The 72,089-nt window shown below is 41.4% G+C and overlaps 1 protein-coding gene across 1 annotated transcript; it reads left to right on the forward strand.

Annotated features, from left to right (window-relative positions):
* Positions 1 to 34,382: 34,382 nt before the first annotated feature.
* SLC30A8 (solute carrier family 30 member 8) lies at positions 34,383 to 58,702 on the forward strand. The gene is made up of 8 exons (XM_040549624.1): positions 34,383 to 34,462; positions 44,101 to 44,292; positions 48,221 to 48,372; positions 53,263 to 53,416; positions 53,911 to 54,100; positions 54,498 to 54,603; positions 56,675 to 56,809; positions 58,439 to 58,702. Exons 1-8 carry the CDS (start codon positions 34,383 to 34,385, stop codon positions 58,582 to 58,584), a joined length of 1,155 nt encoding a protein of 384 aa, XP_040405558.1. The 3' UTR covers positions 58,585 to 58,702.
* The last annotated feature ends 13,387 nt before the right edge of the window (positions 58,703 to 72,089 follow it).

Here is a 72,089-nt window from a genome sequence, read left to right on the forward strand (position 1 = left end):
ATACTGCTTAGTGTGGTCTGGTTTGCACTGACAAGTTCATTTTTGGGGACATTGGGGCTTGCATAAGATTAAAGGCTAATTTTAAACATACTTGGATTAAGCCAGTCATACACAGCCATTGCATAATTCAAAAGACTAGATCTAAGTAGTGAGGAATGTCCACCTTGATCTATAACATGGGAAAGGGTGCTGAGCATCTTGCAATGGGAACTCACCTCCCCATGGGTGACTTGGTTAAATGGCACTCCCACAGCACACCAGGTAAAAGCAGGAGACAGGGATTGAAAGGTTTGTCCAGGAAAAGAAGAGAAGAGGAAGAAACTTCAGTTTTTTTTTTTTTTTTTAATACTTCTCCCCTTTCCTTTTGCATCCCATTTCTTAGGGACTGGCAGAGGTCCTGGCGCGGACTCACAGAGCAAGGTTTACTAGATGCTGGCAAGAGTGGCAGGGCTGATCTTCAAAGGAATAGCACAGAGGTCTTCAAAGTCTCTTTGTAGATAAGAAATTACCCAGGGAGAAAAAAGCAAAATCTATGCAAAGTTAAAATCCCATAAGAGTAACACTTCATCAGGGAGTCAGGGCCCTTTCCTAAACCCAGGCTTGCTTAAGAAGAAGGGACCAAAGGGACCGGAGTGGTTCAGAGTGAGGGGAGCAAAGACCAGGTAGAAGATGCTGCTCTGTCTGCTTTGCTTTGCAGACAGTGAGCTAATTCTGCCAGAACAAATAATGTATATTTCATTTGGTGTCTTCACTCCTTCTTTACTGTTTTCATTCAGTGAGTAGACAGCTGAAATACTGCCAATGAAGGAAAACGGATTTTATGATGAATAGTCCTACACCATGAAAAACGAGATTAGAGGAACGCCTAAACTAATTTCAGGTTATTGCATTACAATCTTCATCTCGGCCTAATTCTCGGTAGCTTTATTCCAGGTTTATGGACAGAAATTTAAAGCCAGTACATTTTATCATCTGTATCTTTCAGTCCCCTTTTTTACTGAAGCTTTGCAATGCTCTCTTTAATTTCCAGGAGAATGAATTTCACTTTTATAACATTCAAAGACAATTATGCTGTCTTCGTGATGAATGATGTCACCCTGATCCCAGCAATAAAAGAGAATGTACTAATGCCAATAAATATATTAACTGTATCAATCATTCTCCTGATTTTTTTTTTATTTTGTTGCTCAGAAGAAATAGCATGCAACCTTGAGCTTTTAATTGGTTAACACTTCCATAAACACCGTAATGGCTCTTTAAATCTTTTTTGTCATGAGAGTGGGGAAAACATCATGAAAAATAATTGAATACCACGGCAGAGCTCAGCACTGATCTATGGGTCATTCAGGAGGTGAACTTGATCTAAAGATTTATTCAGACTTTACAAGACAGTTCCGTTGTTTGTGCTGGAAATAGCTGCACGATACAATACATTTTCACATGCCCTTCCAATTAGAAAAATATTCTTTGATGAAATGCAATATTGTATGAAAGCAGAGGTACGAAAACATGGTCTGTGGATGTGGCTCTTCTCATGTACGGCAATTTAATCGGAAATATCAGAAAAGCCTAACTGAAATCAGAAGATTAAATCAGAGGCACGTGCCCAGCAGGCTGAAGGATGGCACCGGGCTCGGGCGGCGATGGTTCCGCTGCTTCCATGTCGGAAACACATCCTTGAATTTTAGTCACTTTTACCTTGCATATAGTATCTGACAAGCAGCAAATCCCCCGATAGCTGTGTTTGAGGCTGAACAGCTTTTCCAAGTGGGATTTTAATTTGATAGCCAAATATGTTGCTCTAAGTGACTGTAACTGAGCCTGGACAGGATGCTTGTCCATCCACAGCGAACAAAACACTTAAATACAGAGGCGAGTTAAAAATAAATAAATAAATAAATATAAATATATTTTTTTTCTTCCCTCTTTTTCACAAAATGGCTGGAAAACGAGGTGGAGAACACCTTTAAAGGCCGAGCGCCAGCCGTGCGAGCCGCGCTGCGCCAAAGCGAGCCCGCTGCCTTCCAGCCGCGAGCCGCTGCTGCCACCTGGTGTCGCCGGGACGGCGACGCGGGGACGGGCACCGGGCCCGGGAGATGTGCCGGAGAGCCGGCAGCACGACGGGCAGGGGCTGAAGGTGCCGTGCGGGGCCGCTAATTGCCGCTTTGTTCCCTCCGCGCTTCGGAAATGAGTTTCAGTGAGCGGCTGTGATTTGTGATTTATCAGAGCATCGTTAAGGGTGGAAGAGACCTCCGAGATCATCTGGTCCAACCACCCCCCTACCACCACTACCACCCACTAAACCGTGCCCCTAAGCACCACGTCCAACCTTTCCTTAACTATGGCCATGCCTCTGGTGCCAAACCACGCCGAGTTAAAACGCTTCACCCAGCTGTCAAGATGCTTTTGGGCTCAGGGGGAGGCTGTGCATTTTGCCATCTGGTTGTGCTCCCGAGAGGTGTGTGCTGCTGCAGCGGGGACCAGCCCAGCACCACTTCCAGGTGTCACGTTCTCCTGTCCCTCTCTCCACCAGGATATGTCCCCTTGGGGCCAGCAGCACCAGCACAGGCCTGCAGCCTGCTCCAAGAGCCAGCAGTCCTGAGCATCCCCTGCCCAGAGTATCACACAGCCTTTCATGTGTGCATCCTCTTGCACCTTCAGCCCAAATGCCGAGCTTCCACATGCCCCAGGACCCTTCACCACCTGCAATCTCACCTCACATCAGGAGGGTGACCTGGTAACCCTCTCCTGTCCACCAGCAGCTCTCTGCTTTGTTGCTGCCAGCTAGCTCTTGGGCTGGGAGGTTCTTCGGAGCAGGGCTCTTGGTCCCCTGCAGGTCTGCAAATGTCTGTGATGACAAAGTCTAAAACTTCAGGGCGTAATTGGCATGTGCAATAGGGCTAACTAACATATAGCTGAGGAAATACTGGATTATCTCTTAGTGCTAAGATGGCCCCCATTTGTCAAAAGCTATCTCATTTCCTCTAAGTATGGCAAAACAGTGATAAACAACTGAAACCTGTGCTGAGTTTTTAATGGCAACGGGTGTATCTGTGGCAAGTGGCCTGTTCAGTCTTTCCTTAGACAAGATAACAGAGCCCTAATCAGCAGCAATTATCTACTGGCAAAGCCTAACAAATATGCACAAAATAAACAGTGTGCTTGCCTAATAACTGGACTCTGAAACAAATTCACAAGTGCTTCATGACTATCCATGGCAAGTCCAGACTCGACATCTACAAGCTGTAGCTTTTACAGTCCGCAAAGGACTTCTTGGCAGTTTTTACAATAATAGTGATAAAGGAAGAAACCCTTTTTTTTTTTTTTTTTTTTTTCTTTCCTGGGAAACAAAACAACACCCACGATATTGGAAAACAGCAGGAGATCAGAGAGAGCTACAAACAGGGTACAGAGTGTTCTTGCCTGTGATTCCTGGTGCAGGGGGATAAGCTGTAAAGGGACAAGAAGGATGGTGAGTCTCACAAAGCACAGGAGGGCTGAGGACATGGTTAACTATTCCTGTCTTCTCTAACAGAAAAATGGTCCTGCAAATACAGAGGAAATGGATAGGAAAGCACAAAGACTAAATACACATCAAATCTACATGCCTGTATGGTATTCAGGAGTTTGTGCAAAGCTTTAGGCAGAAAGCATTATTTTGATGTAAAGCCTGGTTAAAAAACAAACCACTACCACCACCACCACACAAAAAATGAATAAACAAACGAATAAAAACAAACAAAACAACCAATGGAAAGGAGAAATGGTATATATATATATATATGTGGTGTATATATATATATACATATTTTTTTCCTAAGGAGGAATATGGCTCTGGATAGGTTTTGTATGCAATATCTCTTGGTTTCTTCTGGGAGCAGCCGAAGTCACATATCAGCTATTAGAAGATGTGTATGTGGGAGGTAAGCCTGGCTCTCACTTTGCCCTCCGTGCTTTAATACCAACCATTACTCACCTGCAGCGTATATAGCTTTTCCAGTCAGAGCATACAGGTGAATTAACTGTGTGTGGGCATCCTCTGCGTGCAATGCTGACACAAATAAATGTGAGAAAGGTGGCTGCTGAAAACCTTCTGTTGATGTGTCTTGCCAACCCCGTCAGTCACCACCCCTGTGGGATGGGATGCTGCCCTCCAGCCCCGATCGCTGTCGCTCTTGGCACAAGCCCTCGTGGCCCTCCTGGAGCCAACATATCTGGGAGTTTGTGTCAGTTACGGGTAAATGGCCAAGTCAGTAAGGAGTTTAGGTACATGTCTGAGACAGATTGGATCTCCCTTTGAAACCTGTGGAGCGCTCTTCCCTGTGCATGTGGTGAGGAGTTTGGGTGCTTGCTTCAAAGGATGAGGCCATTAAGAATTCAGAAAGGCTAGGCTCTCAAAGAACGAGCTGGGGCCCATGTTGGACTGGCTGGATCCTATATTAGCAACCTGCTATGTGACTGTGTGAGTTCTCTGGTCCTGGCTTTCCTCAGTTTTCTTTCCCTGGTTTCCAGTGTATGATGCTATATGGCCAATATATACCATCACGGCCATTTTTACCGTGGCTATTTGACGACCGGACTTTTACCTCTGCTCAGGGACCTCTGGTTTTCTGCATCCCTGCTGCAGTGAAAGGCTGCCTTCAGCCTCCTCATCCTCTTCTTGGCAGCTCCAGTGTCCGGCTCATGTTCCTCTGCGGGGTCTCGGTGAACTGGCCCTCCCACCCCGTCAGTTTCTCATCTCTCCAGCTTATCCCTGCAAGTATCGAGTCTCATGACTGTTACTGCCAAGTCTGTTGATGCTCTGTAAACATCCTTGGGATGATACCATCTGCACTGAGCCTGAACTGGCTGGGGATGTCATATCAAATATAACAACCCCAATGATTTCTGGTTCCTGACCCTGTTTCTTCAGCTAGTGTTCTCCACTTGGTTCATTTTGCAGAAACTGCAGCAGACCTGGAAAAAAATCGAACGGCCTCCTGTTACAAACAATTTTTTTCTCTTGGGGAAAATCCGGCTGGGATTTCACAATGTTGCAAGGCACCGTAAAGTATCTTTCTATTGCCGATTACATAACTCCATGCTCACCTTGCAGTGGGCTGTGCACACTCTCAGGTCATTCGTTCCTGGCCAGCAGATCGATCCCTGGTGTATCTCTGTGAGTTAATATCACGTTATAGTTCAGCAAAAACTTAAAGCCAGCAGAGGCACTAAAAGAGCTCGTATGATCCTTCTCTCCCCTACTCGGCCATTTCTGCCGCCACATCATCTTCTCCCCTGCGATGACACAAACATTGATGCAGACCTTCGGTGAAACCCAGTTTTAAAGTAACAAGGGAAAAAATAAGGGGGGGAAAGGTTTTTCAGACAGCTCAGCTTCCCCAGCAGCTTCCACTGTGCGGCCACAGAGGTGATATTTGCCAGTACAAAGGAGAAAGCAGTTGCAGTAGTAGGAAAGAGATGCCAAGGTTTGAGGGGAAAGGGCAGGGAAAGGGCTGTGCATGGCTTTGGTGTAGAGCCCATCCCCAGGCCACAGAGCTGTGCCCAGCTCTGGCTTTCTGCAGGCTGCTTTTTGCTGCTTTTGCTGCTTTTTGCTGGAGGTGATCAGAGATGTGTCTCCTTCATGCCCACAGGCTGTGGCATCTTGGAGAAACCATCCGGTGGCAGCTTCTCTGCCCTTTCTCCGTCTGCTGCTGGCTCTCTTCTCCCCGCTGCTCCAGGCTGGTGTGTCCTGGTGAGGCACCTGGTGCCACCTTCCCCTGCCCAGCAGAGACATTCAGCATCCAGAGGTGCCTTGCTTCTCTCATTAAAGTGCTTTGGAAAGGAGATAATCTGAAAAATAAGAAAGGTGTAATATGAAAATGAGCTTTATCACTGTTCTAACCAATCTAATAACCCCTGGGGCTCATTATGCAGAGATACTTTAAAAAATGTGCTTATTTATTTATTATATTTATTTCTGGAGGAAGGAGCCTCAGTTCTCTGAGAGGAGAGATATAAAAGCATTGGCATAAGCTAAGCAAAGTGTGGGCAGACACCTTGAAGCTCCCTCCAAGCTCTGGCGATGCACCCCTCTGTTGGAGCTGTGCCAAGAGATGGACCAGCCACTGGGCTCCATCTTCCACATGGAGCTGGCACCTCTGGATGCACGGAGCCTCCCCCGCTGAATAAAAACATTTCTAAACTCAGAATTGATTTTTAGCCTAAAACACACAATATATAACATCTGTTTTCCACATGATGGGATTTCGAGCCACCTGTAAGTAACAGTCCCTGGATGATGAAGAAAGCTTAAGGGTATCTAGCCCACAGCCTGCACAACCCATGGCACCTTTATTCTGGCACTGAGTTCTGCCCGAGGAGGATGAGCCGAGCTTTCCGAGGCACTGCAGAGGTCATGCAAACTCATCCTCAGCCTGCACAGTGGCTGCTGCTGCCCACCAGTGTTTTCTAATTCAGCAAACGGTGAAAACACCAGGGCTCCTCAGCAGCCATATAGACGTGACCCTTGGAAAGCAGCAGCATGCTGTTTCCACACCATTACTTTTTATTGCATTCACTGTTATATCTCTGCAAAACAGGGAGACAAAATACCTGCAGAGCTATTTCCATTCTTTGACAGAACAAGTCTGCTGCACGTCATGTGTGTAACGTGAAGAACATCAGTAATTTAGAACTAAACTGCAGTTGAAAAGGTCACAGTCACAGTGACAGGGTAAATGAAATGTTTAATTCAAATAGAATATCAGTTACAGTTGCAGTGGTGCTCAAAGTCACTCATGTTTTCTTTTCTTTTCCCTAAAGCTCAGCAGAGTGTGGTGCAGCATCAGCCGAAGGCACCATTGCATTGTAATGCCCCTCCAGAAGGCACTTTGTTTTTCTTTTAAAGCTTGCATAAACTGAATAGCAACTGTCTGCAGGACGATGCCTCCTCTTTGTGGATTGCACAGGCAGTATTGGGAAGAAGGGAGCTGAATTTGTGCTGCTTCTATAAATCACAGCATCAGTCAGAGAGATAATTTTCCTGTTTTGCTGTTTTCTTTTCTTCTTTTCTTTCCTTTTTTTTTTTTTTTAGAGGAGATTTTTTTTTCTTTTCAGAAAATGTGAGCTTGCAAAAAAAGAGATTTTTTAAACAGAACTGTGCAAGGTGAATGATAAAAACAGTAAGAGGATGTATGGCAGAGATGTAGACAGATACTCAAACCTCTCTCATTCTCCCTTTTTATTGCAAGGGTTTAATAACATCACAGCAAAAGTTATCATCATCATTGCTATTTATTCACATGGTTGCTTACTGGAATGGAGAATTTGGCCCCCTGTGCAAACTCATCACCATGATCCATGGTCACAACCTGCATCCCTCTTGGTGCTTAAACCTACCACCGGCAGCAAACCTACGAAAATAGCTAAACTGAAAATATCCCTACTACAGATCAGATGTGAACAGGGTGATGAAGAGGAGGTTGCTGCCTGGGGACCTGTAGAGCATCCAGCCCCTTCCCATACTGCTTGCAACCCCCAGGGCTCTGCTCCTCCCGACTTGGGGGGCTCTGCTCCCCTCCGCTCCACGCTTTTCTCAAGCTGGCTTTGTTGCTCAGCATAAACCTCTGTGATTTTATCACTGGATGGATAGCCATGCTGCTTGGTTTTGACACCCTGGGGCCGTATGTTTCCTGGAAGAATTAAAAAAAAAAAAAAAAAAAGAAAGAAAAAGAAAAAACTGAGAAAAGCAGAACTGCAGCAGGAATTTGAAGGTTTAGTGCTTCACACACAAAAAGCCCTCTTCTCCCAGGCATGCCTGCCAAGTTCCCGGTTTCAACCTCTGATGCCTTTTACTATTAAATTACAGCCACTGGAGCAGATCCTGAGCTGGTGCCCCCAAAGACAACAGCAGTTGCTTTGCTGAATGGCAGGAGTCCTAATAGCAGCAGCAGCAATCACGAGAACAGCAAGCTCTCTCTGCTGTCTCTTTGCACACGTCATCTTGATTTAGGCTCCAAATGTCACTGCTGTGAAGGGTTCCTCCTTTGGTGTTTCTCCCTGCTAATGTACCCATAAAATCAACTCCTCTCCTTTCCCTTCATACTACATCAATTTCACAACTTCCCCCTTATAGCTAGACATTGTGTGTGCTGTATTTATGTCTGCCTGCTTTATAGGATATGTGTTGGCTCAGGTATGGAAGGAGCTTGGGTGCAATTGCGAACGTTCGGTGTGTGTTTGCATGGCACCACTCAGAGCAGGGAATTTGCACAAATCGAGGATGTGGGTAATGAAGCCCTAGTGTGGGAGTGCTCAAGAAGCCAGAAAGATTTTGTAATTAAGCAGCATAAGGAAATCATCGGAGCAGAGGCAGGCAGCCCTCAGGGCAGCAAGGGCAGGTGAGCACTTCTGATGACCGAAAAGTCATTTTTCCTGGGAAGCCTCTTGGTTATATGGACTCCTGTCTTCCTGTGAGATATCTCCTGATCAGCGGTGTCCCATTGGTGCAAATACTTGTGAAAGTCCCTATGTGCCATCTGGATGTTGCTGCTCATTCCCCAGAGCCCTGTAAGAGCAAGTCTTTCACCACATACCAGTGGGACACACTCTGCCAGAACATCCCTGCCCTGCAATGGACCAGATGCTGCTAGAGCACACCTTCAAAGTTAGGACAGCATTATCTCCTCAGCTAGCTTCCCCTGTACACTTTCAGCTATCCTTAATGAAGAATGGTCTAGGGCTTTTATCCATAAATACGAAGCGAGATAAATATAAATACACACTTGTTCCTTTTTGATGTGACACACTCGGAAACGTGGATCATCCTGCTGATCCTACAGAAGCACAGAATGGACCGGCTCCAAATGGCATCTAGAAATACAGCTGCAAGAAATGCACTCAGAGCAGGGTAACGAGGTAACGTTATCACATTTGCTATCATGGCAAATGTGTTAGAGAGAAGGTTTGTTGGCTGCCATTCAGCCTCTCTTAGCTGTCGCCCACAGAGGTAGTATGGGTCCCTCTTGTGCTACAGAAAATCACCGGCAATCATGACCGTTGCCAGCAGCCTCACAACCTTCAGCCCATGGAAGGTGTGCTGTGAGTGACAGCAATAGAGAAAGCAGAAGAAATCTGTAAGTGGTGGTTGTGTGCGAGCAATCTGTCCCCATGTAAATCTGTCTTCAGGAAAGTCTGACTCAGCAGAAGGCCTGAGCTCTGTAACAGTGCTTTATCCAGTGAAAAAGATGCAAGGGTTCAACCTAGAGCTTTGAAACTGTAGTTTGGGGATCTGGTTTATAAACTCAGGGAAGCTGAGTTCCGTAGATAACATTTTTGCATATTGAATAATAAATCCACAGCTCTTTATAGTAACAGCCTGGAAGTGATGGCATTGTAGCATTTGTTGCACAAAATTTCTGTCTTTTGGAAGTGCACACAGTTTCCTTCCTTAGAGCAGAAACTTCACTGCATACTTGTACCTTGGTAAAAACTACCTTAAGTGACAATCAGTGGCACTGTTGGGAGCCTTTATATAGCCTTTGCGAGCCTCTTATCATCCTGAAAAGAGATTTGTATTTTCTTAAAACTGAAGCTGTTGGTACTTTCCTCAAGAAAACAGAACATTTCACTGGTTCTTATTTTATTTTTTAAATTTAAATTGTAGATTGCCATTTACTTACTTTAATCTTCCTGATGAAATGGAAGTGAGCATTAAATGTCTACTTCTGGTAGACCCTTTGAGCCTGTTTATCTCCACTGACAATAATGCTTAGGCTAACTAGGCTGCTCTTGGCTGTATAACTTTTGAATGCCAAAGCCAGGGCAGAACAAAACCAAACTCTTTACACAGAGAGCCCGATAGGCAGAGTACCAACATTCAGTTCCATGAGGGAATTCACATTGAGGTTTGATTTGTGTGGTTATTGCTCAGATAAGAGAGTATCCCGGTATAAACCCTCAAATAGGCAAAGGGGATGGAAACATCTGTATATACTAGATAAGCAAATTTATTCATTACTAAGCAGCAAGTTTCCAGTAAATTATCAGCCTAACATCTGCAAGAGCAGAATGAGCTATCATACTAATAAAAACATGTCATAAATATTGTTGCTTTGAGAATATTGCCTAGTTTTTCCAAGTCTTTTCCATTTTCTCTCCATTTTTTCTCCAACCATTGTCAGTGTTAGACCTGGACTGAAGAAAGCATTTGTGTTGTTTTTCATTAGGAAACTGTTACTTTCCTGTCATTATTCTCAATTCTAAGCAAAAACTTAGAGCCAACATAGTGAAACTTCACATTCAATAAAAGTCCGGATATTTTGTTTCAAAACAACAAAATCTTTTCACTGTGATAATGTCATGTATTAGAAAAAAATGTTGCCTACAGTGCACAATCTCTCATTTATTGAATAAAATTGGTACATAAATGCAAAGAGCATTTTGACACTGTCAGAATAAGCCAGCTGGACTTTTCTGCTTTGAAAAATGCGATCAAGCTGTACTTCCAAAATTTAACACAACTGCATTTTCCAATTGAAGAACTGATCCATCAGCTGGCTCTAACTTTGGGAGCCTGATCCTGCTAATAGGAGTAGTAACCATTGACCTCAGCCTGACTGGGTTAGAGTTGCAGAGATTTGGTCAAACTCTTTCTCTGGCTTAAATTTTTGTAGGGTTATTAATATTCAAAGGACACATGGAAGTCTGACAGACTGACTTCCTTGAGCCCTGCAGCAGTAATGCCAGGACAAGTGCAATCTATTTGCTCAATGTTAGCTCGTGGTCCTGAGAATAGGAGTGTGTTGGTCCACAAGAGGTGTGCTGGTGCCCCACAGGAACACCTTGCCACAATCTGTTTCTGATTTAAGCTGCAGCAAGAAGATGGTTGAAATAAACTTTATCTCATTAGCTGGTGAAACCAGGGATGGAAGTAAATTTCTTACTGAGCAAAGTATCTCCTTTCTTGGAGAGCTCTTGAAGTGACCTTTGCTTTCCCCAAATCTGATATGATTTAAATCCATTGCTTGTTCAGTTGTGACCTCTTTTCTGCCTAACATTTCTGACAAGCTGAAGAAAATCTTTAGAGTGATGTTTTTTCCTTAAAATGGTACAAGCTGTTTTTTACACCTAGACCTGTTTACAAACCTAACACAGAGCCTAACATAACCTTCTTCCCTCTCCCCAAAAAGCTTTTCCATGAATTCTGCTGCATCCGTTGCTCTCTGTCTTCTTTCTCTGAAGGAGGATTGATCCTCCTCTGCTCAGGATGCATAATGAACTCATTACTCCTCATTTCTCCACTCAGCAAATTCCTCCTGCAAAGAGATGACAGGTCAGTGTCCTGATGCTGTTAATCCATTGAACTAGCAACTGAAACTTGGGAGGTTTTTTTAGCAAATTATAAATAAGCAAGTTATTATTAATGAAGCTACTCAGGCTTGACTTTGTATTCCTCCCTTCTACCACAGTTCTTTTTGGATAATGTCATCATCAGATAAAGAAAAATCCTGATATTGAAATGTTCTTGTGCTCACAGACTTTGGCAGAAAACTAACAGAAAATCTAATGCTTACTGACTTTCTGTTATATAGAAGTTGAATTGTTTTTAGAGCAACTCGAGACCTGATAAATTAATCTCACCTGAGATGAATCCAGAGCCTTACCTTGTTATTCCCGAGCATGCTGTCACAGACAAAGGGGAAATGAAATTCATATCCTCAAAGGCGAATAAGCACACCAAGGTCAAGGGGTTTAACTTAAATTTCTCACCTAAAAAATATTGCTGTTCACTGAATTGCTCTAGACACCATCTTACAGTGACCAGATGAACCCTGTCTAAGCAGTGGGTCATTCACAATGTGATGTGACCCCAGTGATGCTCTCCTAACCACGGTACACTGACCATAAGGATGCACCATCAAGGCCTGATGTTTTGCTAATCTCCTCAGGCATTTTATGGTTTTTCAGAGCTCACAAAGCCTGAACAGCTTCACAGTCATTCTAGCTATCATTTAAGCACATGGTCTTATTTCATGGTGAATTAAGTTTTAGCCTTTTCTAGCAAAAGGGAAGCGGCAATCATATATGATATTCCAGCAGCTATTCTAGGCATGTAATAGCTGAAATGTGGTTGAAAGAAGAGGTCTCGTTCAATGTGAAGAGTTTTCAGGCACCTCACTTAAGTTACAAGGTTTACTTGTGGACTCCCCAGGTAATCAAGGGAAAGAGCATCCTGAGAGCAATTCAGAGTAGGAACCTAAATTGGACTAAATTTAGGATGTCCATCCTTCTTACCCTTCTCTCCTACCAGCAGCCCACTTTCTCAGTTGAAATCACTTAACATTGAAAGCTTAACTCTGACTAGAAAATCTCCCTGTCAACATTTACTTTTTGAGAGTCAGTCACTGCAATTTTTCCTCACCATTGTCCATAACTCTTGGCAGATGACAGGGTTTGAGATGCAAATAATTCCTGATATTTTTAGATACTGCAGTTGTGGGTGAAGGTACTACATAAAGCAACCAAAAGACAGAGAAAACACTATCAACCAGCACCCCAGTCAAAGTCAGTTTCTCCTCACCATTCATGTCAGAGAGTGGACATGAGCAGCAGTGTTTATTACTGCTTTATCTTCTTTGTGATTCTGCAAATATTTTCACAAAATCCTCCACATGGTTGTGGAGTTTCATTTGTATTGCAGCAATAAAAATCAACACCAAGCACAAAGCTTTTATGTTGAATTTTACCTGTGGCACATCCAAGTCTGGCAAAACCAAATTAAATCAAACAGAACTGTAGGGAAGCATCTGCCATTTTCTCCATATTCTGATGCATCATATAAGCAAATCTGATAAGCAGCTTCTGCAACGGGTTGTGTGAAATAAGATATTTTAATGAAATGCCATAGAACGTGGTAGAAGTAGTTCTTAATGCACAGATCTCTTTTGTTCTATTATTCATTGATGAGGGAATTTGCATGATCATTAGGGGATGACTGAAGTTTGGAATCTTTTTAATGAATATTACATTTCCATCTATTAATGGGAGGAATGACAGTAAATCCTTCTTGTAGCAAATTTCTGCCATCTGTGTAACTTTCCCCTAGAGCATTACTAGGAATTAAGTCAAAGAAGGCACCTAAATAGTGCAAGGAATGGAATTTCAGCGGAGTACAAAATGAGATCTAACCAGGTTTTGATATAATTGATATCTTTTCTCTTTGCCACTTTTCTTTTTCTTTTCTTTATTCTTTTTTTTTTTTTTCTTTTTGGTCTCTCTCTCTCTCTTAAAAATAAAATAAAAAAAAATGCAAATTGCCATGCACTCCATGAAATTCAAGTGACCTATCATCACATTCTTTTTGTTTTTCCCTTTGTGAAATGTCATCAAACATGTAATCTTCTTTAATTATATCCACTGAAGCATGTTCGACAGAAAAGTTAGCATGGATAAGTAGATTAAAAAAAAATCCACTGAAATGTACAATGGTTTTCTACTTCTCAGACTCTACAACTTTCCAATATTTTTATAATTTAATTAAAGGAAGGCCACATGGACTACTCACTTCATTTTCAAGTGCATCTTTATAGTTTCAACAAGAATTTCATGTATATGAAAGAAACACTGGTTTGTTCCTTAACTGAAATGCATATTTTAAAAAGATAACTGGTCTTGATTGAGAAGGGTTTGAGCAACAAGTACTTAATCATAGCATGTACAACTAGGACTGTTTAGAAAATGTTTTCCTCCCCTTTAATTATTTTGAATCCTGAAATCAGTATAATCTCTTCTCATAATGCTTCTGAAAGTAACTAACCCAACACAGGGGTTGTGGCTTGCTTGAATTCACCACCATAATTAAATCTGCTTAAAATAAGTTTTTCTTGTTACACTAGTCTTTCCCTTTTTATTGAGAATCTGTACACATCACGAGACCTCTTAAGCAAAGGAGCATAATGGGAGCTGTAATCTTCATGGTAGCAGGGCAACAGTACTAAGTAGAATCTATGTGACAGCATATTTGAGCTGAGAATTATTAGTCTTTGGCTGAAAATCAAGGACCTCTTAGGTTTGGAGTATTAGATGCTTTTTGTTAGAAAACATTAAAGTTTCCACTGAGAAAACTCCCCCCCCCCCCCCCCCCCCCGGTAATTTATTTAGAAAACAAATGGAATTACTCTATTTTCAATTATTTTAACTGGCAGTTTAATTAATTCTTCAATTTATTTTCAAACTTTAGCCTCCAGCCATTTGATATTATTGTTACAGAATTACCTGCTATTTCTTTAGAAAGCTTGCTATTATCTGATATCTTTCTCTTGTAGATATTTTTAAACATTCTGCAATATTCTTTGACTTTCAAACACTAAATAGGTTCATCTCCTTTGGTTTCTTCTCTCTAGGTCACAAATCCTTCCTATAGTTTCCCTCTGAATTCTTTTTAACTTCCAAAAATTTTTGTGGGCTGTTTTCTTGGGCCTATGAAAATGATTGAAGTTTCAAATCCTTGCCATTGAAAGGATTGGGGCTAAGCACGTGCACGAGGCGGGTTCAGCAGGTCCCCATGAATGCCTGAAAGACAACAAAATAACTCTGTGATGTGGGAGTGTGGAGTTCACCTCAGTCATGCCACTGTGAAGAGACCTGTGAACACCGCCTAGAAATGCACTGCACACTCCTACATGACATGTTTTTCATCTCTTTGCCTACTTTCCATCTTCTGGAGATGGAAAAGAAGGCAGAGAGCTTTGCATGACCTTACTTTTCTTGTTTCATGGAGCCACCATGTCCTCCAGTGCAGATTTGCTACTCACCAACCCCAGACTGCAGCAATGTTTCTTTCCTACAGACATCCCCTTATACAATAAATGCACACATTGTCTCAACACTACCTTAAGGACAAATGTGCCTGTATAGAAGGCTCAGAGGAGAGAGGCTATTTCCTCTGGAAATTCATTTGTACACTGTGTCAGATGGCTGCTGAGATACCGGCTTCAATGCTCCTACCACAATAACCTTCTGAGAAGAAAGTGTGGGGAAACTTTTCCTCCAGCCTTTCGTCCTGCAGTAGGTGTGGGACAAGTGGCCACAGTGTCCTCTTCCTTTAGGCTGTGGCTGCTCTTCGCAAAAAAATCAAGCAGCAAGTTGACAGTCAAAGAAAGAAGTTGCTCTTCTTCTTTTTCTTTCTTTTTTTGGTGGGCAATAGAGAAAGCTGAAGCCACTACTGTGACTTCTAACATGGGACAGGACAACCTCAACAATCCATGCCAATGGAGAGCTTGGTTGTCTGCAACTTCCCAGCTCTGGTGGAGAAAAGAGCTTGGGTGAGGTCTGTAACCACAGGCAGGCTAAGACTGGGAACTCCACTCTCTTTGCAGACAGCAAGATTTACAACAGAGCCTCAAAACCAGAAATTAATCTAAAGTTGAGAAGTAGATAATGTTAAAACAGTAAGAATGGTATAACAATTCAACAAATCCAGTGTATTTATTTGCCCATCTGAGCCATGACCCTGTAGAGGTTAAGTACTGAGTTGTACTGCCAAAATGTTTATTAATCAGAGTAATTTTCTATCTTGCCACTTCCAGGAATCCCTGTTTCCATAGTAGCAAATTTAACGGAAACTACTAAAGGTAACAAAATATTCAATCTATGCTGAAGTAAAGTACCTAAATCCATATGTAGCCCATCAAAATCAATGAACTAATTTTCAGAGATGCTCTTAATTATCTCTCAATTCCTATGGGAAAAGGGAGCCCATGGTTGTTTGGAATTTGAATAGAAATTTCCTATTTTATTCGTCTTGGTCCAGTAAACCTTTATTCACTGAAAATACATGGGTTGTTAACCATTAATTATTATGCTAACAGTATTCTGCTAAAGGTGGTCTGGAAACCTGCTTTCCCACTTATTGACTCATCAAATTATTATTATTTTATTTTTATTAAGGCTGTTTAAAATAGCTGTGACATTGATATTTTATCTAGTCCTAGGTTTAACAGAAATGGTCAATATCCTCTCCTTGCAAGAGCAGATGATGCTGTATACTGCCACTCTAATTCCCCAGTTCTGTAACTGAATAGCTTTAGGCACTTAAGCTTAACGGCAATGCTTTCCACATGAAAAGATTAACTATCCATAAAGGTCCTCTCCATAATCTGGTGCTGCAGGGAGAGTCCCTACCTCCCCCTGAGGAACATGTGATGCCTGCAGACTTCTTCAGTGATTAAAGATAACTCAGATTCAAAAATCCTCTGTATGAAATGCAGGCATTCAGCTCAAGGCTGAGAGACCTAAATCAAGGCATCTAAATGTAAGGATGAATCAATCCTTACATTTAGATGCCTTGATTTAGGTCCCTGAACATAGATGCCTAATGCTTTTTGAGATGCCCTTGTGATCCTTGAGATGCTCGTTTGGTCTTCCACTGCTAGTCCATAAGAGTAAGGCTCTCCTGTAGGTCTTGTGCTGTATCTGCCAGCGATTTGTAGATATCTTAAGTTATCTCAAATAACAGTGTACACCTACATTTGTGAATCAAATAGAACACTAATTGCTATTAGATAAAGGGAAACATAGTCCTTACAGTCAATAGGGAGATTCAGCACTCACCAGGTTGTCCCAGTGCTCCACTGGGAGTATAACAGCACTCTAGGCACCAAGCTCACATACACGAACGTACTTGCAGACACCTAATTTTAAGCATTTTTTCCCAAAGTGAGACTGACCCATGGAGACTTTGCTATAACAAAGGATGAATTCAGAAATGGAAGGCAGAACATGTGAAAACAGAAAGAATCTTATTTGCATATGTCTTTGTCAGGAACTCTGATACACGTACTCTGAACAGCTGATACAAATACTCTCCAGCACTCATCTCTCCCTGTTTAAGTGTTTCAATGGATGCTATGTCTACAGTAAAGGTGACTATGAAAGGGTGATTTTCTCCTTTTACTTTTGTCTGTCTGAAATTAAACAGTGCCTCTCCTACAGAAATTCCCAGACTTATATCAGTAAGCAGCTGTAGTCCAGAAATTATTACATTTTTTTTTTTCCAGAGCTGTCCTGATCTTTTATTAACACAATTGGCTTAAGCACCCATCACTGCATTAAAAATAATATGAACTTGATTGTGCCCTTCTGCTTCAGTCAGGAATATCTTCCATATGCTTGACAGAAAGGGACAATATTGAATGGCAGAATAGTTGATATGCTTCCAAAATTCACCTTCCAGCTTCTTATACTATTAAAAACAACTCTCTCCTGCTGCTCAATACAATTTGCATGAGGTGCTTAGAAGAAAATAACCTTGAATTGTCTTATGACACTAGCTTCCATTATGATAAATCTCAAGGTGAGAGCAAACAGTGATATAAGCCTCTCTTACAACCATGTTTCTGAATGACATTACACTAAGAGATGTTCTTTATAGTGTCTGCTGCACAAAATAAACAGAGCTTTATTGGCAGCATCTCTCTGAGAGATGTCACAACTGTCCTTGCTTAAACCAGCATTAAAGCCTTAAACACAACACGAAAAAACAGCTGTTACCTGGATTTGTATTTAATGAAATACTATAGTGAAGAAAATATCATCCAGAAACTAAAAATTAAGCTCAAATAGACTGAAATACAAATTCTGCATTAAAGGTTTGTAGTATGGGATACTGAATTCCAGACACTAATCCAAATAAGTGTAAAATTGAATAGTTTACAAAATCAGCTAAGGAAGTTCTAACTCTGCATGCCAAAACCCTACTTTCTCTCCTAACAACTCATGGAGGTTAACTTATTTAATGACTGCTTTTAACACTGCTCTTTAGAAGAACTGCTCTTTAGAAGCAGCTTTCTAAGCTAGTGCCATACAAATAACTTGAAATGTCACTAAATAACTCCTTCCTAAGAACTACAATCCCTGAAATAGAAGAAACGCTCTTCCTTCTAAGAGCAGAAAATTGTGCCCTATCCAACCTGTCATCTTTGTGTTCATCAAGATAATTATTTCAGATTGTTCTTCACCCTAGAACAAGAACCCCAAATGTTCCTGGGTACATATGGCCAGCCAAAGTGTTATTCTGAGTCCCTCAGATTCTTCCTTTCCGCATTCATTCCTCCTATGACAGCCTAAATGAGATGTTCTGTAGTAATGTGCTGGGTCCTCCAGAAGACTGATCATAGCTTTCTGAAGCATCATCCTGCAATCAAGACCTCCCACGCAGCTAATTGCACCAGCAGAGAGGCTGTGAGCAGGTAGTGAGAAGTTTTGGAAATCTCTTTAGAGCTGATACTGAGGAACTCGATTCTGTGAAAGATAACAACCTTCTACAAATCACCAGTGACCTGAATAGAAATGGCTTTAGTTATCACAGACCCAATTCTTGCCTTATCTGGTCAGATGGAGAATTCTGTGAAGTCAGTGGAGCTGTGTGGTCGGATAAGATCCATGTGTGGTCATGAAACTGGGTCTCATTATACATTTGTCTCATGTGTAATGTTGTTATTAATACTGAACTTCAACAGTGAATGTCATAAATATAAATAGAGTAGTATATATTACTAGTATAACATGTTTACAGCACATTCAGTGCTGACATATTTAGCCATTATCAACACAAACACACTAAGTGAATGTACCTGTCTGGTTATTCAGGAAAAATGTTTCAGAGTCTTTCTATTATTGCTTCACAGAATAGAAAAAACGCCCAAAGTCTTAGCTTTGCAGGATGGAAAAAACATTGCCTGCACAAATACGACTGCTATCGTTCCAAAATCTTCTGTTTTAAAATCGTCCTTTTCTTGGATCTCTTGGAATAGTAGTTCTTATTTTTTGTTATTTGTACATGTAAGCATTGGAATTAGAAGCTTACAGGAAGTATGATCTTGTCTGTGGTCTGCCACTTTTTATATATATATATATATATATGCTATTTATTTCACAGATCATTCTTACTGATTTCAGTTGAGCTTAGATGTCTAGGCATTTCTTACTGTCATTAGTAAGCTATGCACATTTTCAGGTGCTTCTTTATCTTTACAAGCTTGCCCATAGTGATTCGAAGTATTCTGGCCTCCACTACCTCCTGAAGTATTCACTAGATCTGTACTGAAGTAAAATCAAGAAAACAATATCAGAGTCTAGCTGTCACCACAAAATATTTCTCCTGATACTGCACTAAAGACCCATGCATAAACACCTCCAGGACAATGAGTCAGAAAGCAATTGCTCACATCAATAAGTCATTAACAGCAATTAGAACAAAATAAAACTGACATCTTGCTATTTCAGATTGTGATAGCAGACAAGAATAATTGTAAAAATTGAAGGAATTTGAAAGATATTGGAAATCCATACTTGGTGAACTAATGCAGGCAGCATGAGCACAAGCTGTAAAATTCACTAAAACTTTGACAAGCCTTTCTGAGCAGCACAGTTCTGAAAGTAGAAAAAAGGCATATGAAGTGTGAAATAGTCCATAAGTTAATAGCTGATATACTGCCTAATCTTTTTCAAGTTCCTTTACTTGGTCTAAACAGTCAGCAGCAGAGTGTAAATACAGACAGTTTCCTCCTGCACCTGTGTTACTGACCTGATGTCAGGCAAGTGGAATTCTGTTAGGAAGAGTAAATGTGGTCTGTAACGAGAAAGCAAGGCATAGAGGGAATGTTTTTTGACAAAATATGGCAGAGCAAGTAACAGAGAGTGGTTTTGCTACAGCTCACAGATGCAAGCAGGTGGGAGTTGCAGGGGAGTGGGACAGGCTATCTGCTTCAACATAACATAGTTCAAATAACCTCTATACTGAATTTGGGTCTCCTCATACAAGGAATCATGTGCAATAATTAAGGGTGATTTGGACACTCAGACATAAGTGCATGGATCCTCCTGCACATATCCTTGATGCATGAAGTGGCTGAAATCCTTCTTAAATCTGGAAATTTCGTTGCTGTACAGGAGGGAGTTAATTCCCCTCTGAAAATCTGATAGCAGGGGAAAACAGCATGACTTTTTCTGCTATGAAAATAACATCACTGTTATTTTGCACTTTTTCCTTCTAAAAATCTAGCAGTTTCATATGTGTAGAAAAAGCTGTACTTCTAAACCTGGAGTCCAAAATACTCTGAAAGTCCTCAAAAGTGACAGCTGATTAATATAGCTCAAAAATTCCAACATTTCAGTCTCTGAGGACATTTAGTGGTGAGTATTTCTGCTGTGACCACCCCTGGTGGTCTGAAAGGCAGATGCCTATGTGGCTGGAGACACATTATTACCTTCAAATGCTTTCATGCAGGTCATTAGCCAATTACTCTACCCATCCGTATTGGAACCATAAGTCTCTATAAACCATGCACTGTGGCTATAGCATCAAAAAAGTCCTACATACAGAATTTTTTTATTTATAACACCATGTGAGGCCTAAAGCAGTGGAGATTTGTTTGCAAAATGTGAGGGTCAAATAAGAGTATAGCAAAAGAGGGATCTGCTTCATCTCAAACAGCCTGTGTTCCTTTGGTCTGATTCGGAAGCAATGGAAATAGCTGAAATGAGCACAGTCACGGCCAGAGGGCTCTGGAGCTCTCCTCTGGTTGTGTCTGTGAAGTTCTGAGTGGGCAGCAAAGTCGTGCTTGTGGGGCTCTCTGTGTTTATGGCTGTAAACATAATCCTTCATTCAGATGCTGTGATGCTGAAAGCTGTATAAATCCTCTAGGCTCCTATAAAGAGTCAGGATGTTTGGTGAAAAGGGCATTTTCCCCCTAAAAATACTGCAAAAAAAAGGACATTATTTCCATTTATTTTAAAACATCTTTTCAGGAGCCAATGGATATTTATATTGACAGATTATCCACTTGAGTATTGCAGCTTCGTGATTCCCAATTGTTTGTTCTTCTACAACGACATCAAGTTCCTTTTATCTCAAAATGTTTTCCAGAGAAGACCAGTGTCATTATTCTACTTTAATAGCTAGAGAAACTGAAATCCTCAGGACTTCATCTTTGTGGGCTATCAGTATTCCAGTTTGAAAAGTTCTTAGCTTTGTCTCACGGCACTTCCCAGTGGATGTATATGAAATAAATCCCTTTAGGTGTCTTCAGATGAGCTGCAGCTGATGTCCTAGTTGTTGTGATATTTGGCCTCATACTCTTCATCTGTTCACCACATAGCAGAGGGGAGTTGTATCTCGTTGGTAAGTGAAAAATGAATTCCAGGAAATTCATGGTGACTATTTAGCTTGCTGTCTAACTAAGGAAAAATGATGAAGAAATTAGTTATGGTTTATTTTATGACCAAAGAGCCTTACTTGACCTTTGATTCTTTGATTTTTTTCTCAACATGGATCTCTTTCATCCATTCAGAGCTTCTACTCTGTGTCTAGCCAGGAACTGGAAGAGGAGGGTGATCAGAGACCCAAAAATTTATCACTGCCTCCAGAGTGAGAATCTTTGGAACAGACATTTCTATATTTGTTTATAAAATAGGCATGTTCCTTTTCTCTTCCACACTGGAATATCTGCCGTCTTATATTTTCCCCATCAGAACTTCCAAAACAATTTGGAACCATTTATTTTGAAACTACCAAAGTCACAATGTGTAACTACTTCATGCATATGTGAATAAATGCATTTCATTTAATTTCACAGGTAATGCTAAGAGAACTATCAACGGTTTTGTGGGGGTTGGTGGAGTTGAAAAGCAAGCGCTGCAGTGTTTTGAACTGATTTTTGTACTATTATTGCATTCTCTACACTAAATACATAGGAACATTCATGGAGAAAAAGCCTAAAGGGATGAAGTAAAATGTACAGTTCCTCAGTCTGGGAAAAGCGTATGAGAATTAAATACCAGCAGGGCTTTGGAGACAGTCCTTACTGCTTGGTCAGGAAGTTTAGTTTACGTATCAGAGATAAAGAATCTTATCTACCAACCCTGAGACAGTAATTTAAACTACATCTGTATTAGTGCCTGATGCAGGCAGGCCATTATTAATTTGCTATCTCATCAGGCTTACGTGCTTCTAAATTTGCCCAGCAAGAGAAGCTTTTAACAAAGAGCTTCTGTTGCACGATGACAAGTAGTGAAAGTACAGAGGAAGGAATCTTTTGGGAGAGAGTAAAAGTACTGCCATGGAAACTAATAGGGCAATAACTGGTATGGAGGACACTTGGCTAAGGCAGGTATCCGCTCTGGAGCTTAGCAAAAGCTGTACAATCTCAGCTGTCAGATCAACAGTCGAAATTCAGGTTGTCCTACAGCTGTAGCTGTGGTGTAGCTGGGGATCAGGGCTGTGCCTGTGTGTGCACCCACCACGCTTAGTCCTTAATTCCTGGGTGGTCCCAGAGCTCCCAGCTGGTCTCTGCATACATGAAACAACGGATTAACCCTAGACAAGAGGCTGCCTTGCTGCGAGGTGATTGCCCGAGCTCTCAGCCCCTGCACAGCTGAGCTGTTGGACAGCTGCTGCAGGTGCTCTCCAGGTAAAGTGTCAGACAAGCATAGGCACACCCTGGGCATATCCTCTATCCAGTCATGACAGTTAAGAGACACGTTGTGCATAATAAAATATAATCAATAGGAACAGATCATGCATGTGCTGGAGTAGTCATGCAGGACCACAGCCCAGCTGGATCCTAACAACTGAGCAGTGGTTTGGGGAGTCTCACCAGGTCCAGGTGAAGATGTTGTTGCAGGACCCTTATGCAAAGAACCCTCCAAAATCAACTGTTTTTTATTAAATGCTCTGTCTATGAGTGTCTGCAACAAATGTGCTATTGGTGCAGAGCTCCTGGGGCACTGACAGGATGTGCTTAGCAACCACCAATGCATGCAACACACAGAAAAAAGAAACACGACTTGACTTCCACTGGAACAGTCATCCTTTGGTGAAGAAAGCTAACTTCCTGTTTCTTACTCTTAAAACTCCTCATTTAGACTTCAGCTCTTGTGTTAACAGACATTTTATTATTTTGCTGAGAGCGTGGTGTCTTTAACAAGGATCTTCTGCCACGTTATAGGTATAATCTGGTGATTAGATGGACTCCTGACAGGAAGAATTGGATCAATTTTCTTTATGGATAGTTAAACACTGGTCACCCACATCCAAGGTGTCTATTGTAACTACTCCGCTTTGAGTAAGACCCCCTGTGACCTCCTCTGCCATCTTGCTTGGGACTCTCCTCACCTACTTCTGGGAGTTTACCTAAGAGCTCATGGCTCCCTCCAAAGGGAGCATTTTGAAGGAGAAATTCTTACCTATTGTATGCACTTCCCAAAACCTTTGGTGATGGAGGTTTTGTACCCTAGGTAATATGTTCCTAACAAATGGTTAACAGTTCTTCTAACTAGACAGATTTCTTGCCCAGCTTTCTGCTTTGCTACAAGTTATCCTCATCCACTTCTTGTCCATGTCCTCCACCCCTCTGTACAACCTCTGCGATATCACCTTCCTTCAGCTTTCCCCCCAGTCTGCTAAGCTAAGTCAAACCCATGTTATTTAGTCATCCCCTACAGAAAATATTTTCTAAGTGCCACTTTTCTTAACACCAAGCAAAGGGTCTTCATCTCCGCGGATATGAGTCATTTAAACCCGTGTATTGTACCTCTTGTCAAGCTTCAGAACTGCTGATGAGAGGAGAACTACTGACTGTTTTCCAGAATAAAAGCTGCCATTCTGGCAACAGCATGACATCAGTTATATCCTATTTAGATTATGATTCACTGTAACCATCTCTTACGCCATGCTGCTGCCTGGTTCGTTTACCTTTTTTTGATTTGTTCCTCCTTCCAAGTTAAGCACTTCTCCCGCTCATCTGCGATGTGTTTCATCTTCCTGACTTTAAATCATTTCTCCAATTTATTGTTTTAGATTCTAACCCTCTCAAATACTTTTGGTCCCCCTTTGCTCATTATTTTCATGTTTGAGGACGTCCATTCTGTTCCATTATCCAGGTCATTAACAGGGATATTGAACAGAACACCTAATTCTGCGGGACACGGCCAGTTATTGATAATGGAGTGCTATCTTACAACAATTTGTGCATTCACCTTTTAATACATTCAATTAATGCTTATTTCATAGACCTCATTAAAACATAGGGGCCAGGCAGTTAAACCCAAACTATGGTTGTGAGAAACTGGACTGCCAAATTATCCATTTATTCAGATTTTCAGCAATAAAGCATTAATAAAGCTTTTTCTAGAAATCTCCTCAAATCTTTGGCAAAATCTCAAGTTTTAGTGATGGGAAATCTAAGAGAAGATAGGACTGACCTTCTCATACTTTACTTACTAATATTTGTACCCAAACAGCTATTACTCAGAATCACTGCTAAGGTTATATTTTGAGCTCTCCAGAATGTCTTTCACTCTTTATTTATATTTATAAGATCTACTACAAATGAGCATCTCTCTGGGCATCAGTGTAATAGAAATAGATGTTATGCACATACTTGTGGGAATAGTTCAGAAAAGTTTGGCTCAGTAAAATCTGGGACTCTGGCTACTGTTAAAGTTACTGCTGGCTCAAGTTACTAAATTTTTTAACTCCTTGATAAGTCATTCGAAACATAAGCTTCTCAGACTGTTTCAGTTTATTACTCTTTTTAAGTGAACTGATCTAAATTAGAATCTCCTGAGATCAATAGCTCATTTTTATCACAGAGCATTTGAACTGTATCATATAGACCAGATAAATCATCTTTCACTGCACTCAAAAGTAATAAAACTGCAAATCTGCAGTATAAAACTACTGTAGATTTGGTGCTAGCAAAATGATACGTTATGACTATTTCTATCTATCTACTGATCTTCCTGATTAAATGCCATGTTCTAGCATGGCAATTATTTTAATGGTAGATGTTTCCTCAGACTGCATTGCATATTTCTCTCTCTTAAAGCAGACTGTTTACTGTTACTTTACAATCAGTATCTCCTCACTGGGTGACTTAGGTGCTGTTCAGCCTATTTACATCATTAGAAACACTAACTAATCTATGTGAACACGTGCGGTCCAGAGCTAAAGGGATGGGAACATTCGAAACGGAAGTTAAAATCAGTGCCATGGCCTTTCCTGGTTAGTGCAAGAATCACAGGACCATGGGAAAATTCATGGTGGACAGGGCCTCCTAGGGTCTCTAGCTCAGCCTCCTGCTCAAAGCAGGGTCTGCTACCCAAGACGAGGTAGATTGGAGGTTTAAACCTTTCCAGGAAGGAAATGATACAGCCTTCCTGGGCAATCTGTTCCAATGCACAACTGTGCTCATGGGGAAAAAGCTTCTCCTTATATCCATCTTCAATTTCTCTCTTTTTTTTTTTTTTTCTTTTTGTCATTTTATGTCTATAGTCTCTCATCCACCCACCAGGCACAGCTGTGAAGAGCCTGGCTCCATCTGTAGATGGACCTCTTTCTAGGGATGGGGGCTGCTGTTAGGTCCCCCCAGGGCTGTCCCTTCTCCAGCTGAACCAGACCAGCTCCCTCAGCCCCTTCTTGCAGAGCAAGTGCTCCTGCCCTGAGCATCTTGGTGGCCCTCAGCTGAACTCACTCCAGTTGATTGATGCCTTTCATGTGACATTTTGCCTTCCAAAGATGATTGCTCTTTGATTTTCATCCTGCTTCAGTTCATGTATTAAGCCATTATATGCTGTCAGCTGATCAAGAACTGCCACAGCAAAGGTCATTACAGGGATTTCACAGGCAGATGATATGACATTGAATAAAACCACTTGAAAATTTTATCCGAAAAATCTTTTATTTTCTAAAGAGAAATAACCTTGCAAACAAAACAAAGTGGATTTCAGAACAAATTTTCTTTTTCTTCTTCTTCTTTTTTTTTTTTTTCTTACATTCTTTTCAACAGAGAAGATTCTTAAGGGTGTAGGGGATATTTTTTTCCCCCTGCTTTGTGTAATTCACAATATGTAGAAATAAACAATGGATTTTTAATGTCTGCTTAAGGTATATTTTTGGGGGATACAAATAAACTACTGCAGACCTTGTGAAAAAGCTGAAGGATGCTGTGTTTCAAGGTGGAAGAAAGCCTGATGTAAATGGGGCATCTGCAGAGCAACATGAGCAGGAATGTGTGCTTGGTACCAGGCAGGGTACTGATGGGGAGATGCAGCCACTGAAACCAAAATGAAGCCTTGTCCTAAATCCTCATCACATGGCAAATGTGAAAGGCCAACTTTCAGAAAAACTTCAGTTGCAGACTAGAAATTTCCCCATGTTCCTGAGTACAGGTGTTAAAGAAAATCCTGAGGACATTTTCCAGGATACCATCTATCATCCTGGTCATAGTATGGTTCAAGAAAGCAGTTATACATCTGACAGAAAATAAGGAGTAATTTGTCATTTCCAGAATTTTTCACTCTGCTACCACTGCTTCTGCCAGAATTGCAGCATCTTAGCTTTTTGGATGCTGCATTGTAGTGCCATATATTATCACATTACTGCATTGCCATAGCCTTAGGTAGGTAACCATGTCTGTGAGTTCTAGGTTAATTGTTCAACATCAGTTGCAAATTGCGTACCTTAAATCACTTTAGTTCATTAAGTCAGTGTTTCATTGTGGTCTCTCCTGCACCAGCATTAGCTAGCATTTGCGTTATTGCTATGGACAGTGGCATACAGAATATGTTTATTAATTTTTCAGATGACCTCCATCTGGAAAGTGTTACCTGGAGGACTGGAAAATAGGATTAGAATTCAGGATACTTTTGACAAATTGGATAAATGATTAAAACAAACAAAAAAAAAAGAAGATGCAATTCAATCTGAGCAAGCGAAAGGTTTTTATACACAGGTAGAGGCAATCATCTACTCAAATATGCAACAGTCAACATCAGGTAAGCACCAGAATAACAGGAGAAGATTTGGCTTGGTGGGGGAACACGTAGTAAATCAGAAGGTGAACCAAAGTCAATAACATTATCCTGTTTCCAGAGAGGTATCTACTGCCATGAGATATATAAGCAGGATTTTGTCTATGTCACACATGGTGGAAACCTTCCTTCTTCCAGCACTGGCATGGCCCCAGCTGGAGCATGCTCCCGGTCACAGAGGCTCTGGTGCGATGCAGCCGCTGGTGAGTGTCCAGGGGAGAGCAGTGGGAATGGTCCAAAACCACAGCCTGGAGGAATCGGAGCTGCTTGCTGAAAGGGAAGGAACACAGACACAATTACTGTTTCCAGAGCATTAAAGGTAGCTGCGGAGGGTGAAGGAATTAATTCTCCGTTATGAAATAATAGCTTAAATTACAGCTACCTTTACGTTAGGCACTAGGAAAAGCTTTCTAATAGTAAGAGTAATTAAGCACAGAAATAGACTGCATGAAGAATATCCACCTTGGAGGGTTTTAAGAAGAGGCTAGAAGAGTACAAGTAAGCCATACAGAAATGAACAGTCCTGCTGAAAGGGAGAAAGAGCAGTTCTGATTTTGTTGCTAGTGAATAGAGAGGATTGATGTTTTCTATGTGTAAACCTCATGGCTGTGAGAAGATCTTATCTGTGTAGCACTAGAACACAGTTGACCTGGAGCAAGTACTTCATTTATTGATGTATGCAGTCCCCAGTAGAAGGCCTATTTTGACAGATGACACCCCAAAACACTAGGAACTCAGGGGACAGGGCATCACATCAAACTTTCCAATTCACCCCTAGGTACGAGGTTAGCCCAGAGGCTATGCAGGATTCTGGACCCAGATGAATCTCCAATGTACTGGTACGCAGGAAAAATCTTTGATCTAGCAAGCAAATGCAACCAATCTTTGTAATAACAAGCATGATCTTACCTGATCTTACCTTTGTAATAGCAAGCATGATATTGTCCTGCCAGATTTTGCTTAAAACATTTTTTTTAATTAGTGTTTGAAAATTCTGGGCAGTGGGGAAGTGAGGAAAGAGGCTGGTGAAGGAAGTTTTTTTTTTTTTTAAGCAGGGACACCAACATGTATTTTACCAAATCAGTTCATATGTTGGTATCCTAAAGATATGTACAGAACCTGGATCCTTTGAAAAGAGGAAAACAGATCCAAATTTATCAACAGGATTTTAATATTAGAAGAGGCAAGTACCAGATTCTATAAATGTCATATTAAATGCAAACTTATCAGTATTTACCAGCTTCACGCTATCCCTGGTATCATCAGGTAGCTCAGGGACTTGATTATAGTCATCATGACAATGCTATAATAAAAGATTATGAATAGCTTGTTGCTGGCTTGGGAGCAATCTGGAAATCTCATATCATAAAACCAGCATTCAGTCTCTTTAACTTTATTATATTAAAAAAAAGTTATAAAAACTCGCTGTGTAATTTTTACTGTGCTCCATACACAAGAGAGCCATTATTTAACTCTTCATTTAATTTCCAGATGCCGTATATGCACCATATAAAAGGCATCCAGAGAACTCAGGCAGGAAACAGGCTTATGGTAGGCAACTCAGAGGTAAGCATGTGTGGAAAATACCATTAAAATTATGGCTTGTCTAGTGTGCTTTGCTTCCCTAAACTAGAAGTCTTTCAACTATTTCCATGGGCTGAGGGCTTCAGGCTCTAGGGTTGACATCCCTTTGTCTCTCCCAGGTGGCCAGGCATGGGCTGCCCTGGGGATCATGTATGTGCTGCACCTCTGAAGTGCTGGATCCTAGATCCTGTGGTGCTGTCTGCCTCGAAACCCAGCTGATAAGACCCACCGGGACCCCTGCGTGGCTGCATCACTGCATGGGGTACATCTTGCAATGCAGTGCAAGACTGACAGTCTTTGGAGTCCCAGCCCTGGACTCATACTGGCCTTTCCACTTTTTCTTTAGCAGAAAGGGGAAGAGAAAAATCTGTGGCTGTGGAGAAAATCTTAGACAGGCAACAATTTGCAGGAGACAGAGCTATGCGGGCTGTAATTCACCAACAGGCTTTAGCCATGACGTCCCAGGGAAATGATGCAGATCCACTCCTGTGGCTGGGGAGCCCTCGCTCTCCAGCTGGGGTGTTGCCGGCTCTGCGCACGTTGAACACTCTCAGAAATTGGAAAGGCAGTAAACAAAAACAACTCACTTTTTCAAAGTCTCACAGTTCTTGAACATTTGAATAGCCAGCCCTGGTTTCCTGACCTCCCAGCTTGGGCACTGCTCTTGGCCTTTCATCCTCCACCAGGAACAGGAGGAACAGCACGTTTAGATCTTCCATTTGCTCTCCAAAGTGCCAGAATCGAGTTCAAAGCTTGCATGACTACCTTGGACATCGTCCTTGGGTCTGTAGACGCAGCTGCCTGCTGCTCCTTGAGGCAAGTGTGGCAGACTCCTTTTGACCTGGCTTACAGCCAGTCTGGCTGTCACTCCTCACCAGACTGCATGTCAGCTATGTAGCTAAATCTCCATAAAACCCATTGATTGCAGTGGTAATAGTAGCCTTCAATTCACGCTGGGTGTGGATAAAAACAGCCTGTGGATCTCACATTACATATTTTTGCAAAGAAAATTTTAGAAGTCCTTCAGGAATGAAAAAGTGCTGGAGCAATGGTAAGTGCCTGCATGGCACAAGAAAGTAGGACATGGGCACTGTTTGAACATCATCGTTGTTTGGCAGGCTTGAGAAATCCTGGTTGCTGGGATGCCTTTATGTAGGATGTCCCTGGAAATGCTTTTACCAGGTTGCTCTGTTCTTTTCATAATTCAAGCTGCAATTACAGGGATGATAAAATTGGAAATAAATGTATATATGCAATAGCTGGGAAAAACCAATTAGTTTTGCACCGGTGAGAAATAATGTAGATCTCCTTGTGTCTTTAACAAACTGGCTCTCAATATATATTGTAATGTACCTTCATGACCCAAATCACTTAGGAAGAGCATGACAACAAAATGTATGTTGCAAGTATAATAAAGGAACTAATGCAGTGAAGTTCTTATATTTTATTATGAGAAGAAAACAATTAAAATGATATCCAGGTAGTAACTTAGGAACCAAATGTCATAGCTGTCTCTTTTGCTGCCAAAATATGTGTACTGTCTTCCTAACAGTCTCTTTCCCCAAGGAAAAATAAATGTATCTAAGAAATACTTGTTAGCAATGCAATTACAGGCTTAATTCCCCAACCAACTTCAGACATCATAAAAACAAAAACAAGCAGAAGCCTTTTGCAATAACAATGGAAAAGAGAGAGAGAAAAACACTTAGTGTTCAGAGAAAGATAATAATATTTTTATAACAAAGGCTGACGTACGCTTTGACAATAACATTTGAGGAGTCATTAGCATTTGTTTTTCAACTGTACTGTCCTTTTCTTTCAAACTATGGGGTAGAATGAAAAACCTTTTCTAAGGGTAGCCTATTTGCTACTACTGAACAGGACTTTTGGGACACTCCAACACCAATGTAGCTTGCCAGAGTCTCAGAAAAGCAAAGCAGCCGTATCAAAATAACATTTTTTTGGCATTGCTTACTTCTCAAGGTCTGGTCTGCCTGAGGAACTTAATGAGAGCTGGGTTAGTTGGGCAATGTGGATTCAGCCATGACAGCTGATACGCTGGGAAGCTTATCCAGAGCACTTTTGAAATGTTGCCTCTAGGAAAATAAGATAAAATAGAAAGCTCAAATAACTAAGATAAAAAGGACAAAAAGTGCTAAGCCTTATTTTTTTTCTGTGACTGTCTAGATTAGACCCATATTCATATGACACCTGGGAGGGGAAAAAAAAAAAAGCACAACACCTTCAAGAGGCCTGGAATCAACCATAAGACATTTGTACAAGGTTTGTACCTGTGATGTCCTTCAGGACCTCTACCCTGTGGTCTAGATACATTCCACATCTCCTCACATATTTGTTTTGTGCTCCCTGCCGAGCCTGGGCACCCTGGGGACTCCCACTATCCATAGTAAGGCCTTGAGCTTCTCTAGAGATGCCTGGGTAAGCTCTGAAGGGACTGTCTCACACCATTGGCTTCACCAGGAGCCTAAAAGCTTAAAGACTTCCTTTTGTGGGAAGAAGGTGTCTGATGCTCCTGACCTGAGACTCCAGCCTCTGTGGAACAATTCCTATTTGGTTTGGTAGCAGAGTAGACTTTTACTTGTGGAGGTAGTGGTATACACCACAAAATGGTACTAGGCTATTCTCTTCTAGATCCCCACTCCCAGTACAAGCTCTAATCTCTTTGACAAGGGTCTGAAAAGTAAAGTCTTTTTCTCTTCAGCAACTTTGTGCAATTGGAAACACCCACCTAAGACATTGCAGAGGACAACTACCCCTCGGTAGTGACATAGTCAGTGGCTATCAAAAATCTCTATTCTTTTGAAATATTGCAATCAAACCCAAGATAAAAATATTGATGCTTAAAAATTCAGTATTTTAAAATATTGAACATTAACTTCCTTTTAATGATTTTTAAATTGGCTCTAAATCAGGGTAGATATTTTCCTTTTGACAGTCACTTATAAAAGGTTACTGCATTACTAGTTTCACAAGAAGAAAGTGCATTTTCTCTCAGTTTGTCTTGAGAGAAAGCCCCCAGCCTCGGATCCCAAATCAACATACGCCTGGAGAGGTTCCAGCCAAAGACAGTAGAGCTCCATGTGGGTGAAAAAGTGTATTCTCACTATAAATACAAAAATTCTAATAATGAAACCCCATAATCACAAATGCCTGGATCTCCGGGTTGCAGGCAATGAAGTGCAGAGCTACTTGAATTAACGCCAGAGAAAGGTGAAGAAAAACTTTGCAATGTTCTCTAAGATGTCTCATGCCTGGTAAAATTGACTGACTTCAGTAGCATTTTCAATTAATAGATGTACTGATTTTCCCTCTTTACATTTAAGCTGTCAGTATCTACTGCCATAATGACAGGATGAGAGTTTTTATTTTTTCATTTCTAAAGTGTAGCTGATTAGGGTTGAAATGGGATCAAGGATATGCTTTTTTAAATTTTTTAATTTTTTTTACAGATGGAGATTTTGGATAACAGTGATAAGGGACTTGCATTTGCAAAAGCCAGTGTGATGCCTCACATGTCTGCATTGGATGCAAATTTGGAGAAATGTCCTTGACTAGGGTCATTAGAACCAGTATGATTGGTTATGTGACATTTTTAATGTAGACTCAGAAGCAAACTGCATTATTACTGAAAGCAGAAGATGAATTTATTGAGATGGTCTGAATAATTTCTTTGAAGCAGAAATTCCACAGACAGCTGCTGTCTCTCTCTTAATGAGTTTCAGAGTCTGCATAAAGAGGAAACCCAAGTCTTTGTGGAAAACTCTGAAGAGATTTCTTTCTATCCTGCCTCACAGCCGGTCTCCGGAGAAGCACAACCTTCAGCACTGACAACAATAAACACAAAACAAAGGTCTGGATTAAATGCTGGGGATGATCTATGGCTTTGTTTTGCTGGAATGCACCTGAGGCTCAAGACCCTTTTGCAAAATGGTGGAAGGCCATCTATCTCACTAACAAAAGTTACATGCTTCCAGTGATTTGAAACAGAAGGAGGCTTTATCTGCAATCTTCTGAGGTGGATTTTAAATTTTCCTTAAACTGAGGATGCTTTGACCTAATACTTTGGCTTAGCACCTTAGAAATACCGAGATTCAGTGTAAATCAGATACCAGCCCAGGTTTATTTTTTAGACATCCCTAATCAGTGACATGATGGTGGTGTCTGGTAATTTCTACAGGAAAGATGAGCTGAGAAGCACAGAGTGACACTGCAATAATGGTGGCATTTATGGGATTGGAAGCCAGCAGAAGCTCTTGTTGGGTATGAATTATGAGCCTGTGTCAGGTTCCAGGGCAGACAGCTGGAAAGGCTGCTTTCCTTTTCCTTCTTTCTTCCCTCTTGGCTGCAGAATGAAATTGTTATTTAATGGCATTTCAGGGGTGGTAAGTAATGTGGCACTTTTGTTTTGTAACATTTCTGCAGATGCCCTGGGTCCAAACTATTCATCCTTGGAGCTGATATTCTTCTCAAAGCCAGTCTTGCCAGCCAGCCATATTAGGTGTCAGGCCCCGGTAAGTGACTGCCATTGGAAAAAATAAATAAAATAAAATAAAATAAAAATAAAGAGCAACTTTCAAATGTCCACAAGAAGCCAGGAAGCCCCAGAAATGAGTCAGAAAATCAATCTCTTCCACCAAAGGGGCTTTAAGGGTGTGTAGGTTTTTATAAGCACCTGGGAAAATGTTCTTGAGAAAAGGACATTAGAGGGGCAGTGAGGATGGATGCACTGTGAAAAAAATCACGTATTTCTACCGTTTGTCAGTGGCTGCTCACAAACATGTTTGAGATACCATCAGCTCCTTGGCTTACAGACTCCAGGAAAGTGTTAGCACAGCTGACACGTGGGAGACAACATGTAGATGTCAAAAAAAAACCACAAGTTTTTGCATCTATGTGATGTAGAAATTCCTCCTCAACATGTGAATCTCAGACAGGGTACATGTCTACATGTCCTTCAAGCTGAGGGAGGGGAGATCCCAGCTTGTAGTGTCCATATTACACTTCCCATGACAATAAAAGCCAGTTTTTAAATGCCACACCCATCATTTTCTCATTGCCTATTTCTAATCCCAAATCTATTAATTTATAATGGGGTAAGACACCAGCAGTGCTAGTGCAAAATTCCCCGTTAGCTCTGAAGGGCACGTCTGAGGCCAGGCTGTGAGTGAGGTGAGGCTGAGGCCTTCCTTGTCCCCCAGGATGGTGTTTGCAGGCAGCTGTAGCCAGGACTAGCAAACCGAATAAAGCAGCAATAACAACCCACGTTCCTTTCTGGTGAAATGAAGATTTCAATAACCTGTGTCACAAACGGCAATAATAAGCAGTCCCTTTTGGTTTGAAATGTTAGGAGTAAACATGCCAGGGATAGGAATAAGTCTTCAGAGCGATCATTTAGATGAAGGAGGCTTGTGCCGAGCTGGGTAAGGGAGGTGCGTGTTCCTTCTCAGCTGAGGAAGCAGAAAGGCAAATGGTGTTTTGACTGTTTCCAGGCAAATGGGTCTGCTTCAGTCCATTTTAGTGTGTGTAAATCAGTGTGCACACAACTGAGCTTGACCCTGAGTCAGCAAGTGTGGGAGCACTCACTCACCACATGACAAAAATCATATCACGGCATCAAAAAGGGAGGGAAAAAAAAAAAAAAAAAGAAAAAAAAAAAGAGAAAAAAAAAGAGGGAAGGAGGCCCAAACCTCCAATCTCACAGGCTCAGCAAGTTAGTGTTTGGCATGTTAGTGACGCCACCAGCAACAGGAAAGCCGCTTTCTCTTGCCATGGGTTTATTGAGAAGATTATTAAAACCTTTTCATTGAAAAACATTTGGCAGAGACTTCTGAATAAGTTGTGGGGACGTTTTTGCCTGCATCCACTTCCAACGGAGCAAGGAGCATTTGAGGGGGGAAAGAAACAAAACTCCACCAACTGTCCTCATGGCTGCCAAAAAGGGTCTTGAACGAGCGTGCCTTGTGAGCGAGAGAGACACCAAGAAGTACTCCTTAGCCCTAGACAGGTAACACAGCTCTGTGCTTCCTTCTCTGCCATTGCTTTGTCTTTATGAGCAACATGAGATCGCTGACCTACAGATGAGCTGCAAAAGCTGAAGTACGGGGAGTTTCACAGTGTATACAGGGAACATCTTTCACTACTTCCCAAATGTTTTGTCTGATTTTTTTTCCCTTTCAAACTTTCTTAGTAGATGTTAGATGCATTTACTAGACAGCAGCCTGATATATCTGCATCTGTGATGGATTGAACTAATCTGCTGCTGAAGCAAGTGTCTCCTGATACCCATTTTATAAGCTTAGTAGATTTATTGTAGGATGCAGAACCTCATGGATTATGCTGCAATTTTAGGCTGAATTATAATAGTGCTGTTGACACCATGTTTGATTCAAGGCTCTTTCATGCCTGAATGTCTAAATAATCTATCTGATGTGAAAGAAAAGTGATACTGCAAAGGACTTGATCTTTCAAAGCTTTACTTATGTGAATAGTCTATTAGGCTTGAAGCTGATGTGCCAGAGGTCCAATGAGTAAATGTTTGCTTGAGTGAAGAAAGACCCTCTGAAAACATATGATGTGTTGTAGCTTGACTTCAAAAATGAGTATAAATGTCTATCACAAAATAGTTTTACAGCTGAACTTATTTTCATTCTTCCTCTTGACTCAGACCTGCAAGTATTTTTAAAAGAAAATAGCTGCTCAGTTACAGCTTAGCACCTCTTGACATTTCCATTATCTCATTGGTTTTCAGGTTATTTATTGCTTGGCTCCCTTAAAAAGCATAGGACAGAAACTTGGCATAAACACTGTCAGTTCTAATGGAAATCTGTCTCCCCATGTTCCTATACTGGGGTCACTGCCATCGTATTTTAGTCATTTCAATGTCTGGATTATTATTTAAATATTATTACATGGCTCCATAAATATACATGGCACTGTCCAAGAGGACTTTTGTGGTAATATTTATATTTTTAAAAGATGTCACATGATTCTGCAATTCATTTTCGTTACTGAAGAATCTCAGAGCCTTTTTGATAATTTGCAATGGTGTGGGCACAGCTCCAGTGATTGAAGTCCTTTGGCCCCTTTCTCCCTCTGGACACATGGACATCTCTCGACAAAGCCTTTATATGGTGCAGGGAAGGGTGCCCTAAGACAGGGCTTGTTGTTAGGACAAGGATGTCATACAAGTACCTGACATTTGTGTTGCACCTCTTCTTGGCTTTTTTTTTTTTTTTTTTTTTTGATCAGGTTAAGTTTTATTAACGGAAAGATCTAATTACTCATTCGCAGACATTATCATCAACACATTCCAGGATCCTCTTGGGTTGCTTATGCCCTGCTGTGCTGTTCCTCCAGAAGATACCAGGGCAGTTGAAATCCCCCTTGACGACCAGGGCCTGTGAACATGAAGCTGCCCTATCTGCCTGTAGAGGGCCTCATCTGCTTGGTCTTCATGGCCTGGTGGCCTGCAACAGACACCCAATATAATGTCACCTGTCCCTGCCCTCCCTTTAATCCTGACCCATAAACCTTCGTCAGCCCCTCATCCATCCCTGGGGACTCCATCTAGTCATAGACACAGAGGGCAACCCCCCCTCCTCATCTCCCCTGCCTGTCCTTCCTAAAGGGCCTGTATCCTTCCATTGCAGCCCTCCAGTCACGGGAGTCATCCCACTATGTCTCTGTGACCCCAGCAAGGTCATAGCCCTGCAACTGTATGCACATCTCTAACTCATCTTGTTTATTCCCCATACTGCACTCTTTGAATAGACATACCCCAGCATGTTGGGTTTGGGGGGGATTTAACCATAATGGTGCCTTGTACGAACTTCCTTACCTACATGAAAGTGCTGGTGACCACATTTAACTCTCATTTTCTTGATTCTGTGTTCCATCCCTACCATGTCACCCCATGCCTCTGTTCAGCAACCCTGTCCATCACTCTCTCACAGGGCTGATGGTTACCATTTCCCTCCCCCGTCATTATTCCAGAAATGGGGAGGGAGAGCCACAGCCTCCCGTCTCCCTCCTCCTGGGAAGATTTGGCTGCGCAGAGGAAGCCCTCACAGCCCAGTGGCATGGAGGACACATCCAGCCCACCCCAGGGAGCCGGCGTGGCGGTGGGGAGGCAGCCTGCTGTGCTTGGGCTTGCACAGACCAGCTGCGGGCACAGCTTCGGGTGTCTTAAGCCGATCAGTAGCAATAAGCTCGTTTTAGCCTTTGGTATAAATTACCACATTTTTCTATTCCCTGTGTGTAGGCTTAATGAGCAGCTCCAATGCTTTCAACACAATCTATTTTGCACACAGATTGCCTCTTTCTTTGCCAGCCCCCAGCCTCTTTCTTTTTAATAAATGCCATTATTACAATACACAGGGAACAAAACTGTTTTTATCTCAATCATATGAGTAGGAAGTCTGAATACAGGCCCCATTCCCTGCACACAGGCTGTGCGGGAGAGTGTTTTGCACATGCCAAGCCTGTCAGTAGTCACTAGTGGGTTTGGATGCATTGAGGCTTCCCCTGCCAAACTTGAAATTCTTAAAAGGGTCCTGGATTTAGCTGAGCTCCCTGAAAATCAGGTCAGCCATAGGCTTATGGAATAATTCAGGTTGGAAGGGACCTCAGGAGGTCTCTGGGCTGACTCCCTGCTCAAAGCAGGGTCAGCCCAGAGATCACACAGGGTTGCTCAGGGCTTTATCCAGTCTAGTCTTGAAAATATCTCCCAGGATATAGATTGCACAACCTCTCTGGAGAATCTGCTCCAATACTGAATTTTCCTCACAGTCTTCTTCTCTTTTTTTTTTTTTTTTCTTTTCTTTCTTTCCTTATATTCAGTCTAGACCCCTCTTGTTTCACTTTATGATCATTGTCCTCATCCTTCCTACATGCACATTAATAAAGCCCCATCTTCTCAATACCATCCTAAAATATTGGTAGGCTGTTTCTAGGTTCCCCTGAAGCCAACTCTTCTCTAGGCTTGACAAGTCCTGTTCCCCCAGGGCAAGTGCTCCAGTCCTCATCTGTCCTAGTGGCCCCCTGCTAATCCCATGCTACTTTGTTGATCATTCCTGCACTGGGAGCTCCAAAACTGTACACAGTATTCTAGATGTGGTCTCAAAAGTCTGTTCCAAGTGCATTGATCCTTGCTGAATTTCACGGGGTTTCTGTCATCCCAGCTGCACCCCTGGGTTGGAGTCATCTGCCAGCTTGATCGGGGTGCACTCCAACCTCCTCTTCCAGGTCATGGATAAAGATATTAAACAGGACTGGTCCCAGGATAGGTGAGAGGCTCCACTTTTCACTAGTCTTCCAGAAGAATATGAACCATAGTTTTACAAGTGTCTGAAGCTGAGCACTCAGAACCTCCTGCCTTATTCAAAAAATGTCTGTAAGTCAAATCAGATTAGACTTGCATCACCTCTCTTTAAATTAGGTCCATGATAGTTTTTTATTGTTTTGAAACAGTCAATGGTGGTGGTGTGGGAGGATAAATTCTTCAGAGTGTTAATCATTTGATAAGTTGGTTATCTATCAGGTGATCTAGATAATCACTTATAAAAGCCCAGGAAATATCTTGACCAAATTCCTGAAGTTTCCATGAATTCAGTTTCCTGAACAGGCCAGGTTATTTCTTGCTGACAATAGATCAATGTAACATTGACCAGAAATATTCAATATGCCACCTCATAAACCGGTGGATTTGCATCAGATTGTACCAGCTACACTGTGAGCTAGATATTGGCTTGATGTAGCACAGATTTATGATTATGTTCTTTATATGTCATTACAGTGGGATTTTGAGTACCATCATACAAGTGAAACCCAGGGTTTCTTGTCTCAAGGTTTATGTATTTATTTTACTGTAACTGAAATGAAAAGACCAGCATATATAGAGGCAAATGGACTCGAAGTTTTAATCACCTTTAGTCTAAAGCATAGAGTTAAAGTGGCAAAACCGCCCCTACATTTACTTCTTCTGTTGAAGGTATGTGGTGGAAATAAAGTTTTGCAGCTCTCTGCTAAATCACCCTGACATCCCACATTACTGCTAAGGGCCTATGACTTACAGAAGAACTGACTGTTACCAACTCCAGCCCAGCTGCTTAACAGTAAGTTTTTGAGAAAAGAGACAAGAAAAAGGGCAATGCTGAAGGCAGGAAAGATGTGTAAATACCTTAGAGCAGGTCTCCATGCATAACTTTTTAACATTAAATTAACTGGTAGTTATTCCTGTCTAACAGTACTTGATTCTTATCTGTTGGGCTCATATCATGAGGCAAAAAGTTTGAAGAGTGCTTGGGAGATGATTCCTTCAGGTGGAGATTGATTTTCTATTACAGATGTGTAGGAAATATTTTCTTCTTTTTCTGTCTTCTTGCAGGTGATATGAAAACACTTACAGGACCCAAGAGCCCTCATCAAATAATGGCTTTCCACTACTCTGTTACTTTGTGAAAGCCAATGATGAGGAAAACTTTAAGTGCTTCTTGTGACTTCTGAAAGGTTTTTGTTGTGGGCCCTGTGGTTATGTCTCCTTCATACTGGCTTGCCAGCTGACACCAAGACCAAGCAGTATCTCGGAGAACTCAGCAAAACCCATCCAATTGCTTTTGGCCTCATGTTAGGTGATTATGAAGACCTTGTAGAAAGGACTGTGTCTGCCTAATACTGCCATACACCATCTCCATAGTACAGTGATGCCCACTTCATGTCAGAAAGAAAATTAGAGCCAAGATAGTAAGAGCTATGAAACAGAAATTAATTAACTCTGTCTCAGAAAATTGATGGTGGAAGGTTTATAACAATGATACATAAAAGCATGATTGATGTGATGAAGGTAAACAGGGAGTGGTCATTCATTATTTCTAACAGCACAAGAACTAATTATAATATAAGGCAGACAGCTTAAGGATGCATTATTTTTACACAAATCATAATTAAACTGTGGAACTCACCAATTTTTAATCAGCCAGGTTCACAGAATCACAGAATTGCAGAATGGTTGAGGTTGGAAGGCACCCCTAGAGGCCATCTGGTCCAACCCATGCTCAAGAAGGGACACCCAGAGCAGGGTGCCCAGGGCCACATCCAGGTGGCTTTTGAAGACCTCCAAGGATGGAGACACCAAAACTTCTTGGGGCAACCTGTGCCAGTGGTCAGCCACCCACACAGTAAAGTGCTTCCTGATGTTCAGGTGGAACCTCCTGTGTTCTAGTTTGTGCCCATTGCCTCTTGTCCTGGCCCCAAGCACCACTGAAAAGAGCCTGTCTCTGTCCTCTTTGTACCCTTCCTTCAGGTATTGATAGACACTGATGAGATTTCCCTGAGCCTCCTCTTTTCCAGGCTGAGCAGTCCCAGCTCTCAGACACTCCTTGTAGTAGAGGTGCTTCAATCCCTTTATCATCCTGGTGGCCCTCTGCTGGGCTCTTTCCAGTACTTCCATGTCTCTGTTGTACTGGGACCCCCAGAACTGGACACAGTACTACAGGTGCAGCCTTACCAGTGCTGAGCAGAGGGGAACGATCACCTCTCTTGACCTGCTGGTAACACTTTGCCTAATGCAGCCAAGCAAACCATTAGCCTTCTTAGCAGAAAGGGCACACTGATGACTCATGTTCAACTGGCTGTCTACCAGGACTCTAGCTCCTTTTCTGCAGTGCTGCCTTCCAGCTTGGTGGCCCCCAGCATATAGTGGTGGTTGGAGTCTTTGAGTTTTGTACAGAAAAAAAAAAAAAAAAAAGTAAAGGGCTATTTAACACAAGCTGTGGTTCAGCCATCTCCCAGTACTGCCCCAGACTGCCATACTGCCAGGTTTGTGCAGCCTGGAAGAAGGGACCAGGGAGGCACCCTCTGGACATGTTCCTTCCTTGTACTTTGTCCTTGTGTATTCCATCATGCTCACAACGGAGGCTGGATACTACAAGCACCTTTGCTCTGAGTACAAGTGTTGTCATGCTGTTATGCAGAAGGAAATTTATTCAAAATAGATTCATGCATACATGGCCAAACCCTCAAAATGAGACTAAATAAAATAACCATCAGAACAATTACCATCTAGTAGATATCTAAATGTATGCAAGTACGTATTTGCCCTTGTTTTGTGTCCAAAATACCATGTAAGGAAAAGAAGTATCTGGAGGGCCAGGCTGTAAAAAGGTATTAAATGACTTGGAAATGTTCAAGTTTGGTACATCAGTTGAAATCAGAGTGGTATCAGCATAAGGGATGTGACTTTGGCTTAGATAATTTTTTCTCCAAAGGCACTTTCATATCCTTTCAGGCACCAAAAATTACTCCTTTCCCTTGGGAAGGAGATGCTTTCCTGCGGGAAGTGCATTGATTCCACATTTTGCTCTTTTCACTGGGGTCTCATAATGGTCTAGGAGGACGGCAATTATTCCCATCAGCCTGTAGATCAAGGCACCCAACAGATCAAGTGAAAACAAACAAAAGGAAGTTGCAATCAAAAACTCTTGCTAATGATCTGTGTGGAATCTGCAATATGTATTAGTATTTTCTCCTTCCCCCCTTCCAGGCATGACTCAGTAAGTGCCTTTCTCTGATGTTTCCCCTGACTGTCTTTTTTAAAGGAAAGAGAATTTGAAATGGAGAAAAGATTATTTTTTAATCTGGGACTCTTCTTGTGGTGTGCTGGTGAAGAGATCTGATGCTCAAAGGCTACATCTTGCTCTAACACACTCAGGAGGGGTTTATAGTTTGACAGAGCTGATCTTTGCACCTTAAGCTTTTGATTCACACATTTATAAAACCGTATCTTGGATTCTTTTAATTAGTGGCAGGCTGCTTTTGGAATAATAATAATAAAAAAAAAGGTAGCACACAGGAGCTGGCAGGAGCCTTCCTGACTCATGGGGCTGGATGCTGCTCTCCGAGTTCAAAGGGAGCAGCAAATGCTCACCGCCTCTGACAACCAGGCTGCTTTTATTCAGGCACCCTTTAGATAGAAAAGTGTGACATTTGTGGGTTTATGCTGTCTCTGTTTGCTTTTGCATCTGTTCAATGAGATCTGTGGACAGTGCTTTCCTACCCCTTGACAGTACTCTAAGGTTTTGTTTGCTGATGAAGAGACTTGAAGATTAAAAAAGGGAGGGAGGTCAGAAAACGACCCATTTTGTTAGCAGCAAGGAAAGGGTTTGGTGGCTCAGAAATCAGCAGGGGTAATTTTGGCATCCCTGCCCTGACAGGCTGTTGAGCGGATCATGACTCATGTCGTTAAGATGATTTTAACATTCAGTGCCAGCTGATGAAAATTGAGTTAAAGGGAAATTAATTTTACATGCAAACTGCAGAGCATTGGAAGTTAACTCCAGAGAGGGATCATGAGAAAGAAAAAGTCGCATGCCCCGATCTCCAGGGGAAAGTGAGAAAACTAAGTATTTTATTCAGCCATCTGGAAGGAATCAGTTTGTGGTACCTTCTGAGTCTAATTCATCAGCAAAACATTGTGTGCAAGTGACACAGTGCACACGAGGAGCCTGATGGATGTAAAACTCGAGCACTGGAGAAGGACTAGCTGCAGGCACCCAGCCTGCCAGATGGGCAGCCCATTCCCCAGGCAGCTCAGCTCCCGTTTATTTGTCATTGAGAGGAAAATAAGGAAAAACATGGACAAAGGGACTAGGAAAACTCAGCGTCTCCAGGCATCGGTCACTGCTCTTTCTCGCAAGCTCTATGGAGGCACGTAGGGGGAATCAGTTGACTCCGCTGAGCAAACAGAGACCACATGGTGACCTGGCTGGGAACAAGCTGACTCAGGGGAACAAGCTGAACCCTTGGAACATCTCAAAAATATTTACAAACCCAAATCCGTGCTGATTATCTACAGTTGCAGGGCTCGGCTGCCAAGGAAGTGGAGAAAATGCTGGTGACCAGGTGGGGCAGCTCTTCTTCCACCAGGACCTCCGAGGAGGTGAAGAACCCAGTGACTCTCACCCATGGGTGGGTGAGGGCTGCGGGGTGCCCTGGTGGGACTCGGACCCACTGAGCAGCTGCAGCCCACCCCAGCTGCCCAAAAAGGCAGTTGGAAAAACTTGTGACTTCAGGGCAGCTTTTCTTTCCCTCGACATTGACCACAGCTGATTGGAAGCATGATTTCTTTCCAGCAAATCATACAAGATTTTAGGCATCTTGACACTTCCCTAAACAGTGCAGAAACACCACAGAAAGCCACTAAGATGCTTGCACTTCCCCAGAGCACAGCTTTCCTTCGTGCATAGATGAAACAACTCTTGGCCCAAAGGAAAGTCCTCACTACCCCAAATGGGGAGAAGTCATTACAGGGGGGCAGTGAAACTCAGCCTTGTGTCATGCCCCCGTGCTGATTTCAGACTGAAACAGCAGAGCAGTGGAGTTCGCTGCACTCCTGGACAGGCTCGCAGACCACTACCTTGCACACATGGACCACGAATCGCTGTAACGTGATTGTATGAACGTTACAAATGTGCATCTGGGCAGAATTCCCCTTTGCATACCACAGTGCACTCCCACGCGCCTTGGTAGGTGGCAGGATGTGTTTTGCCATGGGGGTATTACATGAGGAGCAGCTGCAGCTACAAATGGTGTAGCTGGAGTGGCATACTGGTTTTCAGCCGGGCTTTTTTTTTTTTTTTTATTTGCCATTCGGGCTCTTCTTGGTTGGGAGATACGGAGGAGGGACCTTCCTTGCTAACCAAACCACCTTGGAGCCTCACAGAATAAACTGGGTAGACTTTGGGCTGCTCTAGTGAAAGCACTAGGTGCAATGGTCATCCAGGAGCTCCTGCATTTGCAATGCAATGTAACTCCGGGTCCCTCTTCTCCCATCCCATATTTCTCAGGCAGAAATGATAAGAAGGACAGCACTGAAATTTCGTGACGGATCCGATTTAGCTGGAAAATCACCTTGGGTGATACTCAAAGACCCGCTTCTGCTGGACTTGTCTCCTTTTTATGAAATCAGTGGCACAAAGAGGTCAGCATGCTTTGGAGAACTGATTTTTTTTATTATTATTTTTTTAAATGCCTTTGAAACTTTTGGGCTAACATTTTCCATGCTCAGGCTCTGCTGGAACAGTGATAGTCTTTGTACTTAAGTGGAAATTTGAGATGAAACAGTTCTGCATGCAGAGAGAGGAGAGAAATATCTTTAATCAATTATATTTGCAAAATATAAGAATTTTTATTTTTAAATTGTCTACCTGACAAAGCTGTTGGGAATAGAAAACAGAAAATTCCCACAGAATTATCTCCAAGCTACGCCAAGCTTGGTTAGTATTTGCCTGAGGTATGACTTTTTGAAAACCTCATGCTGTGCAGTCCGAGTCCTTTCCTTTCTGTAACCTTTATAATTATGTGCACAATATACGCAGCCTAAGAAAGTCACCCTGTGCTCCATAAACTGGTAAATGATGTAGGAGTGCCCGAAGAGCTGGGAAACACAGCCAGAGAAGTCATTGCATGTGCAGCTCCCTCCCACAGAGTCCTGCTTGCGTGAGCAAGCCTCTCCTATGAACTGCTGTTCCCAATCCTGCTTTTATCCTACAGAAGCATTAATTACAAACTTTCTGGGGCTGCAGGGCTAGATGCTCAAATAACCAGGGTTTTTCTTTTTTTAACCTTCTGTTCCTTTCAATCCCAAAGGATGAGCCGGCATCAGAAGAATTTAAATGAAGAGAGACAGCAGCAGCAAGCAGGAGATGCTGAAGCTAATCCAGCGTATCACTGTCATGGCTACTCGCGGGCCTATGAGAACAGGAAAAGGGAGCAGCATCAAGCCCGGAGGAAGCTCTGTGCTGCATCAGTAATTTGCATCTTCTTCATGGTTGCTGAGATTGCAGGGGAGTATGTTTGCTCAAAGGGAGCTCACTTTTGTGCCCAGCGCAGCTGTATTCCTGCCCTTCTGCACCCTCTCTGCCTGCAGTGACCCCCATTGCATAGAGATGAACACACCTGGGATAAAATAACTCCCTTTTACCCTTTTATCCTTTTAAAATAACATTTTTTCCCTAGTGAAATTAACATATTTTCATATATTAATTTAAGGATTGCATCTGGGTAGGAATAGGAGGATCAGTTAATGGTCTGTTCTCCCAGGTATTTAAGCTCAGCTAAAAGTGGCTACCATGTCTTAGCATCATGTCATAAATGGGTTTTTAATAACTTGAGTTAGTTTTTTTTGGAAAAGATTAAAGGACTTTTCATGCTTATCCAGGCCAATGAGCCTTCAGCGCTGGTGAAGGCAGCTAGCAGCAGGATCTGATATTAAATTCAAAAGTCTTTGCAAAATCCAGGGAAATCCGGGGCCAGACTCACCATCTGCTTTTCTTCAGTTAAGTCAATGTATTTATAACAGGGCACGTTTATCTTTTAAATTGGCCTGCTGGTATGTCTCTGGATCAATGGAAGATTATTCCCCTGTCTAATTAGCTTCCAATTCTGGACCTATCCTACAACACCCAACATAGGTTTTTGGCTCCCTCCTAGAACATTAGCTTTCATTTTGTCTCACTGATCTGCTCTCTGCATGGCTTCTGTGATATTTACACCTACCTGATAATTCCTGGCTCTTTAATTTCCCCTTCTCTGAGATGAGGTAAGGTAGGAAATGAGGAATCCCACAGGCTTTAGCCACGTGTACCCCAGGGGATGTAGGAAAAATCAGAGAAGAAGGTCTCTGAAACCCATGGTTTCCCAGACTCAGAGTCTCTGGAGCCCCATGAAGATGCAATAGAAAGGCTTTTTTTTCCCTACAGGTGAGAATTGGAGGCACTGAAGGAGTCACTGAATTTCTGCCTTCATTCCTGGCTGCCAAACCCAGCCGGATTTTCTCCAACTCTTCCCTCCCACAGGTTTCATCTGCATAAAGCCCACTTGTTTGTAGGTCACGTGCATTTTGCCCATGCAAATTGGTGCACGCCACTAATCTCCATGCAGTAATTTCCAGTGCCAGAAGTAAAGTATTATTAACAAAACCATGTAATCAGTAGGCCTAAGTCTGGTGAATGCGGCAATGCTAGAGGATAATTGGAAGGACAGATGATATGTTAACTAAATGTTTCATTTTGCTTAATGAATCATACAGCTTTTTTGCAGTGACAGCTTAAGTAACAGCCTTGAAGACCATTTTGCTTCAGACCATTAAACTTTGACAAACCAGTTATTAACAGCAGTTACAGGCAGCAGTCTATGGAGATTTTTGTAATTATGAACCACACATTTAATTTTTTTAATCATCAGGCTAGACAGCATGTGCCTGATTATTGACCAGTGAGTGACTGACATTTTCTACTGCTTTGTGGTATACAAAGCTATAAACAGCCATCGCGAGTAATAGTAATCATAAAGGCCACTTGTTGGGAGTATTGATACAAAGCAGTAAAAGCCTGTAACTATTACACAAGCTTTACTCTTGAAAGTAAAGAACGTGCGACCCCTCCTACCACTCTTAAGGACAAACAGCTTCTGTAGGCATTATTATGGTAAACAGAAGAAAAAGAGATGCATCACTCTCAAATATATTGAAAAGTTGTGTTTCACTGAATCCCTAGATCTTTTCTGTGATTTTTTCTTTTTTCTCTAACCATCTGTGCTGGCCCTCACTACTCTCCCCAAAGGGGCACTGTTTGCTGAGCCTGATGCACCAACTGTCTCAGAAAGATAATTTTCTCTTCTTCTAATGCAGACCCATCACAATCTCCAGAGATCTGGAGATATCAGTCAAGCCAATGACACCCTATATACAGTCCTGATATAAGTGTTTACCAAGGATTTTCAGTGGCTAAGGATAAAATGTGGATTTCAAAGTACTTTATTTCCTTTTCGAAACAGAGACAAACCTAGCATGTTTCATCATAATGAAAAGAAGCATAAAGACTTGACCAGGTTGCTAAGATAAACAGACTGAGATCTCAGAAATTCACCCACAGCATCAGCTATGTCACAATAAACAAAGTAATCATTTGCCAACATTTTTCAAAGACAGCAGGCTAGAAGCAAGCTTTTGTAAGGCTGTCTCAAAGAACATGGAAATACAGTATCAAAAATGCAATTGGGCTTTGCAGACGGCTCTACATATTTGTTTGCTGAAAGATAGCTGATGCCTTGGCTGTTAACATCTGTGCACTGACATACAATGCTTTCCTCTGCTATGTAAAATTGTTTTCTACTCGGGAAAGAGTTGCCCTGCAAACAGTGGAAGTCTAGGAGCTGTATCATGATCAAAAAGTAAATGTGCCTTTACATCTGCTCATGTCTTGGGAAATCCCCAGTCTGTTGAATTTTGTATTTTACTGCGAGGAATGAGATGCTCCAGAATTTTTCAGTCTTGCCTGTTCCCTTTTGGGAAGTGAATTTCAGGCAGCTGTAAATGGGACCTATAGGGAGGTAACAAAACAAAAACAAAACAAACAGACAAAAAAAGCTTCTTATATGTGCGATATGCATTCCTGTGTGGTGACAAACCACACAATATTAGGTATTCTAACCTAAAATTTTAATATGGGAGGAAATCAGACAGGTAGTGTATCCTGCTGGCATGAAGACTTTCCATCTCTGAGGAAACAAGAGTTGTGTCTACATGTCCCTTTGGCAGTGGTATATTGCCAAAGGTTTTGAACGAGGCATTTTTGATTTTATGATGTTTTTCAGGATTCATTGATTTTCATATGGGTTGTGGTCAGGAGAAACAGGTGAGCTGAAACTAATTAAATGACTGAAGAAGGATGGAAGGATACTGCCAAATGCAGAAGCTAGATGCTTTGGGCCTATTATTTCACATTTCCATTTTCCTACATTTCCACTGCGATGAACAGACTCCCCTGCTATAACGAGTTGGCAGGACAGCTTCCTGCCTGTGATCCTTGTCTTCCCTTGCAGCCTCTGGCAGCTGGGGTTGGTTTAAAGCAATCTTCAGTTTCTTTGGATTTGCCTGTAGCCCTGAGACATGGTTAGAAGAACTTGGCAAAATAGTATTTGGCTTACTGGGTAAAAGAAATGTGGTTTCAGACAGCCTATTTCCGCCCCTCCCTACCCCCCCCCCCCCCGCCCCAAATTCACATAAAACCCAAACCCCCCAAGTAAAATGACATACAGCCACATTTTTGAGCTCTAACAGCAAAATTAAATCATGCATTACAGATACAAAATGATAGATTAGTCCTGCAAACAGAACATTTTTCTCTGTGCCCTCACCAAGATGCCCAGTTGTTTATCACAGCTCTTCTATTGCAACCTTTCCTTTTACTCCTATTTTAATGTTGCCTGTGACAAACAGTCTGGCATCCAGCCATCTAAAACTCAGGAAGAACGTGCACCTTTTCCTCTTACAAATAGTGAATTAATTCCGTAGGCTAAGGCTCTGAGTTTTTTTATGGACATAAAATATCACCAATGTGAAGACATAGTGGGAGGATACAGGAAATGTGATGCCCAAGACTGGTTTTCACCAAGAAACATATTAAAGTTGTCATAGTAAAATAGTCCAATGGTAATATAAACACAGCACTTATGAATCACAGCTCTTATCCTTAGGACACTCTCAATTATGTATCTAGGACAAAGAAAACCATAATTTTTTTTTATTAATTCATGCATTTCACTGCATGAATGTGTACAAAATGAAGCAATCTATGAAGAGTTTTGAGTCACGTGCATGAACACTGAAAACGAAATGTTCCTTCTTATGTGTAGCAACAATGTGTGTCTCAAGTTTGATCTAGTTGACTCAAACTTCTGACCAGGGCCATGATACGGACACGTTTCACACAGGTGGGCAGATTGCTGGGAGCCTGGCGGTGATCACCGATGCAGCACACATCCTGGTGGACTTGACAAGCTTCCTCATCAGCCTCGTCTCGCTCTGGCTTGCCTCCAAACCTCCCACCAAGCAGTTAACTTTCGGGTGGCACCGAGCAGGTAGGAAATGTGCCACAGTGTGAACATGTGAAATGGGAAAGGGAAGTCATCATATCAAGGAACTGGAAAATGTGCTAATGTCCAACAAGGTCTGAAGAAATTGAAAGGTAGTGTGCTAAAATTCTCAAAGCCCCCAGGACACATCACAAAAGTAGCAGGTCAATGAGCTTCAAAGAAGTAAAGAGCCCATTTATGCTTCCCTACAAATGTGTCTTCCAGTTCATTATTTTGTATAGTTTTGGGTTGGTGCTAGCTTTGTCTGAGAAAATAGTAGCTTCCCTTAGTGACTTGAGAGTGAGCAGGACTGAATACTCAATCTACTATAAAGCTAGCTTCTATAATAGCAGAAATAGCCATAAAAGTGAGTGTTTACTCCATTTATTAAATGGTAACAAAAAGCACTAACTTATTTAGAAAAGACAATGTTAGATTTATATAAAAGAGACAGTAATATATACTGTTTTCTAAATCATCTCTACCTCCATTGTTTTTATTCAGTTGGAAGCATGGGTAGGTTTTGAACATTCTCCGTCCTAAACTAAGACTGACATATTTATGTATGACACCTAATATCAGAAGCCTGATAATCAAATGCAAGGCAAGTGCAGTTTTACAAAATACAAGGTACCAGCAAAATATTAACTATGGGAAAAGAAATAAAAAAATCTGGGGTTGTAATTCTGTTCAAAATTTGGACACAAATATAAATACTTACAAATAGGTGAGCACATATAAGCACAGTGATCAAGTTTCTGATATGTTCAGAAGAGATCTAGGTTCAATTCAGCTGCTTAAACATAGAGGTCTAGTGGTACCTGAACATTCCTAGGCTGTCTGAGACTTTTGCACAGTAATAGCAACTGTGACATGGGATCAACAAGAGACTGCACAGGATGCCAAAAACAAGACCAAGGCATCTCAAATGTGACCAGACACTCATGGTTAGAAAATGGAAATGTGTTGTCAATCAGTCAGTGGAGCAGGGATCTTGGTGAATTACCATTCATTTTACATAAACTAAATATCTAGATCTCAAGACAATTATTTGAACACAGACATCTGGTGTCATGTGAGAAGTCTTTGTATTCTTCACCTGTTTTTCCAAAAGGATATGGATCCCCACAGGGCCTTTGTCATACCTGACAGTCCCATGTGGGTGTCTTAGACAGCTAGCTCACAACTACATGTAGATGTTTTAATTTGCATGGCTCAGTCTTTAAATAAATCCCATGTGGGTGTCTTGTGCCTTAATTTAGTTGCTCACATGTAAGTGACTAGTGCTGTTTGAAATGCCGTAATGTGTCCCATAGATCTCCAATGCCCATCAAGAATGCTATGGGTCATCTATATATTTTGTGTCAAGCCATACATGGAGGTGTTGGTATATCTCAAATGGCTCTAGACACCTACACACCTGAACTGAGGACTAGGATGGTGAATGCTTCAAGGATGTTCAGTATGACACTCCAGAAGCAGCTTCTGACTCAGGATGTCTGCAAGGAAAGGTTGTTTGTAGCTGCAGATCTTACAAGAGAAGAAATGCCATGCGGACATATGTCCAGTTCTGAGCCCCCCACTATAAGAGAGACACAGACATGCTGGAAAGAGTCCAACAGAGGGGTACCAAGATGATGAAGGAACTGGAGCACCTCTCCTACAAGGAGTGTCTGAGAGCTGGGACTGCTCAGCCTGGAAAAGAGGAGGTTCAGGGGGGATCTCCTCAGTGTCTACCAATACCTGAAGGGAGGGTACAAAGAGGACAGAGACAGGCTCTTTTCAGTGGTGCTTGGGGCCAGGACAAGAGGTAATGGGCACAAACTAGAACACAGGAGGTTCCCTATTAACATCAGGAAGCACTTCTGTACTGTGCAGGTGACCAAACACTGGTACAGGTTGCCCAGAGAGGTTGTGGAGCCTCCTCCTTGGAGATCTTCAAAAGCCACCTGGATGTGGTCCTGGGCACCCTGCTCTGAGCATCCCTGCTTGAGCTGGGGTTGGACCAGATGGACCCCAGGAGTCCCTTCCTACCTCAACCATTCTGTGATCCTGTGATACTCATCCTGTCTTTATATTGCTCCCTAAATATATTCTACCAACACTATGAAATGTGCTGCTGGATGAGATGGAGTTTTAGTGTGAGTGAAGTGTAGCTGGTATTATGTTGCCAACACACATCTAAATTATGCAGCTTTAGCAAAGTACTACTTACCATCCATAATAATTTTTTGTGTTTGTACTCTCTTAGTCTTGGAGGAAAGGAAAGTGAGAGACTTTTCTCTTAATGACAGGGAGGTGGCAGACGGGTTCAGCCATCTCATGGAACTTCACCCTCAGTCTGTGTGAGATTGTTCAGGTTTCTGTCATTGCAATGCAGAACCTCAAAACCTATCATTTACTTTATTGTCTTTTTATCCTGGTGGCAATGAGAGATCTGCATCAAATGTCAGTGGCTATTTAATCCATTCTGTGATAATTATCCTGTTGCTTATTTCCCCAGCTTTATTTCCAGTTTAACATGCAGGTGAGTGCCTTAGGAAGCTGAGAGCAGTCAGATAGGTGGCAGAGTCACAGTGTGCTGACCGCTGAAGTCCTACAGCCTTCTGCGACACTGGAAGCTGTGTTTTACTGCTTCTCTCAGACTGCTAGCTTGGCTTTGTCATGCAAAACTGTGTATGACAGGGCTTGGATTTAGCGGGAGCCACCTGAATGCCTCCTGTCTTCTAAGCCAGGCAGCAAAATAAGTCAAGACAGTGGTTCAACAAAATCCTTAGGGTGAGCAGCTGCTTTCAGCAGCTTGGTTAGAAACACATTGAATGAGATTGATGTCTGAGCCAGACCTACTTCCAGGGAGAAGAGGTCTCTGAAGTTTCATTTTCTTTCTCTCTCTTAACGGTCCGAAGTTTCTCCAGCAATCCCAGCACTGTTTGCTGTGCTCTGGTAGTGTTAGCAGTTCAGAAGAAATTTAAATGACAACATTTTTAAGTAAAACACTTTGTACTACTGAACTGGTCTGTAAGATTAACTAAGGTTTTGCTAGGATGCTACATACAAAAATAATTTGTATTTTCACCTATGTAGGTAAAGATGACTTCTAACACTTTCAGTGGTGGAGTACATGCACACGTGCACACAGACATTCATGCAGGTGTTCACAAAAGCTGTTGGTTCCTTCACAGCTATCAGCACTTTCCTCTGGGCCAAGTTTGCAGGGTTTCATTCTGTAATTGCAGAAAATGTAAACACCAGCTATGTTTTATTCTAGTTTTCTCTATGTACTTTTAAGCAAAACTAGGTTTCCCCATCAGTGCAGCTTAATTCATTATTTGTCAGTTTTAGACAAAATGATTATTTTTAGAAGCATCTGTAGCCCGGACTGCTGCAAAATTTGTTACCATCATGAAAATATATTCAAAATCATAAGCTGAGTTTCAGCTGCTTTCATGAATTGATAGTGGAGGTCTGTAAATTTTCACTCTACTGTGAATTTTCATTTTTCTTGCAGTTGTGTCTGTTGTGTTTGTAAAGTGACACATTTACCCATTGAAGTCACATGGCAATTACTAGTCCCACAACCTATTAAAAATGTTCTGCACGTACATACAAACATCCCCAGACCTTGCCTATGGCAGTTCAATAAAAGGTGGCCTTGGGGACAGTGGATTTATTTGAGCCCCGCTCAGAGCCAATAGAGACAAAATTGAATTTTGTTGCCCCAGGGACAAAATAACTTCTTTTATCCTTAGCACTACTGGTGGCATTTGGCAGGACACGTTCCAGGGGACAGAAAAGTGAGGTTTTGCTGGCAGGCCCTTGTCGGGAGCTCTCACTGACTTTCTGAATTGTGAAATGAAGAGAGGTAGGCAAAAATAAGGGTGGATGTTGGAGGGTGATTATATCTTCTAGCAGGTTTGAGTGAGCGTTGTTTTCCTCCTTCCCTCCCACCTTTATTCTTGTGGCCAAGATAATCTCATTGGGGAGGTGGGCTGGTTCCTGGGGCCCTCACACCGTATTGGCTGAGGCAGGCATGTATGCCAGATTTCTCCAAATGCTTCGTGATCTCAACAATGGAAGGGGGACAAAAGAAGCACAGCCAGCAGGTCAAGGGAGGTGACTCTCCCCCTCTGCTCTTGTGAGACCCCACATGGAGCACTGGGTTCAGCTCAGGGGCCCCCAGCACAAGAGGGACATGGAAGTATTAGAATGAGTCCAGAGGAGGCCCACAAGGATGATAAGAGGGCTGGAGCACCTCTCCTATGAAGACAGGCTGAGGGAGTTGGGGTTGTTCAGCCTGGAGAAGAGAAGGCTCTGGGGAGACGTTACAGTGGCCTTCCAGTACCTAAAGGGGGCCTACAAGAGAGGGTCTCCTTGGCAAGGACTATAGTGATAGGATGTGGAGTAATGGTTTTAAACTAAAAAATGGTAGATTTATATTAGATATTCAGAAGCGATTCTTGGTGGTGAGGCAGTGGAACAGGTTTCCCAGGGAAGCTGTGGATGCCCCATCCATGGAAGTGTTCAAGGCCAGGCTGGATGGGGCTTTGGGCAACCTGGTCTGGTGGGAGGTGTCCCTGCCCTTGGCAGGGGAGTTGGATTTAAATGATCTTTAAGGTCCTTCCAACCCAAACCATTCTGTGATTCTAAGGACGAGGTAGAACAAGGTTAGGCCACCATGTGCATAGAGCTACTCTGGGCAGTCACTGGATTTGCCAATGACCAGAAAGGGTTTTGACCTTTTGACCCGTTCTTTGTGAGCACCAAAGCTGCCTACACACAAAGAGTAACACTTCTGACTTTAAGACTCACCATCTTGGAATCATTAGCACCAATTCATTAAAATTTCTTGTGTTTCTGTAATGATTCCTGCTAAACTTAGATTTCTTTAATTCCTAGAGATTCTGGGAGCTTTGATGTCTATGGTAATCATTTGGATGGTGACTGGTGTGTTGACGTATTTGGCTAGCATGAGGCTCCTACACCCTGATTATGATATCGATGCTACTGTGATGCTAATTACCTCTGCTTGTGCCATGCTCGCCAACATCCTGTAAGTTACCTTATTTTCCCCCCCAAATGACTTTTTAACCTTGAATCTGCTGGTGTATTTCAATAAAAGATGATGGAGAAATCTTGGCCTCAAAAATATAAAGAGTTTATGAGTTTCATGAGAATATGGAGTGTGGTAACTGCTTCTCACAGAAGGCTGTAGTTGCTATTCTCCTTCCTGGTAGCTGCCAGATGGGGAGGGGTAATTATGAATGCACAAACTCTACAAAAATATTAATCTCCATCTCACATTTTATTAGACATACAAAAATTCAAGAACTCTGTAGAAAATCAGGCCTCATTAATTCCCCTTCTCATGGACATTCTTGTTTGTATGCAAAACACTGGAACACCTAGGAATTATCTGCTTAGCCACTCTATTATCCGATGTGTCTGATTTTACTGTTCAGCATTCAGAAGCAAGATGGGCAATGATGTGTGTGATATCACTGCTTTCAAAGACACAATAACCTCACAGTTTTACATCTCTTGCAGGCTAAGCCTGATTCTGCACCAGACTGGACACAGGCACAGCCATGGGGCACAAGCCAGAGAAACCTTGTCGGCCCCTCCAGAAAAGCCAGCTCTGAGAAATGCCAGCCTGCGGGCAGCCTTCGTGCATGCCATTGGGGATCTATTCCAGAGTATTAGTGTGCTAATTAGTGCACTTATCATCTTCTTTAAGGTTAGTTTTATTAGTTCACAAGCTTTCCTTGCAATTAAGGATAACAATTATTTTCACAGCATCATGACACTAGGTATTATGCAAAAATTTTCTGTTTTAATGATATAGTTTGTAATTTAGTCAAGAACTATTATGCTAATTCTTGGGAATTTAAAAGACTATTGAGAGGATCACACTTGCTTTTTGTTGTTTAAACTGCAGGAAGGATAATTTTGTTTCTGCCCCCTTCTTCACCAATAGCACCTTCACCCCCTGTTCTAACCATCCCTGACTGGAAAAGGAGGTTGGCGTTGATTCTGTACTAGATGAATGGAATATATTATGCAATGGAATTATTCTTTGAGATTAACTAATAATGAAATTAACAAAGTGATGTCTTTTTTTTTTTTTTTTTTAGCCAGAATACAAAATAGCTGATCCAATCTGCACATTTGTGTTTTCCCTCTTTGTTTTGGCAACTACCATCACCATTTTAAGGGATATTTTGATTGTGTTAATGGAAGGTAGGACCTGATTCCAGAATCAATAGTTATATTTTGTTCTTTCTCTCTGTCTCTCCATAACACTTACATTTGTTGACAAAAGTATAATAGCACACTTCTGTATTATTTCCCAAAATTCTCATAACTGTGATCGTACTTTAATCCTAATTGCAATTTTAATCAAAACTGTTTTCTACTATTGCACCAGAAGATTTATACATATTTCAGTGTTGTAAAAATCTGTGTACAGGTGTTTTGCTAATGAACACCCAAAATTTTGTATTGCTAAAGCTAAGTTGCTTTTGTTTGCCGTAACATTACTTTTTATCACCCCCTTTAACATATGAGATGTCTACTGTCTTTGTTCATTGTGTAATTCCTTTACCCATGTGAAATACAACTCCTTGCCAAAAAGACCAAAGAAAAGAAAAAGGCTGTGCTTTGAACTGTATCTGTGAAATAGGATGAGTGCAAGAGACAGAAGTTTAAAAGATTTTTAGTTACACCAGTCCAGAAAAGCAAGGCAGTGGAGCTTTCCAGTCACGTCTGGGCACAAGGAAATAGACAATTCCCAGCACATCAGCATGAAGGCAGCAAGAAGATCTAGGCTCAGTAATATTTAATCCTGCCAGCTATGGGCCTGAACATTTGATTTGCAAGGCCAAACGACTTGAGTAGTCATAGATGCATACTTTTGCCTCCCTTACACTAAATAATGTAATGCAACCTCTTTCTCAGCTATGAAGACTTGGGCTTAAGGGGAAAAGCAGCTGTAACAACACAGCTTTTGAACAGATATGAGTTACTCATTGTGACTATCCGCATGACTATTTACTTTTCTCTTTCATTTTGTCCCTATTTCTGCTTCAAGAAAGGAAATTTCCAATATTATTTTACAGTAAAGCTTAATTCTAAGGTTGTTCTGCTTTCAGTGATCGAGAGAGAGTAATATGTTTGTGTAGAAGTGGACCTGGACAGAAGGCAACAGCTAGTTGTGTCTTGGCTGCTGGCAAATCAGAAGGTCTCTTGATTACAGAAAAAATTGAACTAGCAAGGAGGCCTGGCAGCCCCTGATGCACGTGGATCTCCTTCTCAGAGCAGTGATTGGCAGCTTCTGTAAGCAGTGCTCACATGCAAAAATTGGCAATGCTCTGCTCCCCTCTGCAACAGGCCCTTTCATGTTGTCCTCTGGGGAGGTCTCTGAAGCCAGTCTCCTACATCCTAAGAAGCATATTTCTGCCCAGAATTTTCTAAAGAGGACTTGGAGCTGGTACTGACAGTGGCTCATTATCAGTTATGGTACGAAAGACCCAATTAACCAATACTGTACTTATCATGATTATACCTCATAATTGGTGGTATTAACAATATTTTTTCAGTGTACTGATCCAAGTGAAGCATGACAAGCATAGCTGTTCAAGTAGGCACAGAGCTGCACTTCCAAATTCCCACGTCTCACGCCAGGAAAGACCCATAATTAAGTTATTTGGGCAAATTTGAATTGAACTCTGAATTTCATATACAAAGTAACCCTATCACAAGTGTCCTTACTCTGAGTGAGGGTAATCATCATCATTATCACCTTTTGTACAAAAGCTCATCTAGGAAAACAGTCACTGATCTACTAATTAACTAGACCTGCAGTCTAATCTTCTCTTTTCTAAGATTTCTGGGGCAAGCCATTTTAATCTTTGTTTGTCTTTCCATCTCTGTTAAACAGATGCTTCTCTATCATATATGGAGGACAGAATCCCTCACAGGTGCTCAGGTGATGCCATAAAATATGAACTTACAAAAGACATTGGTGCTAATATAAGCCACAATCTGGCTAAACAGCTCACGTCCCTGTGCAAACGGGACCCTTAGAGTGTCTCCTAACATATGCACGAGTCTCACTCCATGGAGAAGTACAAAACAAGGGATAGGATTAAATTTCACAGTGAACTCTGAAATAGACAGGTTTCCCATGGTGTAGAATATTTTTATAAATAGTATATCTAACTGAATAAAGGTTCATAATGTATTTTCCTCTAATGATCACAATTTTTCTCTCTTCAAAATATGTTTTTTTTCCCCAATTTCTCCTTCTAAGGAACAGCAAAAGGACTTACTTATGATGCAATAAAAGCAAGAATTTTAGCAGTCGAGAAAGTGGAGTCTGTTCACAACCTTCATCTTTGGTCTCTGACAATGAATCAAACTATTCTATCTGCTCATGTTGCCACAGGTCAGTACATTTCTGTAAACAGGGGGTAAGTATTCAGCAGCTGCCTGGCAAAGGTCGGTTACTTCTGATAGGGATACAACTGATGGTATAGCCGGTGCTTGTTAAAATAAATGACATCATTCTGCTGGAAAAAAAAAAAAAAAGAAAATAGAAAAACAAAAGCTTTCAAATCTTCCTCCCAGAAATCTTGCCAAAACAACAAGGACCTGTACTTAGCCAAAAAATTTGAAAACTGCAGAGGCTGTGGAACAAGGAAGTAAATTACAGGATATTTTAAATAAATTAAAAGAATTAGACTCAGACTGGATTTTTCTCACAAAATCAAATAGATTTTGGAGTTGTTTTGTCATACGTGAAAACTGTTGATTGCTATAACAAAAACTTATAGGGCAAATCTGCATTCCTGATACCTCTTCTACTGCAAAATAACCTTTAAAACATAGCTTCGAACATAGAGGTGACTCCAGGACAACAGTTTATCTTTAAAATTATTTTTAATGTCCTTATCCCTGTTGACAAATTGTCCACGACCCGAATCAGATTTCTTGTTTGCTTGTTGTAACTTATACATGTTATGGTTTATGTAAGGCAAACACTTCACCTGTGTTTGGCCATGAGACGTTTCATAGGCAAAATCCCCCATGGAGTCCCACCTTCCCACAAGGAGTAGGTCTATCAGTAACCCTGTTGTGGTTTAGCCTGGCTGGCAGCTAAACACCACACAGCCGTTTGCTCACCCTCCCCCTTCCCTCTCCAGGATGGGGGAGAGAAATGGGAAAGTGAAGCCTGTGAGTTGAGATAAAGACAGTTTATTAAAACAGCAATAATAATAATAATAATAATAATAATAATAATAATAATAATAATAATAATAATAGTATTAATAATAATAATGTGTACGAAATAAGTGATGCACAATGCAATTGCTCACCACCCGTTGACCGATGCCCAGCCTATCCCCGAGCAGCCGGCCCTACCCCACCACAGATAGCCACCCCTATATACTGTTCAGCATGACGTCAGATGGTATGGAATACCCCTTTGGCCAGTTTGGGTCAGCTGTCCTGGGTCTGTCCCCTCCCAGCTCCTGCTGCATCCCTAGCCTGCTCGCTAGCAGGACAGAGCGAGAAGCTGAAAAGTCCTTGGCTTGGTGTAAGCACTGCTCTACAACAATTAAAACATCAGCATGTTATCAGCGCTCTTCTCATCCTAATCCGAAACATAGCACCCTGCCAGCTACTAGGAGGAAAATTAACTCTGTCCTAACTGAAAGCAGGACAAACCCAAATCACTTGGCACTGTTTCTGCTCCCTGACTGGATGAACTAATCTTTATTAAGTAATCTTGCTTTCTTCTAGAGCTTATCTTCTGCCAAACTGAATTTCTTTCGTGATTAAACATTGCTCAATTCTTGCCAAAATCCCATCCTCTGACCATACTTGAATGAACAAACCTTTGCTGATATGCAAGCTCCTGAAAGGAGGATAAAAAGGACAAGGGACACTTCTCAAAACCATCTTCTTTGTAGAAGTGCCAGACTGTTTGTGGATAGTTTCTATCAGTAACCACTTCTCTTCGATTACTATTACACTATAAGTGATTTGATTATTTTCTGCTTGCTCTCTGTAGCAGACGCAGAAGACAGCCAGAAGATTTTGAAAGACATCACCCAAGCCCTGTTTGAGCACTACAGCTTCCACTCCATCACCATTCAGATTGAACCAGGAGAGGATCAGAAACAAGACTGTGTCTTCTGCCAGGAGCCCAGGGATTAAAGGAAGCAGTATGCTATGCAAAGTAATGACCACTTCTCTTACAGGTCAATGGAGACTGTATGTGCTGGTTGTATGCAATTGATTAACAACAAATGGTAATTAACTGAACTAAAAAGCCCTGCCACTAAAAACAGTGCATGTACCTTTTTTTGTTGGTACTATTTACCAGGAGAGAACATGTATTATGTCCATCCATCAGCTAGATTACCTGTCCATCAGTGCTTACCTTCAATTACAAGAGAAAGGCTCTAAATTATTCTTCACTGTAGTGACAGACTGGCACCAAAGCAACACTTAAGAGTTCCTGTTTGTAATCACAGGTAACAGAAAACTAATCAACCTTCAAATTACAAACAGACTAATTATCACAAAATGTAATGAAATGTAAATTTGGTATTAGCAAAGCTTACCATGGTTATTCAGGATAAGGAAGAACATTTAAGCTAGCATGAGGGATGAAGAGATCTGGGAAAGAGCAGTATGGTGATATGTGCTTTCCTTGCCTTCTGGTGGACACTTGTCCTCCTGAATATTAGTGAATTATGCGATGTGTACCATATTCTGCAGTATGGATCATAAGGGAATCCATTCCATTCCCAGTTGGCAAAGAGTTCTTCATTTCACAGCTAGCCCTATTCATTTCTCAGCTAGCCCTCAGCCAATCTCTTTCCTACCAGACATGGGCAGTATTCTCCACTACCAAAAAAACCATAAGTCCTGTCTCACTGCACCATGACAAACTGTGATGGAACATCTGTAGTGGATTCCTGGAAGTCCTTGTCACAAGGTTCTGCTTGGTTGTGACACTAAAAAATACCAAGTGCTCCTAGAAAATGGAAATGTAATTAGGACAAGGAAAGACATCATGAACGTAAAGTTTAAAGCCCATAGTGTGATCTGCAGAGTGCTACCCAGTAATGCTGCATCCCTGATGTTATATCAGATAATTAAAAAAGCCTTTGGAATATTTCAAAGCTATTTACTGAACTGGGAAGGGACATGCCTCTCCTTTGGGCAGTGTCAAATTCCCAAATTTCCTGAAAATGGGAGGGGGAAACCTTCCTCTTCTACATATCTGACAATGGTTTCTGCAGAACTGGAAACAAGAGTCAGGACTTGCTGCAGTGCCTCTACTTTTGTTCAACCTACCGACTTAAACTTTCACCTGTTAGCAAAAACAGTGGCTGCACTTGAAAATGCGTACTCAAATTCTTCTTCATGAAACAACTTCAATTCTTCCCTTGACCATAACAGTGCAGCTTCACTTTCCATGCAGAACTGGACTGGATGTTTTCCCACTCCACAATTCTCACTCCTGCAGTTGTAGGGCTCATTTTATTAACAGGTTATTTATAACATAAATTATGTTATATTATAAATAAATATATATATTATTATATATAAACTCAGGTGGTACTGTGTTTCCAGGCTGGCAGCTGGAAAGTGTATTGTGTTATTAAGGTATAAAGAAACCTTGCTTTTTAGGGAATGCAGGTTTTATTTGCAATAGGTTCACATTAGTTTTCTGCTTTATCGTCCTAAAGAGATTAGAACTTATTATTAGGTGCTTTTGGCTATAGATAATACGTAACTATGTGATGATAGATTGATATATTAAGCTGCCATTTGTTACCTGGTAGGGGGAACAAGAAATTACTCTGCTTTGTGGAGGCATCCCAGAAGATCTTGTTAGTTAAACCTCCCAAGGAAATCAGATAAGGTATTAAAACACAGCACCCGCTAAGAATTTCATGAGTATCTCATTATTTACTGGCTCATAAGAACTGAGAACATAGCAGTGGTATTCAGTACAGTGATAAAGACAATTCTTGCCCTTATCAACTGAGACTCCTGAAGATAAGACATAGATAAATCAGAGCAGAGTAAAAAAAAATGGAATGAAGATATTAATTTTGATTTTGGCCAGTTTCTCTGCTGCTATAATTTAGCATGGTTGCCTCCTACCAAAAGCAACACAGCTGTGCTTGTTAAATAACACGAACATCCTTTTCGTTAGATGGGGAGGACAAGGTAATGGTATATCTTTTAAAGAAAAATGTTTTGAATGAGACAAGGATATGGACCTGGACATAATGAGGAGTTTAGGGGCACAGTGGTCAAGGACAACATAAAAGATAATCAGTGGATGAAAGAAGCACCCATATGGGACACAGATTCAGTTCTGAGATTTGGGCTGAAGCGGATAAAAAGACCAGAAGTTTAAAAACAAGTGGGAAAAGGTTTAAACTGACAAGTGACTTGGTCCACCAAGAAAGCTACATTGGGTAGCAGATCTGTGGAAAAGCTGGATGGAAGCAACACAAGAAGGGCTGGAAAAAAAAACAAAACAAAAACAAAACAAAACAAAACAAAAAAACGATATTCAGCAGCCACTACAAGGACCGATGAGGATATTGTCTAGATGAATTGAAAGGATATGGAAGACTTTCATTACAACTTTGAGAAAAAAAAAATAAAAATGATGAAATATAGACACATGAGAAGGAAGGAGTTAATCCAAAATATTGATCCTTACTGAAAGGCAGTAAGGGAAAGCTGTAAAAAAAAAAAAAAAAAAAGAAAGAAAGAAAAAATGAGGTGGCAGCTGCTATCTACAGTAATGCTGCTAACCCAACAGCCCCTCAAAATTATAGCCTGGGTAGGTGCATATAAAGTTCAGGGCAGGAATGGGGAGTAAGATGACAAGAGTGGGTTTGTTAACAGCAGTACACCTTGTACTTCAGGCAGAAAAATTTAACAATACATCTCTAGCAAAAGCTAGAGACAGTGTAATTGTCTCTGCTTTCTGCTGTGGAATTTCCTCCAGCAGAGCAATGTAGCAGAAGTAACACAGAGCCATCTGTAATCCTAAGGAAATTTTACCTAAACATGAGAGACTGAGCATGCTTTTAGAACAAATATTTGCCTGCAGTTATGAATATTGCTATAAGGAACTAGCTATTTAATGCTCCCATTATAAATGAACTACAAAATATATATTTCTTCTTAATCCCCTTCTAGTCTGATCCTCAGGGATATTTTCTTGGTAAAAGGTTGTTTTCAGAATACTGTCTGACTGGCTGGCAGGGATTTCTGCAGAAATGCTACTGTAATATAGAGAGACCAGGGCCAGGAAATTCATAGACAATTTCTAGACTTCTCTGCTTTTATTAACTTTACATTCTTTCAATCATCTGCAGAATAATTGTAAGAAAATGATAAGAAATTGCTTCCTTAAATCCATTCATGGAACTAGTGTGAAAAAGAGAAATATTTATCATTAAAGTGGTCTGTTTTCCATGTCTATGTGTCGTTTGGTGGAGTTCAGTTCACATGAACAAGTACATGGCTTACTGGTTAGCACTGAAATTTTAAGTCCATAAGTATGTTCATCTCCCTCTAAATTTTAATGTAACCATTTTGGAGCTTGTAAATTATATAGTTCTTCATTCTCCAGACTATATTTCTCTTTCTACATCCAGAATCTAACACTCTGAGCAAAGCCTAAGGATAAGGAATTTGTAGGATCTCAGGACTTGTTGAAGTAGAAACCATGAAACCACCAACCACGAGGCTGGACTTTCCTCATTCAGCAATGACAAAGGACCTAGGTACCAATATTATGCTGAGGTGCCCACCAAACAATGACAGAAATATTTATAGTGACTTGAATTGGAAAAAATAAGGCACAAATCTGTCCTTAGCATCACTGGAATAGACCCTTACTGTATGATGATATCCATCCCCATCTGTTCTCCTGTCTGAAATGCGCAGCGAGTGTAAGAACAGGATACGAAATGCAGGATATATGAAATGCCCACTTAGTGTGAGATATCGTGACAGCAATTCATCATCTCCAAAGGAAGGTCAAACAAGACTTCCTGTGTTACAATGGCAGCAAATGGTAGCCTGAGCAACGAGGGCCATGTAGGACTGCAATGTCTTTCTTACTGATGTCAGGAGGTTACATCAAGCAATTCTGGAGCTGTTTTCTACTTTCTTGTGAATGCTGGCATGCTCCATCACACCTTCCTGGTGCCGTACCCTCAGCAATAGTACTTGTGCTTTCCTCCATCCTTTCCTTTTCACCCCCTTGGGCTATTGTCCCCTTCTAGTCCCCGCTCCCCTATTTTTCCCCATTTGTCTTTTTTCAGCAATGCCTCAATTAGGTGCCTGTTCAAATTCCAACTCCAACATGATATTTATCACATATCTTTTCTGCTTACAGCTCCTCCCGTTTCTCTTCACCCTGTGTGGTTAGATCAAAAGTGCCCCAGAAAGAAACTGTCTTTTGCTCCATGTTTGTTGAAAACTTGATATAATGAATTTCTCTTTTTTTTTTTCATTTTTTTTTCATTTGACTCTATTGTAAGTACAATTAAAAAGGGATCTTAATAAAAGCAAAGAGCAATGGCCATTCCAGGCATTGCACATTGGCCCACGTCAAGCACAGCAATATATTTAGTTTCTATTAAAATTATTCAGAAGTTTCACATCCAAAAAATCACCTGAGGTATCTCCAGCTTAAGGTACTCTTTTATATTCTCAAGCCTGCTGATAACTTCTTTCAGCTAAGAAAAATAAAATCGTTTCCCACCTGAGTACACACAGTTGAAGCAAGAAAGGAATCAGAGACATTCAGTTGCTTAACCGCCTCGGGCATCACCACCTTCATGAGGTTATTCAGTGGGATTTCTCATTGCCTGGACTTCGTGTCAGACAGTCAGTATCTAGCAAGAACGCACTGCAGCAGGGAAAGCTTCGGAGGGCAGCCCAGCGAGAAAGGTGGCTGCGATGGAAACACAACAGAGGGTTTTTACATGGTTACTGATGCACACTCACAATTTTCCATCCCAGGTGTTAAAAAGATTGTATTGTGTAACATCCCTGGTGGCTTCAAAGGCACTTTACCCCATGGCTTGCATTCTTCTGTTACAGCAGGGCTTGTTAGCTTTGCCTCCCAAACTGCACTGCCTCGTGCTCTGCCTTGATGTGCTGCCTCTCCTTACTAAACACCACAGAAAAAGAGAATCCAGCTATCCTAGAGATCTGGATAACAAAACATCCAAGCTATGAGTGCCACGACATGGCAAGAAAGGTGTGCTGCTGTGACAGATGCCAGACGACTCCTTGCATGCTATGGCTATGAGCTTCTCATCTATAGGGACTCCTCCTGAACTGCTTGGGCAGAGCAACCATTGAGGCTTTGGCAAAGCAGAGATTTTTCTTTTCTTTTCTTTTCTTTTTTTTTTTTTTTTCCTGCTGTGTAGTTATATTCTCCACTGATTTTCTTCTCAGAGACTGAAGCTGACTGGAACAGCTCATGTAGCTTCTGTCTAAATAAGAAAGAGCAGGAATTCATTAATCATGGCACTACCTGCTCATCCTCAAAGAGCCATGAGCACTCGGGGCTAGCTCCTGGACTAGCAGTAATTCTGATGTCAAAACGCTTGGAACCGGTGCGCTTCCCAGCAGCAGCATGCAACCTGAATCTTTAACTTTTGGCTCCTGCCCTGCTTTCTCATTTGCTGACAGGCAACAGCTAGACACACTTTGAAGGATGTGCTGTGCTTTGAAGGATGCGGTGCACTTTGAAGGAGCAGCAGAAACCGGTGATGAGCTTACGAGGATGTTGCATCCAGCCATAGAGACTTTTTTTTTTTTTTTTTTGCAAAAGTAGATCCTTTGTAGGAAGCAAGAAAAAATGATAAGGACATAAATGGGAATTCCTGTGGGTTTCAATGCTATCACAGTGCCAATCATCTGGGAAATGCTGGGGAACAAGCTGCGAAGCTGTATTTGGCCTACAAAGGGGTGCATTCCCCCTCAAAATGCATGAGCAGCAGGAACAATTCCACAGAGGTGCCAACAGGAGAAGAGTGTGAATGTGAAGTGAAATTTAACAACTCCCTCTGCCCTTTAAACTACACTTACAGAATTAAATGCAGAATCTGGGATCATAAAAAAAAAAAAGTTCTCTTACAAAGAATAGATTTTTGACTTTCTCTGAATACTTTCTTCACTGTGTTTTTTAGAATTGATCCAGCACATTCATTTCTACTGTGTATTAGCAGAAAATAGATGGTCGTCCATTAGTCTCCTGCTGAGTTTCCATTGCAAAGATATGACTGAAAGCTGGTATTAACTGTGACAGAGAGGTTTAAGAGTCATACAGGCTTCAACATTGTATAAAAGACATGAGTCAATAGGGCCTTTCAACAGTGGTTTAATGTTATTAATTTGTATTCGCCAAACATTCTCCTGGATTTGTACCAGGCACAGCTCGGGTTTGTATGGGAACGGACAATCCTAGTCCCCAAAATGTTCTGTTCTCCTGGAATAGAGGAATTGCCTTGGGAGAGAAGGCAGTATTACAGGAGAAAAGATTTGCTTTCCTTGAGCCCTACATTATATCTCCAGCATAATGTCCAAGCAAGGGAGACACCCTGGATAATGGCAACATGGTTAGTCAGGAATGAACCCAGTATCTGCCTTCAAACAAACAATATGTAAAACTTTTTACATTTATCGCAGGTATTTCATTCTCTACCAAGAAAAAAAGTGCTGCGGACCTACCTAGTCATGCACATATTCTGAGTCTCGGCTGCAAGTATGAATCACTTTTTTTGACTAGAAAAATGGATTTTTTATTTTATGACTCACTAAATGGTGAGAGGAGACACCCTGTCATGGAACAATAAATTCAAGGTTAAATCCTGAGGGTGGGAGGAAAAAAAAAAAAAAAAGGTTTTATCTTTCCTTGCGTAATTTTTCAAGCAACTTTTAAATTTCCCCAGTGTATTTTAAGCTCAGCTAACACAGTGTTATTCCATGTAGTCTTTGCCTATTTTTTTTCCCTTCTCATTTCTGTAATTCCAACTCCTTTGTAACATAGAAGCACTTTTTAATCAGGCTTGGGTTATTGTAATTGAGATGACCCCCAGCTGAGCACTTTGCTGTAAAAAAACATGTTCCCTGCAAGGGACAGCTTCATGAGGAAGAAATACTGCCACCTTTTTAGGGCAAGCACACAGAAGAAATTAGTCCTGGTTTTCCACATATGGTCTGTGCAAACCTTAACCATGGCACACTTCAGCAGAGTCACTGCATCCCCAAGGAGCTCATCTGTAGCTGGTAATTTGTGGAGGGGGCTCAGACAGTCACCTTTTTTTCTGTTTAAGATCTTAAAACTCATAATTTCGAACCCAATTCAATTGGGTGTTGCTTTTCCCTGTCAATTGGGAAGTCCCAGGACCAAGGCAGCCATTGCTCCTCATTACCCTGTTCCTTTTGTGGTGACCCTACTTGGAAATGACTTGGACATCAGCCAGAGGATGAGATTTTGGCTCCCTGGAAAGCCACCTCTGGGATCTGATAAGGATTCCCCCTCATACAGTTGCCATTTGCATCAAAACCCAGGGATCAAATATTCTGCACAGCCACTGCACAGCATCTCATTTGCGGCTTACCCTCCTCCAAATCACTGTTTTGAGTTAAGTGAATAATTAAACACTGAAGAAAACATTTTTAAAAAAATCAGTGAGATTATTAGCTACCAAAAAGCAGCAAAACACTAGGAAGTTTCTTCGATTTTTTTCCAATTTATGTAACAAAACATGATTGAGAAGAAAGAATGTAATCAATATCGAGTAGCATTATAGCTAGCTGTGCAGCAATTTAATGCTAGAAATGGATTAAGGTGACGGGAAAAGTCAATGCAGTCTTAAATTAAAGGTGAGGAAAGTCAATGAAAAGTCAAAGCTGCTTAGGAGTCCATGAAGCAATAGAGGCTAAAGTTCTGTAAGTAAAAAGTGCCTTCGTAACCTCACCTTATCACTAACTGTGTTTTACATGTTCATTCACAAGGTAACTGAGCACATGTTTATTCTCAATTTGAACCATTAAATCATTTGAATTCATCATGTTGTTTCAAAGAGGATTTGCAGAAGGGGAGATGTCTGCTTTTGTATCTTTTTCTTTAGGGAATAAACGGATATATTTTTCTCTCTGGGTTTTATTTTTACATTAGAAATCTAAATCTTGATCCTTTTTTTTATTTTTTATTTTTTTCCCTGAAAAAAAAACTACAAAATAAACTCACTTAGAATGAACAGGATTATGACGTTACTAATACTAGAGGAAGCACCTTTGGTTAACTAAGGGAGATTTATTTTTTACTTGCAGTTTTATCTTGAACTGTGGCCTTGTTTTTTATATTGAAACAAATGTTAACGAGAAAAGTCCTCTGCATTCCAGCAACACCTACTCTTCCTAGAATACAAGGTGCACCAGAAGAGACTAAAACCATCAAGGCAAATATGTTATGATTTATACAACTAAAACCTTGAAAAGATGTTGAGATTTCAGCATTGCATAAACATTAACTAGTTCATAACAGGAAATATCTCTGTTTTTTACTTGGAAAGGAGAAGTCATACTGATGGCAAGTGCTGGGTTCTAGATCTTATGTTGCTCAAAGTGATGTTTCTGTAGCTTCACTTTTGATGACGCTGAAGCTTCAAGTTATGTGTCAAGCTACCCTTCAGTGTTCAGTCAGAGACAACCTGGGAAATCTATTTTGTCTGTCTTGCAATTTCCAGTACCTGAGATATCAGGCAGAGCTTTCTCTTGCTTTTAGCATCTCCCAGGTGTGTAACAGGACTTGAAAGAACTTGCATTTCTTGCACCCACTGATTCTGAGGGACAAGCTGTTGTTTCAGTGCAGCTCAGGTTGGGTTTTCTCCCTTGCTGCTTAGTATTTGCCCCACTTGGTGGAACAGCTGTAGTAGTCACAAATTGTATGCAATCTGCTAAAATAATGCGTTCAACCAAGCTCCTTTTCCTAAGCACAATCTGTAACATGTAATGTGTTTGACTCTGCCCTTAGCCTCCATGGCCAGACAAACATGATGCTTTGTGACATGAAATAAAGTAAATCCACACTGAAGTATACCTCGTTTCTTCTCTCTCTTCAGAAGATTGAACTTTCTGACAAATAGGGGAGAGAGAAATCTCTGCCACCACAGGATACAGATAATGAGGCAAAACAGTTACACAGGGCAGAAAATTTGGGGCTGTTGATGCTCAATTCTAGCTTATAAACATATCCTTACACCACAAGACCAGGAGATAAAAAGGGTTGTATTAGATCTAATCTTTCACTGTATTCTTGACATATTCCCTGACTACTCTGGCTGGTGTGTTTGGAAGCTCAACTGCAAATGATGTTGGCTTTTACTCCAAGAGCCAAAGAGCTCAATGCAGTTTGTGCATCTAATTCACATAGAAACCTAGAAGAGAAGGCTTGAAAGTACAAGTCATCAAGACTCAGCTTGCTTGCTAATTGCTTTTTCATCATTCTGCTGATTGTTAACAGGAATACGCTCAGTAAAGACAATGGGGGACAGTCAGGTCATAAGCACTGGTTTATTTACCTATTTTTCTTGCAGTGGAATATGCAAAAGATGTTTGAAATCCACTGAAGTGGTGGTGTTGCTCTCCAGCAGAGACATGCATACTGCTATTTAGAGGTGAACAACTAGCAGAAAGTAACTGAAGTAGCAACAGCCAGCAGACTGGATTTGTCAACGGTGGTTCCATAGAAGGGTCTCTTTAAAATCCATACCTACTTCCTTTTACAGTGAAATTAATCCAGACTTTCTGCTATTTGTAGTTGGTTCATCAGCAGACTCATAGCAAAGACCACCCTAGCTGACTTGTTTCTGAGTCTGAAAACACCATAAAATAGACTATGGCAACCTCATTGATTACACTGATCTCTTTCTTAATATAAATTGCTTCTGCATCAGAAGTGTGTTTCATCCCATCTTACATCCTTCATTCACAGCTGGCCCTAGTGCCCCTCTCAATGCTCAGGATGCTTTTGGTCCAGGGATCTCATTGGGTAGTAAATCTCATGGCTGTATTGTGACATTAAGCCTGTTTTCTCTATTGTTTTTTTCATGGTTGCTCTGAATGCAGAGCAAGGAGACTGAGGCTCAAAGGCATTTTCAGTGAGCTTCAGACTGAGAAGATTTGGGATTTTAATAGTGTTCCCCATGGTTTCACTATGGGGACAGGGCAGAGTATTGCATCTCACTGCATGGGTTCACCATAAACTCTGGGTGGGTTCACCATAAAAGCTGATGTGTCTGTCACCAGACCCGACAGCAATTGACTGGGGAGTGCTTTACAAACTGGGGAGCTATTTTGGGTTCTGTTTGTTTACCAAAACCCATTGATACAGGCTGTCCAACCAGTTTTTACAAGTTTGCAGGGGCTTAACATATCTGTAGTTTCCACAGAGGCTGACAGTACTCCTCAGAAAACTCTCAGAATCTCTCACTTTCCTACACAGATTTGCCCTCCATTTATTTTTAAAGTTTCTTTGCTATGTTTACCGCTAGCTTACCTCACTGCTACTGTATAGTATCTTGCACCAGCCTGTGTTTTTGCCATGTCCAGATAGCAGAGTATGGAGCATCTCTGCTCCTGGGGGTGTTTCTGTGCATCTCTGTGGCAATGCTATCATCTAGACTGAGTTGTGGCAACAGGGAGAATTTTGTCTTGCTCCCTCTAATCTTTTAAAAAGTGCTCATGAACCTGGGAGCACTGTTCTTGTAAAGGCATCTAGAAGATTTGGCTTTGGAAAAGTAAGTGAGGTTACAAGAGCTGATTACTGAAGTATTTAGCAATTTTAGTTGCTTAAGAGAAGAAAAAAGAACTTGGAGAGGAAGCACATGCCAATTTTAAAGGGATGTTGCTGCACCAAATAGTTCTGTAGAGATTTTAAAGTTGGAGGATTTTTGAGGAGCCAGGCCTATACTTCTGCCAATAGTGTTCACATTTAACCTTGCCTTCGTAACCAAACTAAAACTGAATGAGTTTTCAGTCCACAAACCCATCACATTCACATGCTGTTCTAATCTTACTCACATGCCCAGGGAATTTGTTTCTCTAGCTAAATCCCTAACGCAACATTACACTGATAACTTGACAGCTTATGTAACAAACACAATTGGGGTTGGTGAATGTGTACAGAGAGTGGGGAGAAAAAGAATAAAATAAGGAGTAGGTTCATATAAGAGGGAAAGGAGCATTGTGAATTATTCTTCTGTACGTGTTTTTCCTTCAGCTGCAAGCATGCCAGTGTGGAATGAGATGAGGCAGGGAGATTAACCTGAAAACCAGAGTAGCACTGAGTTCTTAAAGTAAAACCCAGGCAAAATGCTCTCAGGCTTTCTCTACTCCCATTACTGATATATTTCCCTCAGAATTCAGAAGAAGTAAACTTGGTCACAGGATAGTTTTTATAAGTTTTTATTTTATTATGTTTGCACTAAATGACTATAATCAGATTCTCTTCTCCTCCTAAGGTCCTGAACCAGCAGCTGCAGCTGAAACACCCAGCATGTCACAAGGCTTCTCCAAGACCTTCACTTGAAAAAAGCCGCTTAAGGAGCATGACACAGAAAAATATTTTGTGCTCCAAATGTTGGATTTAGCCATCCTCAATGGTGCTGACTTTCAGTCTTTTCCTTCTGCCTGATTGTGGTCCCCCAGGTAATGCTCAGGACTCTGAAGACCCAAAGAGGTTACGTGGGTACCCACTGTAGCAGAAGCTGGAAGCAAGGCTTGCTTCTTCCTCATCTGGTTTCCTCTCTGCTGACACTCCAGAAAGACGCTATCTCAGTGTGGAAACCAAAAGACATTGAATCAAACAATCAAAATGTCTTAGCAGTCTGGACTCACGGACTCACAGAATAATTCAGGTTGGAAGTCACTTGTGGAGGTCACCCACTCCAACCTCCTGCTCAGTGGAGGCCCAATTAGAGCTGGCTGCTCAACGCTGGTTGAATTTTTGATGTCTCCAAGGATGAATGTTCCACAGCCTCTCCAAGCAATTAATTCCAATATTTGACCACTGTCACAGTAAAATAAGTTCTCCTCGTATCAAACAAGAATTCCCTAAATTTCATGTTGGGTCCGTTTCCTTTCATCCTGTGTACCCAGGGCAGATGCACACAGGTGCACATAGATGTGTGCATCCAGGCACCTTTGAGTGCCTGAGACAGGGCCTGGCTGTGTCTTCAAAGTACCTTTCCATTAGGCACTTTCAGACAGCAGTAAAATCTCAAGTCATCTATTCACCTGGCTGAACAAACCCATCTTCAGTGTCTTTTCCTATATCACGTGCTCCAGTCCCTGACTATCTTGGTGGCCTGCCCATTGCCTTGCTCCGGCCTGTCAAAGCCTTTTTTGTTTTATGAAGTCTGGAATCATAATCACAAACAAGTAATTGGACAAAGGAATAATCCATTAAAGAATAATGAAACTTCAGCAGAAACTTTGGGGTCCCTTATCACAACTTTCTTTGGTCTTATATCAGGACATACCAATCTTAGTACTAAGATCGTAACAGGTTAATATGAATGTTTGTCAATTTGAAGTACAAACTTCCAAGAAACACCAACCTTTCCAATGAATTCTCATTGGGAGCTGAAATTAGGGCCTTAATATGAAGTTTAATACAAAGATAAATGTAACCCCCATCAATTCACTGAAGTTGTTACTCTAATCCTCTTATGCGAATAAGCCTTCCTCACTCAGGGGACACAACATGCACACAGAGCTTCATTATCTCTGTTCTTCCAAGCTTAAATGAGGCAACCTATCCACAGATGAGGGCAGAGTCTTTTGCAGTCACAAATTTTACTGAAGGGACTAGAAGGCACCTGATGCAGCATGCACGTTGTGTCTGCTTTTATAAGGCAAAGGCTAATTTTGGAGTGTACCTGTTCTGAAGATGCTGTTTTGACTGTTCTCACTAATACAATTAGCAGATTCATCAATGTACATCTTACATGCGGTGAGGTCACAATTATTTTACAGCCTCAGCAGCACAAAAGAATGTAGGTAAAGATTATCTCTCTGAGAATTCTGCCATAAGTTAGAGCTAACCAAACATCTAATTCACCCTTGTTGAACTATATCTATTGGTTAATATTTGGTTTTCATAACCTTTTCTTTTATACTACATCCTGTAAATTTGAACTGTTTGAACATGCCCTTTGTCTTCTTGTATGTAAACAAACAAACAAACAAACAAAAGCAACAAAAACCACTTATGAAAATATTTTTCTCTTTAATTTTAAGGACATTTTAAAGATTTCCTCTGAGGCACTCTAGATTACAACAGTGCCTCAGAACATCTCTATGCACTCAGTTTTCCTTCATGAATACAACAAAATTGGATTATGATTCTAATTTCAAAACAAAAAATTACCTATCATGGTATCCATTCCAGGATGAAGTATGCTTAACAAAATTAAAAGGTGGTGCCCATTTCTTACCCAATATCTTTTTTTAAATCTCTGTTTTCATGTTAAGATAGTTCACTTCGCCAATAGGAAAAAAAAAAAAAAAAGGGGTATTTTAATCTTAGATTTTTTTTTTGTAGTTTGCCAGCTATATTCAGTTATTCCAGTGTTCCACTAATCTTTTTT

The sequence above is a fragment of the Cygnus olor genome, chromosome 2 (genome assembly GCF_009769625.2).
Source record: "Cygnus olor isolate bCygOlo1 chromosome 2, bCygOlo1.pri.v2, whole genome shotgun sequence".
Lineage (NCBI taxonomy): Eukaryota > Metazoa > Chordata > Aves > Anseriformes > Anatidae > Cygnus > Cygnus olor.

Excerpts from the sequence above, each read along its gene's own strand:
- SLC30A8 (XM_040549624.1), top strand. The coding sequence starts at position 34,383 with ATGGCTGCCAAAAAGGGTCTTGAACGAGCGTGCCTTGTGAGCGAGAGA. Across the intron at positions 53,417-53,910 it reads GCCATGCTCGCCAACATCCT|GCTAAGCCTGATTCTGCACC; the intron begins GTAAGTTACCTT and ends CATCTCTTGCAG. Across the intron at positions 56,810-58,438 it reads ATCTGCTCATGTTGCCACAG|CAGACGCAGAAGACAGCCAG; the intron begins GTCAGTACATTT and ends TGCTCTCTGTAG.